The sequence below is a fragment of the Sturnus vulgaris genome, chromosome 15, assembly GCF_052056855.1.
Source record: "Sturnus vulgaris isolate bStuVul1 chromosome 15, bStuVul1.hap1, whole genome shotgun sequence".
Classification (NCBI taxonomy): Eukaryota; Metazoa; Chordata; class Aves; order Passeriformes; family Sturnidae; genus Sturnus; species Sturnus vulgaris.
In genome coordinates, this window is record NC_142257.1 from 16,802,945 (window position 1) to 16,863,892 (window position 60,948).

Here is a 60,948-nt window from a genome sequence, read left to right on the forward strand (position 1 = left end):
CTTGGTGCTCATGTAGCTGACATGGTCAGGCACTGAAGGGAATTTCATATTTCTGAGAACAGAACCTGGTCTTCAGTCACAACCTACTGTAACTATCATTAGCAATTTGCTAATGAACACACATCCCTCTGTATATAATTGCATCACACTTTTCAGTCTTGTGTTCTCTCTGTAGTGATTATGTCCTCTCTGTCTCGTGTGAGTCATCAGACTCTTCAGGTATATCCAGGGTGTGCTGTGCAGATTGATGCACTCAGCAGGTGTGGAAAAGGACAGGGCAGTTCAAGTAAAAGGAAATTGAAATGTATTTTCAAAGAGAATGTACAAATAGCTTAGTGTTTGATTTCCAGGGTGGTGAATAATTGCAGACTGTGAGATAAGAACATACAGGACAAATAACAGTGCTAGCCGTTTGTTGTATCATGGAGTGGATTCACCTCTGGTTTGAGCTGGCTTTTGGTGGTATGAACTAAAAAGCAGGACTCTGGCAGTGTAAAGATAAGAAAAAGCCTGATTTCCCTGTCTGTGCTGAATTCTGGGGGCTGGAAAACTGCACTCAGAGGACACTGACCTCATGGGCTGAGGTTATCTGGCACTCTGTGAGGACTCCTATCAGATATGATGGTGAAAATTAAAATATGACCTGCCAACACCATCACACAGGTCTTGCCCATGCTCAAGTTGATCTTACTCATTTATTTGTACTTGCTTGTGGTAGAAAGCTCATCTTGGCCTCCCCATACATTCTGAGTCCAGAAAATATGGAGTGACTGTATTTAAACCCTGAACTCAAATACCAGCAGTGTGATCTGCAGAGTCTGGAGGTGCAGTGTGTCATCAGAGTGTGTCCAGCTTATACTTGAACTAGGTGAAAGAGCAAAAGAAGTTTGGAACTTTTACCTCTTTCCCTTGTATTTATAAAATCATTGTATGCTTTGGTACAACATGCAGTTCCAGCTAAAAGCTGTAAAAGTTGCTGTGTTCCAGATCATAAATTGGGGTGAGATGGCAGTGCTGTGTGATGAGGCTTGCACAATACCCATGCAGCTTATATCTGACTTAAGGCTTTGCTATTAATTCCTCACTTTCATGAACACAAAATTAACTTCCTTTTCTTTTTGCATCTCTGAAGAACCCATTCTGTTGCACGACACAGCAGGAATCTTTTTCTAGACAGAATGAAATTCCTCGAGGTGTAATTCATTGAAGCAAGATCATCCCTGACATGGTTGTGCATACCCCCATTACCCAGTGCCTCACACCACTGGAAAATGAAATGAGTCCTGGCCTGAACGTTCCTGCTGTTATCTAACTCCCACTGTACTTCATGTCAATTATTAACATCAGCGATGATAGAAATCTTAACACATGTTAAGAAACAGGACTCCTACAGAATTTTTGTTAATCTGTATTATTTTGCCCTATGATCTTTCTTTCAGAGCTACTTTTCACCATCTCCTTTTCCAATGTGCTCTCCTAATTGGAGTGTTTTGGGCTGACATATTCCTTTCAGTATTTGGAGAAGAGAGTGCAAAAACCGTTTATTATCTCTTTCACACTCCAGACAGAGATGTTTTTCATCGTATAGAAGCCTTCTGTTTGAGTTAATTTTATCCAATAATACCAAGAAGACTTTAGCAGAAGTCAGTAGGCACCACTAAATTACTTAGCTGAGCTCTCAGATCAGAATGTATTTTTATATATATATATACATATATAAAGGAAGTAATTGTATATCTGCCTTAAGTGTGGAAAGCTCCTTTTTTTTGCTGTTCTTGCTGGCTTACTTACTTAATGTTTTTCAGTGAAGATCCTTTGATTTTTCTCAAGGTAATAAATCATGCAGTGTAAAACCTGCTAACTGCCAAGAAAGGGAAGAGTTCAGTCGTGTAGAACTTGGGCTTGTGAGTAGGAGGGGGCACATGGATGTAGAGTCCAGGCACCTGGATTGAAGCATGAAAACAAAGGGCTGGTTTGGCTTTGCTCTACTTCCAGTGCCGAGTGGAAACAGCACACACTGAGGAGAAGGAACTTTGTATTCTGCAGCTGGGAAGGCTGAGTGTGTCCCCAGTCAGGAAACAGCAACCTCAGTAAACTCAGCACGTGTGCTGGGGATGGAGGGAAACATGACTAGAGCCTGATCTTTTTGCTATTTCTTTCCAGAACATACAGTTTTAAGCTTTGCCACCTGGCAAGTGGCAAAACAAAAACAAACAAACAAAAAAAAAAAACAACAACAAAAAAAAATGGTTACACGGTGAATCTGACTCAGGAGGAGTCTGGGGAGTGAGAGAAGTGCAGGACTAAGCTCACGGTGTGCACCTTCTCAACAGGATAAATGATGGCAGTGCCTGGTACTGAGTAATGGCACCCTCATGGCTTTTCACTTCAATAACACAACTGCACATATGCAAATGGCACAATCTGTACCTCCTTTGTGCAAATGAATAATGCTCTGTACCTAGGACAATGAAACACAGAGATCAGCTAGAAAAAAAGAACCTTTTCCAGCTGAAGTTTCCCCACCTGCACAGAGCCATATCAGAAGAGCTGCTCTAGTTTTGCAGGTCTGAGTTAGGGATTTATTCTGAAGAGTCACAGTCTGTCACTTTTTCTTTTTTTCTTTCTTGACTAGATAAAAAAGCTGTGAGAACTAATCCATAGATGGGAGTGTGCTCATCCTTCCCTGCAAGGAAACTGATCACTGAATCAGAATTTGAGAGGAGTCAGCTAAATATCAACAAGGCTGTAGATTTCATCTGCACAGTCCATACATTACAAGAAGCAGGAGCATTAAACAGCACCACAATGAATCAGTGATCCAGGCATGTAGAAGGGCTACCTATAAATTCCTAGAAATTATGTAATTGCAGAGTCCACTTGTATAGGTCAGTCATGAAAATATCGTTTCTTTTTTAAGTCAGATGTCTTTTATCTTTTTTCAACTCTACCGTGATTCTTTCTGAAAGCTTTTTAGTGTTTGCTTTATTTCTCATCAAATCACTTATTAAATGTGTAGAAACCTTATAAAATTAAGAGTATCTAATTGGATTATTATTTGAAATGCAGAAGTCTTACAATAACCTTTAGGAGAGCAGGACAAATTCCTACTTAGAGAAGAAGCAGTGATAGATTCTGAGAGATGAAATGAGCCTGCAAGCAGTCTGGTGAACAAGGAAGAGGAGAAAGGAACTTGTTACTGCATTTTTCTTCGTATTGACTGTGTTAACTGCTGCACTGCACCACATGCACGGGATAGAATGTCTTTCACCTTGGGTCTTTTCTCAAAATCTGTATTTTCTGGAGCTCTCTGTGTCATATAACTGGAATTGATATCCAGCCTCACTGAGCTCCTAGGCCAAGGACTGGTTGAAATGTTCCCTGTTTAGGATGCTGTGCAATGCCAGGTACTGTGGATGTTTTGCTGTTTCACAGGGTGTTATTTCATGTTCTCAGGGGGAGGGAAAATTGATTGCTAGATGTGAGCACAAGGCCCACGAGTGTGGTGTGAGCTCCTCTTCCCCTGCAGCACTGCTTATCTCCCCCAAATCACAAACACCTTGTCTGCAGCAGGATTGAGGCTGGCAGGGCTCCAGACCCAGCTCACCCCAGGATGCACACACGAGCAGGGCACGGCTCTCTGGGAGGGTTCAGCACTTACCCAGCTCCTACTGAGCCAGCACTGCAGGGGTTTGATGCCATCTCAATGTCCCCTATCAGGGTTGGCTGGGTCCAGCCATAGATAATTCCCTGCAGGGTCAAAACCCACCGTGCTGAGCACAAATAACCTGGGAAGATTTGATACATTTGGGATGGATATCATGTGTAAGATCCTGACCATAAGAGAAATGTTGCAGATTATTCCATTGTGCAATCACTGGGCACTTGAGTGATGACAGGAGTAGTCCTTTGTGTTTCAGGTCAAATGCTTTCTCAGAAACAAACCCAAAAATAATAACAAAAACAACCCTGCAGAAAATCAGGAAGAAATTAATTTTTATTTTGCAATGTACTACATTTGGGTGGTAGACGGGTATTAAGTAGCAGTAGTTGTAGAAGTGCTGTTAGAAATTTTCTCCTTGGTACACAGGAGTTATGATTAAATTAATCACACCAATTTAAGGAATAATTCAAGTAAGCATTCTTCTAGAATGAGAGAAGTTTTGTTTTGGAAAATTCAATTGGGTAAAGAAATTCTCCTAATACATGTCGTGCTAGGGGTTATGCAGTATATATATATTGCATATATTATACCAGTATTAGAGCATTTAGCTGACCTTGGACATTACAGAGGGAATTACAGCACAGGCACTACTTCAGTGAACTAAAAAGTATCCTGTTAAGATGTATGGTATTATATTTCTATATAGTTTTATAGCTGTGGTTCCAGTTAGATAGTAACATGGTAGATATTATCACCACTCTAAAATGAGGCATGGGAGATACAATCTTGTTTGTCTTGGCCTGCTGCACAGTGATGGCAGAATCTGAGCCTGTACCTGCAGCTAACTCTCAAGTTTGTTCCTTCTCCAAGTCTTCCAAATACATAAATGCTACCATTGCCATCCCTAAGTCATCAGTGCTCAAAAAAGCATGATGAATTTCCAATAGAAATACTTGAAAAATACTTGAAGAAGTATTAAGGACAGTGACAGGGATTGTTCACCTGGGATGCAGTTATTATCCTGCTCAGGCAGGATTTACATGGGAACAGACACAGAGAATTTTAACTAAAACAATCAAGAAATTGGAAGATTTTTCATAGCATGAAAGACAGAAACATGTTTAATTAAACAAAACAAAAGCAATGTAAGGGCTAACTGATAATGTTGACACAAGAATCAGAAGATAGAAATGGTGAAGAATGGATCCACACTGGAATTTTTATATAAGGAGAGAGGGAAAGAAGGTCTTCTCTGATGAAACAATACTTTCATGAAAGGACAAAATGATGCAGTGCCATGAAAGTCAACCATACTCAGTTACTCATGGGGTCACCTTGTAGTCTGTGTTCCTTTAATCCTTATTTTCTCTGTACCAATGGAAAGCATGAATAGTGTTATTACCAGTTGCAGGCACAAATTTCATTATCACAGAGCTTGGCTGTTCCTTGCCCTATGCACAATGCCACCACAATTTTGAATAGATTGCTCACTGTTGGTATAGGTTAAGCAAGAACTGGCATGGAAACTGCAGTCCTGCATCAGCTGCCTCTGTAATCCCTGTGGTGCTACATGAACAGCAGCAATGGGCAGGTGAGCAAATGGCCCTGCCATAGACTTACCTCCTTTTTTGCCTAATTTTTTTATAATTCATGTTTACAGCAACATTAATTCCATGGTCTCATTAGAGCCTGCTCTTATGCTAAGGCATTATTCCCTTTCTAAGTTGAATATTGAAATACCATGCTGCCCTCTTGAGGGTACATAACACACTTGGGGAGTTTTATGGAGTTACTGGAAGGAAAATGACATTTTAATGAAGATTTGTTTCTTATGGAAATAAATAGCTTAGATATCAACATTTCAAAGCCATCTTCGTGTTTTGGATGTTCCAAAAGGAATTGGCCATGCAAGTCCTTGCAAGTGACCTAATTTCTCAACCCTAACTCCACAAAATATTTAGAGGATCATGTGCAGAAGAACCAATGGCTGGGAGTAGAAATAGGGTTGCTTTCTTGCAAACATTGTTCCATTTAGATTTGAACAGAGATTTAATTTGCAGAATGGTGAGAATCCTGTTTCCAGTGCTCTGGTATTGTCCAGCTGTCTTGCATGACACAGTCATGGTCCTGCTGCTCCAGAGTGGTGAGTACACAGTGACTGATCCAACCTGTACTGCAGAGCTCTGGCTGCCTCGTGATTTCTTCCATCTGCAGCGTCTCATTTGAAATGTTTGCTGTAAGACAACCAAATGTGTCTATGCTGGCAAGATAGGAATGCAGGTGGTTAGAACAAGTGCTGTGAAGGACATGCAAAGTATAAGCACAGAGGTGGGAGACTGACAGAAATTGCCTGTGTTAGCTGAGGAGGGTGGTAACATCACAAAGGAAAGTTACTGCAGTGGCTGTGTGCAAGAGTTTCTCTTAAAGGAATTGTTTAGCATGAGACCAGATGGACTGTGGTGGGAATAAGGTTAGGTGAAGTAGGTTGCCTAATTGCTCATTTTTTATTCATTGTTCTGGGAATCAATTTAAAGTACAGTGTGTTCATCAGAGACAAACAGACTGGAAAAGAGGGAGCTGGTTAGGCCCTATGTGCTGTTGTGCCACTGTAAGGCTTGGATTGACAGGATACGAGAAGACATTTTAGCCATCTGTCCTCTCTCCTCCTGCTCCCCCATGTCTGTGCTATTCCAAGGGGATCCTAGAGAAGCAGAGGTGTGCTGGGAGTGATTTCTGGTGCTAGAAAGTTTAACAGAGCTTCTGCTGCCTGCACCAGAGGCAAAGGTTCCCAGTTTTTCATATCAGTGTAGAATATTTGCTGCCTGTCCTCAAGAGTCTCTTTCAAGTCCCAGCTGTTCTGACAGGAGTGGCTCCAGAGCCAGTGGCTGGTGAAGCTCCTGTCCCACTGGTGCCAGGGCTGGCAGAGAGCTCCTGGCTGGCAGCAAGGTGGGAATGACTGGCACCTGGAATAGCAAAGCCACAGTCAGTGCTCCCTCTGCACGAGACCTTTCCATTCCAGCTGCTCAAACAGGAGCTGTGGGCTCCTGAAGTGATCTCCAGTCTGCCTGCCTTGACTAGAAACTGGGAATTGTACTCCACTGAGCAAATATCCATGGGCTGACTAATGCCAATGAATCTCAAAACCATCTCCATTGCAGGGAGTGGTGTTACTAATTATAGAAGAAATATGTATTCTTAGTGTCATATAAAAATGAAACTAATATCCTTTTCTGGTGCCTTCTAAACTTCCTGAAAAATAGGCAATGGTCCATATATTTATTTTTTTCAAGAGCAGATATAAATACTCCTTGGCCTGTCTTTTTGTATGTGAAATTTCCAGGTTCCCATATTGTACTTCCTTCTACAGATTTTCAAGTATTTTTGTGTTCCTTCTATAAAAATAGGAACATGGAATGAGTAAACAGCACTAAATATAAGAAAAAAATTCAAGAAAAAATGAACTAGAAGTGTTTATAACTGACTGTCAAAAAGAACTGTCCTTTTCACTGATTGTCTGATGGAAAGCTGAACATTTACTTTTAAATGATCAAATGCTTGTTTGCTATAGATCTGCCTTGATTAGGCCTTCAGCAAGCGAAAAGCCCCACAAAAAAAACCAAACACAAAAGACCTCAAGAGCTTGACTGAGTTTGATTTGAAGTATGGAATAATGTATTTTAAAATAGTTTTAAAAGCAGGTCTGCTGGAACAAAAAGCATATACTTCTTCTTGAAAATTAATCCTGTTTACTGACACCGTTATTTTTCACAATTTTTTTTTTTTTTTGTGGTAAGAACTTAACTGAGTTCAACCTTTTTCCCTTTCCCTGATGCAGAATAGCTTTGCCTTGTTCCTCAAGGCCATATGACTCTTCAGCAGCTTTCCTGCCTTTCAACTTTTGCTCACTAGGTTGGAAGGATCTTTTCACTTGTGTTGTTCCAAACTTCTTAGAGACCTGCAAATTGAAAATATTAACATATGTTCTTGTGCCTTAGGATATTGCTGCATAATTATAGTAAAATAAATACTGAATAGATAATTGTGTTCAGCTGCCACCCATCTCTCCTGTGATGTTGCTCTTGTACATTCCCTTTTTAAAGGTCTGTGTACTAGAGAGGAGAGTAATAGATAAAAAGAATCACAAGATACTTTATGTTGGAAAAGACCTCCAGGATCACCGAGTCCAGCCACTAACCCAGCACTGCCAAGGCCACCACTAAATCATGTTCCCAAGTGCCACATCCCATGACTGGCACATCCCTCCATTAAAGGGGACTCCACCCCTGCCCTGGGCAGCCTGTGCCAGGGCTCGACCGCCCTTTCCATGAAGAAATAAACAAAATTTCTGTGGGGACTCTCAGAACCAGGGACGTGATGACAACTGGTAACAAACAGGCGTTTTTAAAAATATCTGTTCTGTATTTTATATCTCAGTGGCAGCTCAGTTCTCCAGAGCTTTCTTTGAGGCAATGTATACTCAGACATGTTGATGTGTGATTTTGTAAGCCAAGTGTACTCTTGCTGGCATTTTCCCTGTAACCTCTGGAGCAGTGTAGAGCAGTGCTTTCCAGATTTTCTGTGGACTCCAAGGGAAAACTTGCTCAGACACCCCACGTGCAGAAGCTGTTGTGGAGGTGCTGTTGAGACTCAGGCACATTTCATATGAGCTTTATCGGTTTTCAGAAGTTCATAGGAAGTTCATGGTTTTCCTTTATTGACAAATTAATATTCAATGGGAACATTGCTCAAGCACACTGAATTCCAGTAGCTGCTGATATCCTGGTGAAACATGTCTGGCGTGAGCCTGAGCAGATTGAGGAGGAGCTGTAGAGTATCTGTTTATTTGTGTGCTACATTTCAGCTCTCCTATTCTAACCTCCCCTGTATCTAATTTCCCTGAACCAGTGCATTGCAGCCTTAAGACTGGAAAGCTCAAATTTTTGTGTGCTGCAGGATTATGCATCAGTAAACAAAAGCAGCAGCTGTGAACTCAACATCTGCAAACTGGGCTCTTTTACTTATTACACTTCTTTTTAAACTGAAATTACACAAAACATTCAGCTTAATGACTCGGTCCATTCATTTTCTTGGAGCCCTATGACCCTGAACTGCAGCACTGTCTGATTTCAGGCTAAACAAGGTTGGTCTGAGTTGGTACCAAACTGTGAAGAAGCAGGAAATGACATTCAGTAACACTGCTGGTTCAGAGTGGGCACATGGTCATTGTCAGGACACTCTTTTTCCTGAGCTGAGACTGAACAAGAAGGGAGGCAAAATGTCATTATTAAAAAATTCTCATTAAAGTACAATTTAATCAAAAACTTGTATATTCACCCTTGTACTATAGAGTGTAGATCTAAAATCTCTTTCTATGCTTGCATTCTTATGTCCAAACTAGAGAAACCTATCAGAATAGGAAACAAATAATATGCAGTATTGTTGCATTATTAATTAGCAACTAGTTGTTTCTGTCACAGAATTTGGTAAGAGTAAACAAAAAGAGATTTGATTTTAACAGTGCCAAATATGTTTTTTGCAGAAATGTTATGTAGTGATTCTGTGAAAGCAAAATTCTCATTTTCAGTGCTAGTTCTGCAAAGACATATGCAACTGAAAAGAAAATGTAATGTGACTTTAGCAGTTTATCTGGACTTGTCTCATAATTGGGTGATTTAATTGGTAGAAATGTCTGTAGATATTGTAGGCTTGAAAGCAGCCAGTATTGCATTACTGAAATTTCTTATGCAACTGTTTTTATGGCTTTGTTTAAGATAAGATATTTTATGCTGGTACAGTAATACTTAGATAAGTATAATTAATAATAATAAGTTATGCAATTTGTCATCTCCATTTCTGTTTCTTGGCAATGGAACATTTTGTTTACTTGGTTTTATTCTCTTACTGCATATTCAGTGCTTCTGAAGTGGCACAACTCTGACCCTTTCAGATATCAGACACACAGCTGAGCTCTGTTGGTTTAGACATAGACCTGGAACCTCAACTTTTGAAGCAGCTGAGGCAAAAATGATAAAAGATGGTGTACATGTACATAGCAAATAAAAGGTGTTGGGTGCTCTCCCTCAAGTTCTCATGGGCACTTCCTAGTGAAGTATTGAAGGAAGTTCCTGAGGACCTTAACCACAGGCAAAAGGCAGGAAAAAACCAAAGACACTTGCACAATCCAAAAAAGTCTGTCTTGGAAAGAAGTTTCTGTCTGTGCAAGTAATTAAAGAAGTTGCTGAGATCTTGAAGACAGAGCTTGCCCTATGACTTCTTACTCATCCCTGCTGCACTGAGTCATGAGAGCAGTAGTGAGTTTCCATATCATAAATATTCTATACATGTATAATGCTGAGAAATTTGGAAGTGTTGGTTTATTCTGAAAATTACTAAAAATTGTACTTCCCTATCCATCAGATCTTCCTGATGTGCACGTTCAGTCATAACTTCTTACTCGAGGTGCAGAAGGATTAAAGGAACAATGCTACAAATGATAGTCCTGACACAGCTCAGCTGAGGATTGAGGAGCTGGGTTCATTTCCCACTGCAGCATTTCTGGTGAGGTCCCAGATGGTGACACATGAGCAGAGACCCCCTTGTCACTGCAGCCTGGAGTGTCAGGATTACACGGAGTTCATTTAAATTGACAGGCTACAAGCAGAGAAATTAAAGGGAGAAAAGTGTGTGTGACATGATCATAGTCACAATTTAATCACTCTTAAGGCAGTTTGAAATGGAAAATATGTTGAGTGTAAAAAGTGTATTAACAAACCTGATGCCTTTTCAGAAACTTGACAAAAAAGGTTATCCAGGCTGCAGAGTTTTTACTCTTTCCTTCTAATTTATAATGTTTATATATATTTCCCCTGTGATTATGTCAGCCTTAGCTCAGGTGGCCCAAAGGACATTCATTGATCCTTATGTTAACAAATATAGATGCTCATCTAACCATAATGTTAAGTAAACATTTGCAGCCATATAGATAATCCACCATATGACCTGACCTATTCATTATTTAGAAAAAATGGCTTTTACTTACTTACAGGTCACATGATGAGTTGAAAGCTTTCTGCAGTATCAAGTTTTTCAAGCTTTATTTTAAGTAAGAATTGAAGTTTTAAATTCAGGGAGGTGTTTCGACAGCATGGGGGATTTATCTTTAAAAATGTGTTTCAAATATGAAAATATGATCATTATGAAATATCATCTGTATGTGACCTTCAGAAGGTAATGATGAAGAAAAGACTTTTAGGCTGTTTTGGTAACAAGAGTATCACCAACAATGGCAAAACAGGACAGACTGAAATTATAAACATTACATCAGCCCCGTGCTAGAGATAACATGTTTACTAAACTTCTCAAAATGAACTGAGACCACGAGTCATCTCCTTGTGATCAGCACTAGGACTATTTCCTGCTGAGACTGGCTAGCAAACTGGTATATTACTGCTTGCCCAAAATATTGAAATTACAAAGTGAAGCTGTCTTTATTTTGTGTAAATAAGTACAAGTGTTCTCTCCTGGAAGGACAAAAAGGTTGCCAGCAAATACAAATACTGGAAAATACCAGCATGGTAATGATAAGGACATTTGAAGTTCATCTGGTTTTAAGGAAATCTTATTATCACATTGATAAATGAAAAAAATATACCTTTTAGTCTTCCCAAACAACTATGTTTATGTTTTTAATTCAGCAAAACTGGTCTTTGATATTTGAATATGTTCTCCTATGCCACAGAATGTTTAACTTTTGGATGTTCAAAATGCAGAAGACTTAGTACTCTATGAGATGGGCTAGAAACGTGCTCAGGTTTTGCTGTGCTCGTCATTGTCTTCCCAAAGTTCAGTTCATATTTTGGCATTTTCCAAGTCTACTGAACTGGGAGGGCTGGGGTAAAAAAGTAGTGGAGAAATAAACGCATAAAACTAGGTCAGAGCACTTGCCTGCATTTCCAGAAAGATAAAACTTGAATTGGTTAATGGCATTTTCAGAAAAATTTCTAAGTATTAAAATATTCCATAGATATTTAGGCTCACTTTCAGAGGACACCTCTGTGGTAACACAAGTGACATTTTGAATGAGCCTTTCCCTTGCTAAGCCTTCTTAGCAAAACCAAATGTCATTTGTTGTCTCAAAAGCTAAAGACATATTTCACATGTCAGATGTACAAAGAAGCTCCTGAACAAAATTACAGGCGAGACATTTAAATTCTGCTGCTGCTGGAATTTCTGTCACCTCTCTTTCTGATGCAGTGCACAGCAGCTCTCTGTGGTGACAGCAGAACTGGTTCCATTATGCTGCAAACTAAATTAATACTTTGTATGAAGGCTCAGGTCAAAATAAAAATAGTTGATGTCTTGTTGTGTGCAGAAATGACACTGTTACATGATTAGGAAATACTGCAGCATATAAGTGGAAACCTGAACACATTTATTTTCAAATTTCAATTGTGTCATTTTTGAAACTCTGTCTTTTTAGGATCAGCATTACTAATACTTCTTGTATTACAAGAGAATCCCATAGACTCAAAGAGCAGATGACCTTTTCTACTGATGTATGCTGAACATGTTAAATATTATAATTAATTTCAAATAAAGAAATGGGTCATATTATTTATCTGCAACATTAAAATTTGAATGGCCTACAAAGAAAATCCTGCCTAGTTTTGCATGACCTAATCCTTGACAGTTATCAGTATTTTGTCTATCTTAGGGGCTGCAGATTTATCCAAAGTTTCAGATAAATATCTTTGAAAGACAGATGAGCTAAAAGCAAGATAGTTACTTGTATATCTGACAGCAGCACTCTTCAGCACTTTTGGAAATGTCACTGATATTTAGGAAATTTTCAAATTAATTTTAAGATGTTGTAAGCAGAATCTTGCATTCCTTAGGACCCCATGAGTCAGTTTTGATGTCAGTATCTATTTCTACTTGAGAAGACTCATTAAAGAAAATACATTTGCCACAACTACTTAGAAGAAAGACAAGCTAAATTCAAAGGTTTGACTTTGCACTTAAATCCAAGTATGTGGCTCTCCTTGAGTTTAAATTCGAGGAGAGCAGTATTTAGTCAAGACCTGTTCTTATGGACTCTGAAAATGTTGAGCAATTATATTTTTGTCTCCAATTCTCATGTGGCTGTGGCAAATGGAGTCAGGTTTGTGTGCAATCACAGCAACTCCAATGTGCCTGCACTCACTTCCCTTCATCAGCCATGAAACACAGGGATTCAAAGAGAAAGAAACATTTCCCTCCTGTCCCCTTACTTCCTAGTTGCTACAAATACTTCACTTAAGAAAAGTAAATAGTTTGAATTGTACAGCCTTATAAAATGCTTTTTAGAGCATTCTATTGCCAAAATCGTGTTCAGCAAATGTTGTCAAGAAAGTTCTTTGGCGTAATGAAAATGAGATGCTTGTTTCCTTAGGGGTACATTTTCTCTATCTGGGGGATTTATTTACTTGCAATAAAAAGAAATCACAATGGTCTTCCATATTTCTAAAAATCAGTTAATTATTTGAATTCCCTTGTGTATGTACAAAGTAGTAGTTTTCACAAAAAGCAAACAAAACAAAACAAAACCAAAAAAGCCCTTACCCCATTAAAAGAATAGGAAAATGGCAACTTCTTTTTTTTTCCCCTGCAACTAAGAATCATTACTGAACAGAAATGTAGGAATATTGTCCTGGGTTTATAGCCCAACTCCTTCATGGGTTGCTCTGATCCACATGTTAACACAAAAGACTATACAGCCATAAAGCTTTAAAATTGTTCCATATCGATATTGCAATTAAGATTGTACTTATCTGGCTGCTGATATGATTTGAAATCTGTTCTTCTTCTGTTTTGAAGTTCAAAGAAATAATGCGATAGTTCTGCAATAAATCTGATCAGGAGAAAGACGTCACAATTTCAATCACAATGTTAAATACTTGTGGTATCAAAAGCAACATTGCTGACCCTGAAAAGGGGACAGCTGTCTTCTGCAGAGGTTGACTATTTGTCCAAAATTGAGCAAAAATACAGATTGTATGTTGCTTCCAAAGGCCATTTGTCCAAAATTGAGCAAAAATACAGATTGTATGTTGCTTCCAAAGGCCATTTGTCCAAAATTGAGCAAAAATATAGATTGTATGTTGCTTCCAAAAGCACCAGTGTGTGTGATCTCCACACTGTTGTCACAGTGCACACATTGAATTAGTCACAGATACCATGCTAGCTTGAACGGTAGTCCTTACAATATTCTTTTATTTAATTAAACTTTAATGCAATATCTTTATATTGCAAATCCTATCATACCACTAAATCCATTTTTCTGCTGCTAGGTTTGCATTGAACTCAGGATTTGAATCATGCTCAGCCTTATTGTTCCATGTAAAGGAATTTAATAGAATGGATGCACACAATAGTGCACATAATGAAAATGGGAGACTCAGAAAGCTGAATTGCAAAACCAGAAATGGAGGAAAATAAGACTGGCAGTTTTGGATGACTCTGTTTTGGAAGGCCAATGTGTTTCCAAGGCCTTCTTTTCAAAAACTCTCCCTGACCTTTCCCACAGTGCTGAGCAGGTCTGTTGCAATTTTTTATTAATCAGAATAAGTTGAAAAAACATGCTCTGTACATTTACAGAGCTGGTATCAAACTCCTTCAGTAATTGAAAAGAAAATTAAAATCTTCTGTTCTCAGACTGTTGAGGCTTTCTTTTCGTATTTGCTACGCTAAGGTGAGGCAAACTGTCCTAGAATTTACATTTACACTCAGTGCTTTCAAAAACCCTTCTCACACAATTACAATTCTAATAATCCTTCACCTGCCACCTCACTTTCTTCATGTGAGAGATTTCTGTCATTTGATGTTACAAACGGCTTCATAAAGTAGGAAGAGGAAGAAAAAAAATCATTAAAAATCATCTAGAAATCAATTCTTTCACTTAGTGAAAAAAAGAGACCAAAAAAATTAATTGAATTCTCTTTTAAGGTGTTCTTAAACCAAGAGGATGCAATTTAAGGACAAATTAAATAGCAAGCAGATATTTTCCTGTAACTAAAAATTAGCTTCTTTTTCCAGGTATATGATTTAAGGTTGAAGAGCATTTTCCAGCTACTTGTCTTGTGCATTACTGAAACATAAAAGTAAGTAAAAACAACTTAATTCTATGTATTTTTTCATACATTAGAAAATATTTGTTAGATAAAACACAATATGTGTATAATTTTAAAATAATGTTTACTAGTAATTTCTTATTCTACCCCCAAGTGCCACAGTGGCCTTGTTATATCCCAGAATTACAAGTACTGATAAAATTATCTTCTTGCTCCCCTTTCCCATCTTTCCCACGATTATCCAATAGTTTAATGCAGAATTGGACTAAAATATATTAAGATTTCTTTGCGGTATGAATATTCGCCCTTGAAAATCATTCCCACGAAATCACTCCATTTTAAAAGCCACTTTAAATTAACCTTCCTGACTTGTACTCCAAACTCCTATCCTCGATTCTGGTTGAAATAAGGTCCCCCCAGATGCAGCCAGTGACCCCCACTGAAATCCCACCTGATCACCTGTGTCACTGCATGATGCTATCCCAAGAAATGAAGCTTTCTCCAAGTGAGCTTAGTGGGTCTTTGCTCTGGGATTTATAAAATGCAATAAAAAATGACAAAAAACACAAATGCAAATATCTTTTAAAATATAATATTAGCATTGTCAACATGAAAGACTTTATTTACTGCACAGAGAAGAAAATACTCAGAATAGTGGAGTTTGTTTCTGGGAATGCATGAAAAAGTTTCAACAACTAACACACAGTGTTTCTTTGCAAAATAGCCCCGTGCATGATGCTGAAGTGAAATGAGTTTTGCTCATTCTTGTAAAAGAAGGTCATTACCTGCTATTGTGACTGCTCCTTTTGGATTACCTGTCTTTGTCTCTGCACAAGTCAAACAATAAATAAAGGTAGTCTGTTAATATAGATTAGAGGTTAAACTGTTATTTATTGTCACCTTTTATGGAGAGATTCTATAAAGGTTGTTATTGACCTTCCCTGCCTACAAACTAAGAGTCAGGTATTTACCCCAGGCAATCCATTTGCAATGAAAAGAAATTACAGTCTTCCTGAAGAGGCACAGGCAGAAACTGAGCTGCAATGATAAATCCTGATGAGTAAGAGCTCCCAAATTGAAATGCGTCACAAATTCACATCAGGTTATGTCTCTGAGCTTATCAGATGAGGAAATAGTTGAGAAACAAAAGATCCTCTCCTGCAATTTTTGAAGTCTTCTTTTAAACGTCCTCTGGGATTTGGATGGGCATGAGAAAAGTATACAGCACATTTTCATTCCTTTGAGTTTATGTAGTACAGAGAGCTATAAAAGTAAACAACAGCAAGAACAAAATTAGCATTCTCTTTCATGTGTTCCTTGAAATTGAAATGGTTGAAGAAAAATCAATGTAACAACCACCCACTTACTGTGCCTTAATCACATTAGCAGCATCCCCTTAAACTGGTTTGTGATGGTACTTCTGCAGAGTGCCCTGGATCAGCACACACCTCAGAAATTGGCTGCAAAGGTTGCTGTAACCTTGGAGCTGTGGAAGAACTTCCTGAGTGCAGAGTATGGAAGGTTCCTGCTACAGTGAATAGAAATTCCTTATCTGAACATCCCAAATTGTGAGAGTGTCAGAAATCCACACTAAGCCTCCCATAATGCTAAGAATGGAGAAGAGAGAAAGAAGATCTCATAAATATTTTATTTTCTCTTTTATAAAGCAGCCACAGTCTTCTACTTCCTCACCCAGTCTGTCTCTGACAGGCTGAGCCCTATGAAATTGTGATTATTGGAAAAGATTTAAAAGCCACGTCCTCCTGCAATCCTCCAGTTCTGCCCTGTTGTCACTTCACCTGTGACCACACCACAAGGTTACAGCAGAAGGAAACAAACCATAATGACATTTGAAGAAGAAATATCCATCCAAGACATGGCCTTTTTTCCTATCCCAGCTTGTCAAAATGTTGGCAGAGTAGGCAGCAAAGAAATCTTATGGGATCCAGCTGGAAAAGTCCTGGTGTTATTTCATCATCATCACAGCAAAGTCAGAGAGGGGAAGGGAGAGCTCTGCAGCCAGGCACGAGGTGTGTTAGGAGCTGTGTGACACTGCTTCTGCATTGTCACTGCAAAGGGTCCCACAGGGCCTGGCCCCTCATCACTGAGCCCTAAACAACCTGCACACACTGACAGAGCTAAGAGGACAGTTGTTGAATTGTTGCATCTTCCTTGTTTCAAAAGCAAAATTGTTAGAAAAATTCAAATATTTTAGATGTTTGAAGAAGTAAGGCCATGATTTTTCTTTCAGCTGGTGTCTGGGCAAGTATCCCTGAATTCTGCTGTGTGTAACTATTGCAGTTCTGCTCTGGTTAGTTTAAAATACTCACTTATTCTTCAGAGCAAACCCCAAATTCTCAAATTCCTTAAATAAGACAAACAGAGAAGTAAGTCCTTATCAAGTGTTTCCTTACAAATATCATTACAAAAATCGTAGGAAAACCAGCCAAAAAATACCATTAGGAAAGGAAGAAATTTAGCAGAATAAAATAACCACATTTTCCAGAAACTTCTGAAGTCTGAGGTATAAATTTTCCCCTGGGTGGGTGGGCAGGTCCTGGCACAGGGTGCCCAGAGCAGCTGTGGCTGCCCCTGGATCCCTGGAAGTGCCCAAGGCCAGGTTGGACAGAACTTGGAGCAAGCTGGGATAGAGGAAGTGTCCCTGCCCATGGCAGGGGAGTGGAATGATATGAGCTTTAAGGTCCCTTCCAACCCAAACCATTCTATGATTCACTCTAAATTCTCAGGGGGATGTTAATCTGGAAAAAAATACAGTAGCCTAGGTCTGACTGTAGTAGCCACAACCCAGGAGATTATATAAGGTGGGGAAAATGTGAGATAAGACTTCAGCTCCTCAACAGCATTTTACTGGCATGTTCCTGCTAACAGCCTTGCTCCACCTCAAAGTTTCTTAAGGTCGATGGTGTTGCTCTCCTTGCAGCACATACTCTAGTTTGGAAAGAATGTCCACACATTGGTCTCAGCAGTCATCAATTTTTGAGGCAAAGCTTTTTGTTTGCATATGTATGCATATGTTTGCCTTGCTTTTCATTGTTCTAACTGCCTGCTTGGGAGATCGGTCATTTTAATGGCTAAAGGTTTTCTTTTTCCCTTCCTAGTCTTGGAAAAGACCAAAATGTCACTGCTTGCACAGCTCTCCTCATGTAAGTTTTGGAATGAATGCAGTCCAGTGAGCACCTAAACAATCTGAGCCAAAGTGCCTCCATTTACTGGTGACACCATCAAGGCTCAGACAAACCAGTAGGAGCACTGGAACTGCTAATTGTTAATAATCATGTTACTCAAATTTAATTCCTTCCTGAAAAGAATTGAATGGCTTGTTCCTAGGCCTATTAACCAGGTTGCCCTTCACATCATGAACTGTTTGCACTGTCCAAAAATTTTAACTATCTGACAGATGTGCAGAGCTTTATTTGAAGTGACTTTCTGTCACTTCCCAGCTGCTGTATCTGTAGCCCCTGGGTTACCTGTGACAGACTCATTAATCGGGCAGCTCTAAAGAGACAAGGTGGGAATGCTCCAGTGACTCACAATTGAGCTTCACCTTAGACTGAAGTGCATTGGTAGCTGGAAATTTAATTTTTTTCTGCATCAGCTGTAATATTTTACTTGCTCATTTTCAGGTTGCCTATTTGCAGCCAAGTAAAATCAAATTTAGGGAGCTTTTAAACCAAAATTTGAACTTGTGTATTCAAAGACCTCTAGAGGTGTGCTACACAGAATATTAAAGATGCTTCAGTGCTGCCAATTCTGCTTCCCAGCAGCAAGGAGAGAGGGATTTAATCAAACGAGAGTGCCTGGGCTAAGTGGTAAATCATGAAACACTTTTCAAAAGTGGGCAATGCCTGCCTGGTTAGGCACAGCAGACTCTACACCCAAAGCATTTAAAATGTATTTTATTGCACCAGCAGTTGCCAACAAATCCTTGCTAATGTGATCAAAGTGTTAATGAACAATGGCATGAAAGTTGCTTCTGGCAGCTTTTTCAAAAAGTGACTGAGGCCAGGCTGCCCAGTAATGTTCAGCAGGTGATAGGCCTTTGTGTCAGAGAAACTGGTGAGAAGAAGGTAATAAAACAACTTTACATGAATAATTTTTGTGAAGTATATTGACCTTCTTATTTTGGAATGACTGCATACATGTATTTGTGAATCTTTCTGTGGTACTTTCATTTTTCAGTGGTACAGTTATCAAAACCAAACCTGTAAGAGATAAAAAATGGCCTTCCTAGGGTAGACCAAACAAGTAGCTTTTAAAACACTGAGTATCAGAGAGCTGATAAATTTTTGCTTCACAAAAGGTTGATTTGCAAGAGAAGCTAGGATTTGTTGTATGTACACAATGCACGTTGCCCTGATGAGATATGATGATTAAAGTAAGTCAGAGCAGGATTTTACACTTCCAGATTCCTCTCTTTGTGATTCTTTACAAACATTTCTTACACATTTCCACGGCAAGTTCTTGCTAGAGGAGAAAGCCATAAAAAGCAGGCACTGAAGCAATATAGCCTAGGTGTCATAAAAAACTTGGGCAGTAAAATGTCATCATTTCTCCAGAAGATAAATGCTCTCATGACTTTCAGTGGAGCCCCATTGCTTCCTTTAAATGCTAAGGTGGGCTCAGGATGAGAACAGAGCAGCAACACCAAAATGATCCTACAGTTCAGTGATCAGCTGCTGGTATCAACCAAAATACCAAAGACCCCAAGCTGTGATCAGATGATAAGGTGTAAAAGTCACTGATGTAAATTACTAAGGGATATGTACCAGACCAAAGTCATTATCAAAGCAGAGCCCTTTTATTCTGTGATCTTTTTCTCTCTGCTTTCTTTCTTCCCTGATTTTAGAGCCACACACAGACTTCTACTGTTCAGTTGCTGAAATAACTCTGTGCTTGAACCCTTCAAGGACAAACTTTTGGCTGTATTCAAATCTTCACTAAGAAAAATTTTATTCCTGTGATTGAATAATATTTTTGTGCTCTCATAGATCTAATTCAGAGACAGCTCCTTAGGATCCCTCTAGGTCTCTTTCTGAGGCACAGTAGCCTCTGCAGTTCTGTAACAAAAACCTGAAGTTTCATTATAACCATGAACAAGGAGCCTGAGCAGCAGTGAACAGTTTATTTTGTAGCTGCTCATTTTTCTTATCATCTCCATTGCAAGAGTGTAAATTCAAAGTAAATATCTTTGAGGAATATTAATTCAAATGAAAATTACAGGAGAGGGGTTGTGAATAAAAAACAGACAAGTGCACTCAGAAAAGGTGAATATTTACAAAGGCAAAGAAATTTTCAATTTCACAGATTCCCTATTTAGAGCTATCTCTTACAATTGTCAGCAACGAAAAATCTGTACTATTATGCATAAATTGACAATTGATGTCAGAACATTTTTACCATTTCCACTTTACTTAATTTCTGTATATCTCATTTAACTTTGGAAGGAAATTTATAGTGATTTGCATGTCCCAGACATGTCAAAAGAGATATTAAGCAGTATTAAGCCTAAAGAAATAATCCTACTTTATTTCATTCCTTCTGAGGACTGTGCAGAGGAATAATGTGAATGGATTAGGAAATTGGTGTAATACCTGTCAAGTACTGTTATCTGTAAATGTGCATGAATTCTCCAAAGTTAAACCAACTGTTCTATATCAAATTCCTCAGGTTCTTGAGGGAGGTAGGGACAAAAATAACCTTTTAAATTAAATTGTAAAGCTCCACTTTCAATGGGCCATTTTTATTTTCTTGGTGTGTACAGAACTTAATTCAGTGCTTTGTAAACGTGTTGTCTGTGGCTAAACCCACAGCTCTTTGCTGCAAGGATATTTCTGCACCTTCAGTGGGAGCCAAGCACAAAAGGGGAAACTTTGGCCAGGTAATTTCAGTCCTTGCAGCCACATCACCAGCCTGGATCTGCAAATGTTTGGGGTGCACAGCTCCACATTCACTGCTTTGGGATGTGCTCTCAGCAAAACTGACTGACCCTGTCAGGGAGTTCATTCCTGCTGCCCCTCAGGCTTTCGACTGAATAAACTAATTTTGGTAAGCAAGTCTTGCCTGGCTGCAAAATACAGCAAACAGAGCACCCTTTTATTTAAATATTTTGCCACACTTCCAGCAAATATACCTGGGATGTGAGGTACTCACAATGCAAGTTTATAAAAGTCCCAGAAATTACCTTGTCTGCTGCTGAGGGGTAACTAAAGCATCTCTGGTCTGGAATAGGATATTTTGATTGCAAGCACTTAGATAAATAATATGAAATTCTGCACAGGATCCAGAGAGTCTGGATTTTAGGCTATCTGTGATGAGGGTAGAAGGTATAGTGTGTAAGTATTCATTAGCTCTGGATTTGAAACTGAAGAAAAAGCTTTTATTGAACCTTTTATTGATGTCAGCTGTGTAATGCCTCCAGCAGAAAACACTTTTTGTGACTTCACTGGTGTCAGCACACAGCTGATATGGGCACAGAAAGCAGGGAGGCAGCTGGCATTGCCTTGCCAATGGCAAACTTGCCTTACTCTGTACCTGGTGGTGTCTGGAATCTGTTTCTCACCCTGCTGGAGGGATCACAGCTCCATCAGCAGGGAAGCAAGGAGGTAAGGGCACTGAAAAGGTGCCTGGATTTGTGGGGTAAATACATTGTCAGCTGTTATTAACTCTTGATAGCCACATTCCACTTGATGAAGTTCACACATGCTGCTATTTCTTGTGCAGGCAGTTTGAAAATGTTAAGACTGACTTCTTTCATTTACTACTGAATCCAGCTCCTGTGGTAGGTGTGGGAACAGGAAGCACCTCCCATTTCTTGGTGCTGTGGTGCTGTTCCAGTGTGTCTGCAGCATCAGTCTGGTAATCAAATCACACAGACCCTTTCCAGGATTTATCTGGCTTCCAAGCTTGTTGAAAAATGAGCGCAATAAAAAAGGGTTGGGAAATATTTCTCTGGTTAAATGTCACTCTAATATATCAGAATGCACAGAAATGGGGATTATGTATAACTTTAGATATTTTGCTGCATTTAAATGTGCCTGATTTGTCATAAAATTATTCCTCTGTGGTTCCAAAGAAATCCAGTAATGTCATAAGAGATTTCGCCCATTTAGAGTTTATGACAGGAATTATCAACTGTCAGACCTGTTCCTGAAACTGCCTTCCAAAATCTCATTTTTGTCTTTTTGAGGAGTTTTGGGCTAGTTTTTCTCATACAGTTTCATTGCACATTTTAAAATACTTTTATTAGATAAAAAACGAAAGCAATGGTATGTATGTAAAATTCATCTGAACAGGACAGACCCTGAGAAGAAGCATAATTTTGGCATAACCAAGTTTGGTGAAGTAACAGGGAGAAGGGCCTGATTCCCAATTTTGAAAACATAGAATTGTTAAGGAAGGAAAAAGTTCTAAGACCATCAAGTCAAACCATTTCCCCAGCACTGCCAAGGCCACCACTAAACCATGTCCCCAAGTGCCACATCTATATTCTGTTAAATCCCTACAGTGACAGATGTTAGTCTTCGAGGCTAAGTAGCTGCCACAAAACGATCACAGCTAATAACTGAGTAACTTCTGTAGCTATTTCAGAGCAGTCTTGCTCCTAGTTGGAAAACTGTTAAATTCCAGCTGAAATAACTGATTTCACATATTCTCCCTTCTGCTAAAAGAATCTGAACATACTCCAGTATCTTGGTTTGCTTATTTAATTCAGAACATAATGCAACTTTTCCATTTCTGCACGTGCAGCATGGCAGCTCAGCCAGGTACACACCTGGTGAGTTTTATGCAGACACAGCAAGGACATGCAAACATGAGGTTTTCCACAAGATAAATGCACATAAATATTCCTTGCTGTGGGTGACACTGGGAGGGATAATCACAGGATCCCTGAGTGGGAAGCTAACACAATGTACTTTTTAATTAATGTAGTAGCATTAATTATCTGACTACTCTTAGATACTTTCCTTCTCACATTTGGGCTGAATCCCCAGCCTTTTCAGGCAAGCATGTTCTGCTTTCTGCTTCCTTTGCCTGACACACTTTGATTGTGGGAACGAGGGCATCTAGTGGCTTCTCTCTTGTTGCTCTCCTGTTCCACCTTTCCATCTTTCAGTGACTGTGATACTGAGAGTGTTTAGGTGGAATTTGTGACACAGTTGTATGTATAGAGTATGAATAGTGTTGCAAGAGTGAAGTCTTTATTTATGAAATTAAGAATTTGCAAAAAAACCTTAGTTACAGGGAAATGCCCATTCAAACAGCTGAGACATGAATTGTGTCATGAGTTAATCAAAAAGAAGTCTTCTGATAAAGCAACAAAAGTAATCAAGGCTGTGATTTCAAAATTATAATACCATTTTCTTGAGCAGAATTACATTCTTTAGTTCAGTTCTCATTTCTGTCCTTCTAATGTTTATAGGGCATTTCATGTAGTAATGTATGCAAGCTGGCAAATGAAAAATAATGTGGATAATTACAATAGAAGCAGCTAATAGAAGCTGTAATATCTACATTGTGTCTCTAACCATTACACTTGATGGTATTAAATTCATTTAAATGAAAAAGGGCTAATTTGCAGTGTGGCAAATGATAAACTTGATTTACTGGTATTAGCACACTCCCTTATTTCTCTCCGTAGTATTTCAGGCACTATGTTGTTACTGCAATAAAAATCTAGGAAGATAAAAAATCAGTGGTGAAACATCTATAAAAACAGACCTCTCAAGCAATGACATCTCAGTCAAAAGGGTGCTCAGAACTTTCCAAAAGACAAACTGGATTCACTGGTTTCTTAGGATCTGGAGACAATTTCTCAATTCCTTCCCTTATAAACTTACTTTCCCTGGGTGGATGAACAAAACCTTTTGAAATGGCATCTGGTTTGGAAGGTTCTAGAGAAGCAGATGTGAGTGTCCCTAAGAACTAGAAGCAGACAGTTCTATGGCTCTAGACAGCTGCTTGTGAACAAGGAAAGGTTCACAATTGCTGACAAGCCCTGTGTCATTTCAGTGGATTTATGATGAGCTGGGAAATATTTGCTAGCATCAGAAATCACTTCTCTTGTGAAATGCAGAAAGCACAAGGAATTTCTAAATGCTTCTTGAAAATCTTCCACTCAACTCGTGAATGTATCTGAATTTCATGTTAAAAACCACTGCAATATCAGTCGTGCTTCCAAATTCCAGGGGTTCAGTCCTTGCATGCCAAGCTTTCACCAGCAGCTCTCCCTTTCCATGATACTTGGACAATAGAAAAAAGAATAGATAGCACTAAAAATAACATTTATGATTAATTGTCCAAATTATGCCACCAGAACCCAATTGATATTTACTCTTTATCTTTTAAGAAACTCCACACCTATTTACCTGACTTTTCTAAAAAATTGATCAGCACATGTGTTATATATGAATGAGCTGCAGGAAATATACCTTTATTTTTTGCATAAAAGATATTTATACAATCTAAGTAGCTTCAGCAGACAATTCCATCTGAATTAGCATTAGATGTGCACTCATCTTCAGTTATTGAATATTCCAATCTTTAACAATTATCTTAAATATTACATTTAAGAACCACTTTAAAGCTATAGTTCAGAACCTATTACATATATTTTATATACATATTACTACACATAAAAAAACTTTCCAGATCACCAAGTGGACACCTTCCAGACTATCTACAAAGCATATGCTTTTTTAATACAAAGTTTATGCTATTTATTGTTTTAAAATAATTACATTTCTACTGTGAAGAGCTGCAGTGGTTTTCATTCTGTAGGTGCAACACTAGTGAGTTTAATATTTGCTTAATCAAGTGTTATTAAAACAGTCTCAGAAAATTGTATGAAGTGTTACATAATGTAAAATTATGTGCTACATAATTTTTTGAAGTTTTCTGGCTGAAAACTCAAGCCAACAGGTTTCACCTTGTATACTGTAATATTACACTTCATATATATACTATAACAGGTTTTACCTATTATATTATACCACAAACATATATTTTAACTCGGGGTTTACTCTTCCTATTTCATGAGCATGTTTTAAGGCAAGGCCATTTTCTTAGCACTCTTTTCCACCTACCACTCTGCCTCAACTACTTGGACTGTAACTTTTAAAGACAAAGTCTGGCTTTTGCTTTATGGTCTTTGATCTGGTCAGGCTTTTCTTGGCCTTCACCATTTACCAGTTTTCATAACTTAAAATTTGGCATGTGCTCCAGAGCTTAAGAAATACATTATTTTATCAGAAATTTTTGTCATTTGTCAAGGTTGCATGGTATTTTGTGTGTGTTGGTTTGGTTTCTATTTGACTTTCCTTGAATTCTGGATTAAAACGTTTATACTCAGGCGATGGTAAAAAATAAGTTTCTCTTTTGTCAAAGCTTTTCATGTGAAAGTTTAATAACATCCATTGAAACTTTAAGCTCTCCTATTAGACCCACTAGGGAATTTTTTATGGGAGCTAAAGCCTTCACAGTAACAGCAAATGGTAATATTTTCAATAAAACTTTATAAGGCACTTGGGGATATGGTTTAAGGATGATTATGGTGGTAGATGGCAGGATTAGATGAACCTGAAGGTCTCTTTCAACCTTGGTGATTCTGGGATTCATTCTGTCTCATCTATTACTGCAGTGGCATAAATATAACTTCCTTAAAAGACAGACTCTCTAAATGTTTATTAAGCTGCTCACTAAAGTATTGTTTTGAAGTCAATACATTTTTTCTACTTCCCACTAGAACAATTTCTCTAAAACATCTTTGTAACCATAAGATACAAGATGGTGGTTTCTCTCTGTTTCATCTCTTGCTACGCAGAAAAAAAATTTTGTACATCCTTTGTTTTCAAACTCTCTTGTCCAGTGATTATGTATTTGACTGCTTTATTTTGTCTGAAGTTATAATTAGGGTAATTTCACTGCAGAGGTGAGGCAGGCAGTGCTGTAGGGTGATCTGCCTCTTTTAGCTGCCTGCAGAGCTTGCTCAGCCTCATCATAACCCTAATTCTGCATCCTGAAATATATTTCTACTCTTCTGATCTTTTCCCCTTCTTACAGAACTGGTTTGGTAGTAATTCTGTCTTTATCAGGGATTCATAAAAGTGTCTGAACAGCTTCACCTGCTACAACCAAATGTGTTCTCTGAAAGCCTCTGGGGACAGAGGGGTTTTGTGTGTGAAGTACCACACACAGCCAGACCAGCCCGTGATTGAAGAGCTTCAGCTCTGGGTATCTTTGCACATAAAGCTGTGGGTTTACTTCAGGCAAAGAGCAAACTGCAGCTCATAAACTGAAACGCTGATGTGAAATTGCCAGCAACACCTACGAGAATGCTCCTCGTAGCAGTATTACTTAATAATTTAAACCTGTAATTTCAGTGTTTCAGTTTGAAATATTGCCTTACAAAGAAAATCCAGAAAGTGTTTCTGTTCCAACTAAGTTTGAGAGTAGAAATTAAATCTCTCTCACTCTTTTTTTTTTTTTACAAAAATGCCATGTACAGTCAATCTCCTGTACTGTTGGTCACCTTGTTGGTAAATATCTTACATTATTGAAGGTTATTTTTAGAAAGGCCCTGATTTAAGAACCACTCTATTTGGTTTGTCCAATTGGTTCTGGCAACTCAATTTATTCTACATATTTTGAATCTAAATTTTTTGGTCATTACAATATCCTGTTTTTCCTTCTACTGTTAGTTTACAGAATAATTTAAGTACAATGTGAATGATTATTTATAGGATGTGGAAAAAACATTCAAATGTAGAAAGTAAACTGACAGAAACAGGGGTTTATCAGTTGAAGCATTCTGCTTTACAGGTTAGTGAAGCCAATACCTGCTCCTTCTACTGACACAAGGACTTTCAGAACCTTGCTAGGATACCATTTTACTTTTTTGTATCTATATTATAAACTTTTGTAGGTTCTTTTGTACTTAGAAGATATATAAGACCAATTATATGTTCTTTTGTATATAGCTCTGGTTTGTATTCTACCAGCAAAATCAGCACCTTCAGCTGGACTTTTTCCTTAGAGACCACAGAAAGGGCTCAGCTAACTTGTTTGCACTGAGGTGCTGGCAAGGTTGTAAACCAAAATGCTGTAGTACAGGAATTAGTGCATGTGTGAAGGGTTTCCTGCTCTGCATTTCTCATCTCCAGAAAGCCCCACAATGTAAGCAGCATTTCGTGTTTTCTCTTTGAATCACAGTTTAATTGTGCCATACCAGAAAATGCTGTTCTGAGTTGCAATTCAGTCATAAACCAATACATTTGGAATGCTTTGTTTTAGAGAAGAAATATCATGAAAGCATATCCCAAGCACACCCTGCCCATCTGTTCTCTCCTGCACATCCAAGTAATTCCACAGAGGTACTGGTTATTCCTCCTCCACTGGTGCCAAACAGTGAGTTCAAGATGCAGATGAATGCTGAGCAGCAGGAGAAGTGGTTCCAGTAAATTAAAGGAAAGTGCTGACAGCCACTCCCCTGCTTGATATCCCTGGCTTTAAATACTGCAGCACAGGCTGGGGAAGAAATGAGCAGTTCCCAAGCCCAGGTCATTAGTTAGCAGGTTCTGTTGATTCCAACTCAAGTCAGGTATGTGATTCTGAGGACGGTCAGTGGTCATTGCTAAATTAACACTGAGCATGGTCTAAATGGATAAATCTGTCTAGCAAAGTGCCTCTCTTGGCTTCCTCAAATTCAGGTTCATTATTAAGCCTTGCTCAAATAGTATGACTTACTTTACTCCGTATGAATTTGAATTGATGACAAAAAAGAACTGACTGTTTATAAATTAGATGCTGTCCGTGCTGCAATAAGCTCTCCACAGGCAGGGCTTCAAAGGCCAGCAGGAAATTCATTTGCCATTCAGCACCCCCTGCTGACACCTCAGTCCTCTCTTCTCCATTTCTTCTTCAGCTCTTGCAGCATTTGCAGCTGCTTTTTACCACCCACTCCTAAACTTGTGACTCCCCCGGGACTCTCACAACCCACCAGGGGCTTTTCTTGCTGAGAGAAGCAGGAGGCAGCCAAGCCCTGGGTCTGCACATCCCCTGCTGCAGTGGGGGGCCAGCCCATGGTGGCTGTGGTGACAGCAGTGTCCTCACTGCTGGGGAAAGGGCTGAGCTCCTGCTGCCTGCACTCCCCCCAGCACCTGCTCCAGGCCAGCTTGGACAGCCTTGGAGCAACCTGGTCCCGGGGAAGGGGGTCAGCACCAGGTTCCCTCTATGCTGCCTCCCAACAGAAACCACATTTCAGCTCATTTTGGATACATTTTGGAGGTCTGGCTTGTGTGCAGGGGCTTCACCCTGTGCAGGGCAGTGACCCCCAGGAGCCCAAAGGAGCTGTGCCCCCCTGAAACCTTTTTGGAGGGCACTCAAAGGGGGACACACTGACTGTCTGAGCACCTGCTGCCTCATGTCATTGCACCCCTTCTGAAAACACACCCCGGGTGAAATAACCCTCTCCCCCCTTTTTTTCTCCCTCTTTTTCAGGCTTGAAACAGCTTTCCAGTGACTGTCACACACTTCAGCTTGCCCAAGGTGTCCTGGCGTGTAAGGACAGACAAGCAGGAAGAATGGGGGAAGAACAAGCCCGGGGATCTGGTATTTAATCCCAGCTCTGTTTCTGACCAGCAGGCAGTGCCAAAGGAGAGTTTTAAAGTCTCTTCAAGAACCTCAGATCATGGTGGCCAGGAGAAGATGCACCACCATAGACATTCAACACTTTTTTTGTGTTTGCTTTAGATTTTCTTTCCATAAATTCATGTTAGAAACCAATTGCAATGCCTTTTTAGATCTCTCTGAAAGTTTTCAATTAAAAAAGTACAGGAATATATTTGAGGAATTCTTCATCACCATTACAAATACACTTATCCACTGTTAGTAATTCCACCTTGATCTTCTGAAAAAATTCTGTAATGCTGTCCCTAAAAGAAAGTAAAATAAATAAAATCCAAGCTTTTGATTCTTCCTGAAGAAGAATTAAAACTATTTGACCTCTTAGACTCTACTTTCAAATAACACTAATGAAAATGTCTAGTCATTATATTTTTTAATGTTATTATATATTTTATGTGAGATGTATACATTTATATAATTTATACTTACTAATCCCTAATAATTTGGGGGTTGTCTTTTTAGAAGCCTCAGCCATGACTGAAGAACTCAACATAAAGCCACTGACTGAAGGGAAAAGAGACTCAGACAAAGAATTTATGTTAAATGTATGTTATTTTTTGGTCACGCTTCTTAATGTGCTGAGATTTTTTACATAAGGAACAGTATTTATGAATCATCCAGAGATTTTCCAGATTTTAGTTTTAGCATTTCTGAATGATAAGTAGAGAGCTTATAAATAAGCCAGAAATTATGCTGTGTGCACTTCTCTTTGAAATTTTTCTTAAGGAAAAAATTCCTAAAGAGGAGTGTAGCACACATTTGAAATATCAAATTATACTTCATTCCAAATGGTTAATAGTCTTAATTGTGTCTAGATTTTGATTGTTTTTTAATTAAATGTTAAAGGCAGGGAATATGATTTTTAAAGCAGACAAGAATATATTGATTATAAACAAATTACAAATGTTTCTGGGCACGTTTTGGAGGTTCATTAACACTCTGTTAATAGTGGCCAGGTGTGTTCGTCACGTTACTGTCACTGCAGCTCCATCTTGTGGCTGAATGATGTTCTCGGGTAATTTTCCATTCTGTGGGAAAAGGTTGGTCGAAAACAAACATGAAAAATGATGAGGAGAGGAATTCATAAATATGATTGATTTCACTGTGGCTGTTTCTATAAGAAAAAAGTGACAGGGAAAAAACGTAACCCTGAGTGTTTAGTACTTGCCTTCCATAGCTGTAATTTGCTATGTCTATGTGGTTAATTATAAAATTATAGGGGAAGTTTTAGTAAAATATTATTTAAGTGAATGAAAGAAAAAATGTCATGAGTATGATTATTATCTGTATCAATGAGTTTATGAATCACATATGCCCTGTCAGTCATGTTTTGCTCCTATTTCATACAGGTGATCAAAAATTCTAACGGACAGTTTAACCTTGAGGCTGCAATTAAAAATGTTGACACAATGTCCAATGAGTTGAAGAAAATAAATGGTAATTCTGACTTCACCATCCAGTTAAACAAAAAACTGTGTAAAACATTTTTCTAAGAGTGTGCAGTTGAGAATGGCCTGGTTTTCTGTGTCAGACCACTGGGTTTTCATGTAATGAAGCAATAGTTTTGCTCTTGTGTTTTAAAAAATTAATGGAACAGTTGTTAGCAATAGAATCGTGTTAGTTAACCATGGGAAACAGCTGCTAGGTGATCAGTCACTCCTTTCCAGGAACACTGAGAGTCTTCTAATGCAAATATTACTAACATGCTAACACCAAACTGCATTTAACCATCTTGAAGCAAGTGAAACAAGACACCCCTTCAACTTATTGAGTGATTTGATAGATGAACGCTAAAACAATGCTGCCTGTAATTACCATTGACTGTCATTCCACAAATACCATGCTGAGATGCTGCCCTTTGTCTTTCAGTGGAAAGCCAGCTATTGCTTTGTGACCTGATTTTGAATTTCAACCATCCTGTGAAGGCCAAAGATTTAAGAGAAGCTGAAGAAAAGACTTGGGGCTTGGCAGATTAAGTAACATCCATTTTCATGTATTGTCTTCTATTAACACTGCTGAAGCTTCTGCTTCTTCTTTCTTCTTCATCTTCTTTCTTTTAATTAGGTTTGAATTGTACAATGATAGCATGGTTTCCTGCAGTTAGACTATTTTTATTTTTAGCTAAACTCGTGAAATGGAAAAAAAAACAGATTATTGGTTCTGAGAGGGGTTTTTCAACCCACGTTTCCCAAATTAAGCCCACTAGGGCTGGAAAGACTGATGTGATTAATTTAAAAGGTCAGGAAACTGGGCAAGAAGTTTTTCACGTGGTTTTCTCCTTTTAAACAAAGACATGTTGGAGCAGTAACACAAGATTTGAAATTTACTACAAGTCACTGCTTTCTTATCTCAGCTGTTCTCGGGGAAACAGGATAAGAAACTGTCAGTGAAGGAGGAACTGCAATTTGTGTTTTGAGCTGCCTTCCTCATCTTAAAAATATTGCTGAGGAAGGGGTCAAAGAGCAGACTACTTCTGGAAAACCAAAAGTATTTTTCATTCCAGTTTCTGTAAAGACTCTCTATTGCAAGCAGCTACAGAAACAGGGAGGAGTTTGTGGTTTCCGTGCTCTGTCCTGAAATCTCGGCCCAACATTTGCACAGCCACTATTTTCATGTAGTTCATTACAGTTAATATTCAGTCATACTTTACTTGTGAACGTGTTTGAATGTTGAGATGTGTTTTTATTCTCACACCAAATATATTTCTCTGAATAATCAAATAGTGATTTATTCTACTTTTAAAAATATGCAGTGTTAGAAATTGTTATGCTGGTTTAGATTTTATTTCTCTTTCACTGGCGAGATGATTTAAAATCAATAAAACACAATTCCAAAGGAAGTGTTTCTGAGTTGTCAGATTTTTCAAGGCAGGGCAATGGAATAGAATTACAGTTCACAAGAGTCAGGGGTGATATGGAGGAGGTTGTTCTTAATTTTGACAGTTTTTGAAAAAGACAGATTAGAACTCTTTTCTTTCATCAGATTAGTAGTCAATTTTTTAAAATATTGGGCTAGAAGCAGCTTTTGTCAGCTGAATAATTTTTTAAATTTTATTTTCATCTTTATTTTTGGACTCATAGTTGCATGGAAATGAATTGCTTTGCTAACTTTGAATTCCAGCTCTTACCTAAACATTTTAGAAAGGAACATTTACAAAACATATCTCTATAAGTAAGACTCTATAAAATCTGATTATGTTATCTGGGAAGCTTTACAGATTGCATGGAAGGTATTTTCTACCTTGAATTTTGGTTCCAGTGCTTTAAATGGTAGAGACACAATGGCTTTAAATGGCTTTATGACAGTCATAATTATTAAACCAAGGTCTTGTCAGAACACAAAGGAAATTGAAACCCAAGGTAAAGGGTTGGATAAATCCCACTTAACCAAGGTGAGGGAAAACTCTTGATATAGGATGCCTCAGTGTTCCTCAGCTGCAACTTGTATTTGTGAACTGTGAGTGTCCCTTGTTTTCTTTAAAAAAGACAGTAAACCAGAAAGCAGTTGTGCAAGAGGAAGCAAGTAAGGCCTGACTGTGTGTGCCTTCTAAGAGATTTGTGGGGGTTCTGCCACTTGCAGATCACATGATGGTAATTCTGTTCATGTGCTCCCTGTAAAAATGCAGTGGCTTGATTCAGTCAGAGAGACACAGCTGAAGAGAGATCTGTGTGGAGAAAATTTTCTCTGAGTGAGGTGAGAGAATTCTAGGAAATACAAAATTCCAGTGGTGGGCTGAGGCATGAGATCCCCAGTGCTGTGGCAGAGAGGCTGTGCTGTGTCTGCTCGTGGCATTTTCCTGGAGAAGTGGGAGCAGTTTCACAGCTGAATAACCCAGGCACAGATCCCGACAGGCACCTGCATTTCCAGGGCTGGAGGGGTTTTGGTGCCACTGAAATTTATGTGTCTTTCAGGTCTGAGTGGGTATTTTCATAGAAGTGAGCAGAGTTAGACTTATTGAGGAAAAAATTGGCTTTTATTTTGTCTACTCCTCAGCTTTGACAATGTTTGGGTCTACTCAAATATCACTTCAAATAACAAAATTGCTGCTGCAATTATGATTCAAAAAAAAGCTCCTATGAAAGCAGAGACTTGTACTGATATTTATTTATGGTTTATCAAATTTGGTGGGGAAATAATTTCAAGAGAATATACATATCTTGAAAGATAAAAAAATCTCATGAGCTGTATGATTAATGGACAGTAATAAACACTTTGTAGGAAAATTATATTCATAAAGTACTGTATTTAAAGCATAATTTAAAAATAACATAGTCCTTTTTCATTGAAACTGTGAATTTTAATGACTTCATCATTTTAGTTTGCTGAAAATGGAAATATCTTGAAGTTTATAAACTTGAGTAGACTTCAGTACCATATGTCATCTTCTCTAAAGTTTCATTTAAAAATGTCCTGCAGCATATTTTAACATGCACTGGTTTCTTGAGCCTCTGTCTTTTCCATCAATCAGAAGAAGAGGTGTTCTTTGGAAGTGGTCAATGATATCTGCTACAGAAGAAAATTCCTGTGGGATGGAAAAAATGAGAAGGCTAAGGCCAAGATGTAAAAATTATTAGTAACCAGTAGAAACAAAAGTGGGTTTTTTAAATCCTAAATATTTATCAATATTATAAAAATATATATAAGGTCCAGATCAATTTCTCTCATTCCTGCTATGATGTGTAGCTCAGAAACTCTGTGTACAAGCTGCTGCAGTGTTGTACAATTAATTTATATATTCTTGGTCTGTTTAATACGTGCTGTTGTCACTGTGCTTGATGTGATGAGTGTATTTGAGAGCTCAGAGATCAGTTCAGGGGTTCTGCCTCGATCAGAACTGTGCTGATCAATCTGTCTGGGGCCAGCAAATCCACACAGTCCTGCAGGCTGGGGCTGGGCCACCAGTGTGGGAGCAAAGCTGTAACTTGGCAGGTATGGATTAGCTCTCAGCTCTGCATTTCCCTTATCTGCTATCTCAGTGGTAAACAAACATTCCCTAACCAGGCACGTGAATTTCTAATGGCTGTGGTCAAAGGCTCCCCCTTCATTCCCTGAGTGCAAACAGCATAACCTCATTCTACTTCCAGCAATAACAATATTCTCCCATGAATAACTCTAAGACAATAAGCAGAATTCCACCCCAGGAGAACAGTCACCTGACATGGAGTAATGGGGCAGGAGATGCCTTAAAATGAAGGGAGTAGTGTGAAAAGCACAGAGTACCTCTTTTCCTTTTAAGCTGGTTCCTAACAAATATAAGTGTTCCTGCTCCTGGTAGCGGATCTGGATGTTGTACACTTTATCTCTGTACAGCACCATCAGCACATATGGGTGAGTAACAGTTTTTCGTGAGCTGTCTCTCACCAGGAATGTTCCATCCTGAAACATGAAAAAATGAAAGATGACAAAGAGCACACACTTCTGGGTTTGATCAGTGTAACAACTTTCACTAGGGCACTTGTGCTTTCAAATGTTTTTTCTTTCTGAAATCTTTTTTCCTTTCTGGTAAGAGAAACTGCACTATTAAAGCATTTAGGTCTTTTGACAAATGTGTTGTCTTTCAGTTTGCTACTTCAAGCTTTCCTCTCTCTTACAAAATCAGATTCTAAAAGAAGGTAGGAATGGTGTTGTATGAAGGAGAGATTCCATTAAAGGAGGAAGTAAAATATCAGACCAAACCTCACATCACTTTAACCAGAAAAGAAGTTAATTTCCTCTAAGTGCCAATCACGTTTCCTACATTATGTATTTATAGACAGCTTAAAATAATGACCTTGGCTGTGTAATTTAGGTAAAGGCAGTGATGCTGTACCACTCCCTCTGCTTTTCTTAATTTCAGATCTATTTTGACAAGTCTTCCATTGAAATCCCCTTCTTAAAGGCACAGAATGGGACCTGATAAGCTGGACTTTAGTACAACTGCCTGGAGTGATGCACATGCCATCATCAGCTCATGGCAAGTGCTGTGACACAGCACAGGGTAACCACAACTCCCACAGCAACAATTCTATTTATCTCTATGATTTTATTTCTTACCACACGTACAGATAAGCCTTGTTGGAACCTGTACTTATTTTGCTGGTGTGTGTGTGTGGCCCAGGAAAGGGTGGCATGCCCAGCCCTTTGCAGGTACCTTGTTTATCCTGCGCAGCGCTGCCTCTGCCTCGGGCCGGCTGAGGAAAGCCACGTACCACTCATTCTTCAGAGAGCCCTGGGACTGGGGACAGGACAGGGACAAAGTCAGCTGCCAGGCAATGGCAACGTGCAAATTAGAGAGAGAAGTCTCAGTGGGAGGGATATGTGGGTCTGTGTGCAGAATCTCTGGGTGTTACAGATCACACTGCTATTTATTATGGTATGGGAAGTGCTGCTAGGTTGTTTTAAATTGCCTGCTCACTCTGATAAATTTGAAAATATTACAGATCTAGCTGTAATGCCCCTGCAGGTAAGCTAAGAAATCAGATATTTCCAAATATTTTCAGTAAAGGATTTTAAGTGGAATGTTTTCTTTTGCCTACCTGGTCACTAGGCACAAAGTCGTCCTTTGCTTTACTTTGTCTGTTTTTTAACTATCATCTGAGACAATAATGCACACTTCCTGTGAATGTACTATTTATGGTTGCCCAGCAGCATTATCACCATGAGTGGTGTGCTCTAAACTTGTTTTATTTAAGGAAATGTGAAGCAAAAATGCACTTAAAAGAATGAGTCCTTTGCTCATCAAAGCTTTCTGGAAGGAGAGCTGAAAATCTGATGCTGCCTGAAGGTGGTTGTGCAAAACAAGTAACCCAGCAAACAAGTATTTTTCTTATTTTGTTCTGCTGGGGTTCAGCTATTGTTGTTTTTTGTGGTGATGACAAAATAAGACAGTACAGTTTGACACAGAAAAGGAAACTGAAAGTACTCAGTAGTGTCCTGACAGTGACTACTGACTAGAAAAACAACTTTGAAAGATGTTCTCTCTCAAAACCAAACACTTGCTGTCTTTACAGTTATGGTTCATGTTTTGTACCTCATCCTCCTGGGTGTTTGTGTGGTGAACAGTCTGTCTGCTGGGAATTGGCAAAGGAGGTCTCACGTCAGCTGGGCCTCTTGAAGGAGATCTGCTGTTGCTGCCTTCAGAGATACAAAAGTAGAAAAAGTAGAAAACCAACGTTAAAGCCAGGAAAATAATTTCATCTGTGCACCCAGGGTGCAGGATCTTGATTTTATGAAGCATGAAGTATTCATATCACCCTGGTATTGAGACATCCAGAAATTACTTGAAATCAGATTTAGGCTTCTCTATGAGAACCGGGTTCTTTACATAATTCCATCCTTGGTGCACAGGGACTTTAACTGAGCTCTTGTGGTTCAGATTTCCATACAAAGAGATGAACTTGAAATAGGGGTGGCATTTTATCAGTTTCTGTACCACAATTACTCACTTGAGACCATCTTGGTTTCTTTAGAGACAGAAGTAATATTGTGTCTTTGCAATCATTGCCTTCTCAGCAATTAGAAAGTAAAAAATGCCACTGTAGGACACTGACAGCTGTTACCATGTGCAAAAAAATTACTTGTAAAGCAATTGATATCTAAGTTTTCTTTATTTTTTTTCTCACAAGATAAATATGGAGCATATTTCACATGAAAAGCATTTGCTAATCTTTTTGGGAGTATTAGCATACCACAGTGATTTGCATAGTTCAGCTCTCAGTACTGTACAGAAAGGGATGGTTACATGAAGCTTTGACACTGGTTTAACTGGGCAAGCCCAAACTTCATGGGAGACAAAAAGCCCAACATTTTTCATTCAGACTAAGTAAGGTACACAAGATGCCCTTCAGGAACTTGACAGTTTTCTGTTTGCAGTCCAAGCAGAAAAATCCATAGAAAAATAAGCTATTATATTTACTGCACTGAAACTACCTTTCAACTTTCATTTACTTAAAAAAGAAAAAAAAATGTAAGAATGCAAGATACAAACCTGGATGGAAACGTGGTGGCTTCAGAGAGCCAGTTGAAGACAGGTTTCTAGCACTGTTTAAAAAAAAAAAAAAGAGCAGTCAGTATAAATACAACATTTCTTTACAATATTTCTGTGCTCTCATCACCTGATCTGTGTGCCTGCTTTACAGATTGTGAGAGCCCCTTGAGACCACTGCAGGGTGAGGAGAGCCTGCTCTTTTCTCCTTTTTGTTTTTCTTTCCTTCTTTTTGTGTAAGTGGATCCACCTTTAAGTTTACCTGGAGCTCAGGATCTGGGAAGAAGGTAATCAGTAAAGGCCACTGAGACTTCTGTACCAGGATCAGTGCAGGAAAGTCCTTCAGCCTGTGGAGTTTCCACAGGGAATTTCTCTGTCCTGCTCCCAGAGCAGAGGGAGCAGCTCACCCTGCGGGGTTCCACTTACAGAGTTATTCTCCTTGTGGCTTTTGTAACATTAGATAGAAAAATGCAGCTTCACATTTATGATGCAAGCTGAGAAGAGCCAGCAGCATCAGGGACTCAGCATCTCCCACGTGAGCAAAGGCTGAGGGAGCTGGAAGCTGAGGAATCTCAGGAGGGATCTTTTAAAGCACATTAATATCTGCAGGGAGAGCCAGGCTCTTTTCACTGGTGCCCAGGGACAAGACCAGAGGTTCCCTCTGAGCATCAGGAAATATTTTTTCATGTGAGGGCAAGGAAGCACTGGAGCAGGTTGCCAAGAATGTTGTGGAATTTCTCTTTCCTTGGAGACATTCAAATGCCATCTGGACGTGGTACCAGGCAGCCTCTTCAAGGTGACCCTGCTTGGGTAAGGGGTGGGACCAGAAGACATCCAGAGATCTCTGCCAACCTCAACCCACATCCAAAACTGCTCAAATGGACTCTCACTTTTCAATTTTTGTTATTATTTTTTGTTTCTTCACCTAATTGAGAACAAATGGGCTGCACTCCTTTCTTTTACTGTTCATATTTCTCTTCTGCTTAAATGAGCTGTTGAAAAGGCTCTGAGATAAATATGCTAATTTTGTTTGCACAACAAAACTACCCTATCATGACTTGATTTATGGGAGAGAATCAATCAAACCAGGGGCCTCTGCTACAGCAAAATTCAGCAATGCTCTTTGAATATAAGCACAAGTGTTCATCATAGGAATAGTTTAATTTGCATATGACCTTGCTATTGCTACTGCAATATTTGTTTTGCTTGGCTGTCAGCAGTTTCAGAGAATGATAGTAAATGTGAGGAATTCATCAAAGAGCCATTAAAAATACAGAGATTAGAAAATGTGCATCAGACATGGACTCAAAGAGCCCACTCTATAAGTCATCAAAGTCTAAGTCTGTTACATGGTACATCAGAAATCAAAATTTAGTTAGAGGCTCTTCTGTCTAGCAACTGAAGGCATACAGCAATCAAATATTTGTAAGTTGAAGCTGGGAAAAATATTGCAGCAAGTTTCACAATTTTAAATAGGAATTATCAACCATTAGAGTAAAATTTAGTAAAAGGGAGGTAAAATTCTTTCAGATTCAACTCCAGACAATCGGGGTTGTGGGGTTTTTTAGTTTTGAAGTGTGAGGACTTGCAGCTCTAACACTTAAGCCCCTAGAGTGTGCAGGACCCCTTTGTCCTGAATCCTGCCTGGTTTGGTAGGAGATGATCCCTTCCCAAAAGAATTGGTCATTGTTATGGATCCTGCAAGCAATGGGAGAGGTCTCAAGGATGGAAGCCTTGTACCATTAGGGTCTTGATGCCTTAGGATTTAGCTTTTATATTTTTCAGATTCTGAACTGCTTTAGTGTATAACTCTAAAACTCCATGGCCTGTCAGCTCCTCTTCTCCCATTTTATTGAGATAAAACAATTCCTCTCTAGGCCTGAAAATCAAGAAAACCTCACTGTCTTCAGGCCCTGAGAAATGTAAACAACAGTGAATTGGGGGGGCAAACTTGGAGTAAATTACTTCATTACCTGAAGCTGTAATTGGAGGATTAACTCCTGATATGTAAATGAACCAAACTTTTAATTATGTGAAAAACCCGTTACCATTTTAGGTGTACCCCTGGAGGCTTTTGACTGCCCAAGGTATCTATTGAAGGCCTTCAATAAACACCTGCTTTTATTCTCTGAAGTTTGTCGAGCCTGTGTTTTAGGTAACCAAGGCATCAGTTTTAAAAACTCCCTTGCCATAAAACAGAGATTCGTGTCTTTTTCTTGATTGTCTTATGTGCCCTCTCTGCTCCACTGATACAGAGCTTCAATTCCACAAAGGATTCTCCTGGATAGTAGCAACAACACTAACAGCATTTTGTAGTGGCAAGGGCACAGCCTCAGTAGTGAACTACCAAGAGGTTGAGATTCAAAAGGAATGAGCAATAATGGTGAAACAAACCTTTCTGCAGCAGGAATGCTGTTGAATCCTGGCTTAGGTGGAGGCTTCACAGATTTGGGTGGGAATGCATTGGAGCTGTATGGGGGCAAAGACAGCTGTGGCACTGGTCTTTGGAGGGCAGCTGTGGAGAGGAAGAGAAGGAAACTTAAATCCTACATGAGATATTCTTAAATTAAATAGAAGGAAGAAATTCTGTCACCTTACTGCTGTTTAATTAGCAATAAACAGTCCTTAATGTGTTACTTACAGATTGGAAACTCATCAGCTGAGAACTTAAAAGTAGGTATTAAAATTAAAAATAAACTGGAACTGGCTTTAGCAATATTTATGTTTTCTAACTACTGTTTTGGATAAGCCACAATTCAGGTACCTTAACTGCAGCAGAGCTGAAGGGGGCACATGTTTTCTGTCACATTGTTTCTAAATAGCAGATTTGGTATTACCTTTTTGAACATGATTCTGAGATTTCTCCCAGCATGAAATAAAACATTTTCTTTCTGCAGTGTCCTCAGACCTGAACTAGCAGTGAGAGTGGAACAGGTTAACTGTGCTCTGCACTGCTTAAATAACCTTATTCTTTCTGGAGGCTTAGGGGCAGTGATAATTCATAGAGTCTTGGCCAAATGTCCTGCTTCTGTTATGGAGTCACTTTAGCAACTTAATTTCAGAAATCAGCATTCTGCAGAAATTTATAAACACTGCTGGGACATGGAGGAAGTTCTGCTTCTGTTCATTAAAGTGAGTGACACTGCACAGAGCCTGGTGCCAGCAGGGTTTGCTGAGGACTGGGAGACACCAAGTTTCTGTTTCCAGCTGTTGGATGCTGTGTGCAGAGCACAAATCTCTCTAATGTATTGTATTTCAAAATAAGAATTCCTGCTGGCTGGTAACTGGCTGACTGAAGGAAGCTATTAGCTATTGATTTCCTGGGGTTTGTGGCTGTGATATATAAATCTGCATGAGGCACTTTATAAGAATTCTACAGCCTATCAAGGTACCACCTGACTTTAGAAATGGCCCTAAGGAAACAACTCTGAAATAATTTCCTTTTTACTTTTTTTTTTTTAGAAATAAGACAAAGAAAGATTTCAAGTTTGAAAAACCACTGTAGAAATACTTACTGTCTTCTTCTTCCTGGGGATCCAAAAAAAAAATAAAATAAAATAAATTAGCAACAAATTATAGCACAGTTCTTAGGAATGGGTTACAAAACAAAATCTGGACATTGGTGAGTTTTGAGTATACAAGGACTCCTAATATCTACACTGTCCCTTCCCTCTAAAATGTTGGGTGTTTTGTCTTCATGCAACACTAAATAATTTTTAAAGTTTTTGCATTAAAGTGCAGCTATTATTTACAAACAAGATATGTGGTGCATGTCCCATAACACATCTTGACCTAAAATAGTCAGAAACTCTCAGGAGATGTAAACTTTCCTTATTTCTTCAAGTAAGTGTAAACTCTCAGAATTATCTGGAAGTGAAACTTTTAGGTCAGCTTAAAAATCCCCAGAAGCCCAGCTCTTCTTTGAGCAAAACCACTTCTCCCATGTCATAGAAGAAATTCTGGCCTTATTCTTCCTGTTATCCAAGATAAAGTTCTCAGGGAACAAACTGAGCTTGACACAGAAGAACTGTTTAAAAACACCCCATGTGTTATGAAAAATTCGTGAGTAATCCTTATAATTTATAAAAGAAATTGGTTTACCTTTCCCAGCATTATTAGTTTATACAGGTACTTAATTTTATTGTAACCCCTATACTTTTAAATATATGCTTTGAGACTGTACTTACTTCGTTTTTCTTGTGTGGTGGCCAAGTATGCCTGAAATGAGAACAAAACACTCATCAGAGGTGGAATAATACTCATTTACTTCATGTGCATTAGGCCATTATTTTCAACCAGAACATGAATTTCTAGAAATTTTTAAAGACCGATGGATGCAGAAAAGTTTTTTTCCTCATAAAAACTTCAAAGATTCTAATTTTCAGCCATAATCTAAGACATAATTGTAGTCCTTAGCCCATCTTGATTTCATCAATAAGGAAAATGTCTGATTAATTGATTGCAAGATTAGAGCTTAAAACAAGTTTGTACAATGATGAAACATTAGTCTTCAAGTCCTGAACTCATTTATAATATTTGACAACACTGCTGGAGCACATCATAAGGATATCAGGCTTTGTTTCTCTGATAATTTATCCTGGCTGATCAGCAGATCTCAATTATTTTTTCTCTTGTTTTAAGTTCAGTCAATGTTCAGCCCCCAGGTTGTCTAAGAACTGCAGGGGAATGATCCAGTTGTGCTGGAAAACGCTGCTGCCTGTTAAGGAGTTTTGCAAGCTAATAAAATCAATGGGATGCAAGTAAAGCTTTCCTTTTCCTACACCCTAAAACAACTGCAATAGAACTCCTGTAAGAATGTTCCCTGGAGCAAGAACTTGCTCTGGTGGAAAAAACATGGATCATATAAAACTTTGGACAACTTGGAAGTGACTCATGCCCCATGTAATGGCTCTTCCAGATTTGACTGGAGAGTTTTTCTGAATTCACACCTTTCTGCAGCTTCAAGCACATCCTGTGCATATTAATAAACCAAAACTGATATGCACCAGTAAATCAGACCATCCCTGTCTGATTTATAGCAAGCATACCTATATGCTTGTCCATATTTTTGTTAAATTTCATTTCTCCTTTATTGAATTTCAATTAAATGAGCACTTACTTTCCAGGGCTTTGCTTCCTTAGAGGAGGTGGATTGCCTCTATCATATCTGTCACTTGGTGGGACAGGAGGTTTTGGCATCATTGCTAACTGTTCTCCCAGGGATCTAAAGCAGGAATGAGATGATGAAATAAAGGCAAAAAGCTGCTTATTAAGAAAAAACTGGGGAATACTGGCAATGAGAGGATCATTTGCAGAGGACAAACTCTTACCTTAGCTGTGAAACCAGAGGCTGTAAAACAACAAGGAATAGTTAAGAGAATGTGTATCAAAATAGGCAAAAACTATCAATAATCACCAAAAAAACCCAAAAAACCCCCACCAAAACAAAACAAAAAAACCCTTACCTTTTCAGGAATGCCTGGCTTCTTTCCTGAAAACAGTAAAAGCTTACATTTAGAAAAAAATGGAAGTTAATTTATTAAACTTCCTATGAAATAAATGAGTTTTGAATAAAATTGAAAATTAATCCTGCAGGTTGAAGAACAAATCCTGAGATGTAAGCCAGAAAAATATTTTGGCTTTGCAAGTGATGGTAAAACTGCAATCTCTCTTATTAAAGGGAAATGGAAACATTTTCAACATGGTATATGTCACAATCACATTATCTAAGGTTCAGCTTTGAACTACTGGATACTTTTTTTGCCATTATATAACAGATAAGAGTTTAGATAATAAATAAAATTGTAGAGTCATATCTGGAGATGCTTTGTATAATGTGGTTTTCAGCTCTGAAGGAAATACCAATTTTTTTTGGGTCTTATTAGTTCTCAGCCTTCTTTTAAGTCTGTTGCCACATTACCTACAGCAGTGTATGCAGAGTTTCGTTACCTTTGTATGCAAAGGTGATTTCCTCCTTTAACCTACTGAATATTTCCCTGTTCAATCACTTAGGTGTACATCAAACCTTTATTGCACAGGCTTCTCATAATGTCTCTCTGTTCACCTGTCTAACCCAGGGCTGCTGTTTTCTAGATGAAACTTTCTAAGTTCTGCTCACACCATTTATTCATAAATAGATTATTCTGATTACATTTCGTTGAGCCTTGTTCTCTTACATTAATTATATACAAGCTGATGATTTTCAGTAATTAAAACAACTCCAGTGATATTAATGTAAGCAAATACTGACCTGATCCTGGGTTTTCTCTTTCATATGGGGGAGCAAGGCGATCCAGAGAGGGTTTGGTGCTTCTGTCTATAGAAGGAGCTGGGGCTGAACACAACAACTGTGTAAGACCATTTGCTTGATCTATACCATGGGTAAAGATATCTTTATTTTGTGTAGATTAGAACCGGTGTTACTTCTGAAAATAACAATTCAGACTCCTGTATGAGTGGTAGAAGAAAGGAACTGAGGGAGAAGAGGAAGAAGTGCAGTGCTGCAGTCTGTGGGAAATGCATTACAAAGAGAACTGCAGCTGTACTCACGTTTCAAAGGCTTCATGTTTCTGTCTCTGCTCAAGTCGCTGCTTGGTGGAGGGGGGAAGGCTGGCAGCTAAAACAAGAATTTAACAAGTGGTTAAAATGTGTCCTCACCTTTCTGTTTTGAGTGCATTAACCCCACCACACACATGTGCCAGTCCTGTGTGCCACAGCACAAGGAGCAGCTCTCTGCTCACTGCAGGAGGGACAGGAGCCAGGGACCCTCCTGGAGCATCACCTGCACTCATTGGGTTTTGTTGGATGCAGAATTGCCTCCATGTGCTGTGTCTCCCAACTCTCCAGTGGGATGTCTCCTCAGCAAGGGGGGTGTAATGTCAAAGGAAAGGAAAGGAGCTGTTGTATCTCTGACACTGCATCAGAGCAAAAGCCCCCCCATCACATCCCAAACCTTTACTTGTGTGTACATTGGTGAGTTTAGTGTCCATCTGTTCTGGCACACACTGAACCTATAGTGCCAGCTGTCAGCAGCAAGGGCTTTCAGTTCTGAAGTATTCACAGCACGAAAAAGAAAGGAATCAAATCTTGGTCATCAGTGTTCTGGTTATACAGTCTCTTACACTTTTATTTGGTCCTAATTCAATTGGGCAACTGCTAGAAGTATAGCTTGGAAAAACATAACCTTTTTTTCATAACAGAGGCATCTCTTACAAATATATAATTGATGTGGGAGAGGCATTCACAAGTAGGTGTGTATTTCCAGTGTAAGAATCAATTAAGTAATATGAAAGAAATAAATATATTTCTGCCATGAAATTTAATTGTTCCTTGAACAATGGCCACCTTGTAACAGAGCTCAAATCTATTTTGATGGCTTCCTCTTCATACACTAGGTGAACAGAAATGGCCCTACTTGGACTCCCAAGAAGATCCTGGGATAGGAAATGGGTGAGATTTTAAGAAAGGAACATACAGTAGCACTTCTTCCCCCAAATGAGGCTGGGCCAGGTCGCTGGGGTGGTACTGGAGGCTGATGTGGAGGCTGATGTGGTGATCTGGTTGTTGAAGGTCTGTCTAAAGAAAACAAAAATCCCAAACTAAACAACTACACAGAGTTTGGTTATTTAATATTCATTCGATCTTTATGGCAAAGAGCCCTTACAGGGGCCTGGCTACTGAAGTTAATAAATCACAAAGACATTGCTGTAGGATTTTCCTGGCAGTTGCTTTAGGATCCGTGTGTTGTGTTGGGAGTTCCAGGCTGGTCTGTCCCTGTGGGGGACAGAGCCCTGCCAGGCTCTTGGCCACAGGATTTATTTCATTCCTGTTTCCTTCATTTATTTCATTCCTGGTGTGTGAAACACCAGCCAACCTGAATGGCAGCTTTGTGCTCCTGAATGGACTCCAGGCTGCTGAGGAATCAGAGGTAAAACAAACATGACAGGCAGGGACAGCTGATTGTCCTTTTCCCAAGTTTCACTAGAATTTTTTTCCATTGTTGTGACAACCTGCTCTGTCCAAGGGTGCACTGCTAAAGCTACTGCAGAATGTACATGTGTGTAAGTTCACACAGGTCCAAATCAAAAGCCAAAAAATGCACACATCACACAAAACTCATCTTTTCTCCAACAAAGCTTGTCCAAAGTAAAAAATGTAACTTTAAAAGTCACAAACTCACAGAGTTTGTGTCACTAAATCTTGCTCATGAACTACACTGTTATCTTCAAGGAAAAACCTTCTATATTCCATTATCAACCACCTAAAATGTTGCTGATAACACGGGAAAATCTAATTTGTAAATTATTAATAGCACTTAATTTTTAGTAATTACCTATATAATCTGTGCTGCTTGGAAGTGACTTGGCAGGAAATATGACATTGTGATGTGCTTCTTCATTATTGGATGGAGGTGGCTCATAGCCATCACTGTCGTGTTCTGCTTCCTCAGGCTCCTCTGTGGGTGATTCATAGTCAGCCTCATCTTCCTTTTCCTGGTCTTCATCAGGGCTTTCGTAGTCATCATCATCATCCTGGCAAATAAAAAAGTGGATGCTGGAAGAGAACACTGAACCCTTTTAGAGCAGTTTCCTTCTGGCCTTTCACTCTGGTATTTTTCACTCTAGAAAATACCAAATTTTTACAACCAGTTTTGAGGGGGAAAAAAATCTGTTGAAATAATATGGGGAAAGGAGGCAACGTTCCATGGAGCACTCAAGAGCCTAAGAAAGGACACAAATACCATGTGATGACAGTGAGTGCAATGGGAGGTCAAGATAAGGTTTTAGGGAGCAGACAAGGCACCAGCAAACAAGCCAGTGTTCCTAGGAACACAATGGAGCAGCAGTTGATGCTGCTGATATTCATTCTTGCTTTCTAACATGTCCCCTACAGCATGCAACCCAACTTTTGAAAATTATGCATAAAAACTGAGGTCTCTGATTTGGGTCTTGGTGTCCTCCTGACCCAAACCAGCCTGGTTTGCAGCACCTCACAAGGTGACAGTGTCAATGTGGCCGCTGCACATCTGTGCAATCTGCCAAGGCTTGAGAGAAAAAGAACACTCCATTTGTCATTGGTACCACAGCTGGAATTTCCAGAGTCCTCTGCCCTGGCACAGAGCCCACGTGCTCTGTAGGTGGTTGCTTTTATCTCTTGTGCTCTCAGAATAGCAGCAGATCTCCTGTGAACTTAGCAACAAGTGTCTTCTAAAAACCGAGTGTCTTCTAAAAACGCCTCTCCATTTATTTTTGAAGAAAAGCCATTAGCACTGGCCAGCCTCAGACATCTTCACAACCAAGGCTGGCATCAGCAGTTGAGGTGGGTGTGTTTCACCCAATGACCTTGTCAAGGCAGTTCCTACTTCTGCAGTCTAAATGGTTCTAAAATTAAAATTACTGTTCAATAAATTGGCTCTAGAGAATAAAACGTCAAGAATTTGCCACTGAGTAACAAAGCAACCTTGAATCTACTAGACACCTCTTTTAAGAGCTTGAAACAGGCAATGTAAAATTCAGCTGTGGGGACCTGCTCCCAGGCTGGAGCTTCTACTCGAGCAGGGGAATAGGAAGGCAATCCTGAATTCCTGGGGGAGAACCTTTTCTCAGGAAAGGAAATTATTATGCAGCCACTCCCATCATTGCTGCTCCTGCTTTTTCCTGCCCCCAGCCTTGCTGCCCGAGCAGTCAGTGCAGGAGGAGACCCCTGAGGGTTTTTTTTTCACCCATATACTCACAAATGAGGACCAGCCACCGTCATCCTGAGCGTACCCTGTGCAAATGTTAGAAGTACACATTATATTGTTGGCTTTTACAAATATTAAAATGAATGCTATATGCATAATGTTGGAAAACTTTGCTATATAAGTATCTTTTCTTGTAGTGATAAATATATTTTTCTTGGACTACAACACGGTGATGTTAAAAAGCTTTTGTTCATGTAATTAAATCAGAGGATGGTAAAAAGATAATCAGGAAATTTGTTCACATTCTTGGATGATCCTATCTGGATGAAAATAACCACAACTCCAGAGAAGGAATTTATTGATCAGGGAGTAGGCAACAGGATGGCACCACAAAAAAAAAAGTTGCTTTACAGGTTGGGGGCAATGATTTTGAATAATGCATAAAGGTCTATGATTATGCAACATGTTGATGCATTTAACAAAGTGTTTTCTGAGTGTGTGCTCTTGGCTGAATGTCAAACACCCAGCCATAAGAACCTTTTGCTTTATTTTCTTTATCTCCTATTTGTCTTTTTTTATTAAACCTTTTAAAATTCACCAGGAAAGTGAACCTGTTTTTCACACAAACATTTCTGAGCTTTGTCAAACATGGAATAACTTGTCAGAAAGAACCCAAAAAATCCCAGGGTTTTGGAGTTCTGAGCCTGAGTCCTGTGCCACAGGAAGGAGCTGTTCCTTCAGAGCCAGGCTGGCAGTCACAGAGGGCACCTGAGTAAAATCCTGATTCAAAACTGAATGAAAAAACTGAAATCCTGGTCCAACACTTCTGAGATAAAGCTGCTCTGCTGTGCCATGATCTGGGTGCCTGCTCTTCAAGTCTGTCCCCCTTCCAATTTCAATTCTAGAATTTCAAACAAAAGGCTTTCAGAATGAGCCCAGACTTCTTATCTCTTTGTTTAAGAATATTCTGGCTTTCATAATAGAAGGTTTGTTTTTTTTAATACAGTTTTTTAATGCTAGGAGGAAGGGCAGGAGTGGAGATGTTGGAACAGAAATATATAAGCACTGATACCATTTATTGTGTTAAAGAAAGACATTTTGAGCTTCTCAGGAAAAGGTCTCTGCTTTTGCCTTCCTTCACCATCTTTTCACTTTAAAAACACTTTTCTTACTTATTGTCCTGCATATAAAGCTTTTCTTTTTTGAAACTTCTTTATACTCCCATATTTTCATTTATTGTTTTGGATTTTTGGTTCCTAATCCTGCTCCCCTCTGTTGACTCTGCTCTGCAAGTATTAATTTAACATTTTTAAATATTTTTGTTGTTAGGGTCTGCCAGTATACACTTACCTGTGTTGTCTGAAAATTTTTGTGTTTGGGCCCTGCAACAAAGATACAAAAAATAAATTTTTTCTGTTAAACGTTTGATGCTTCTATTGCAAATAAAGGCAATAATTAACTATTACAGGAGAATGAAGTTTGCATAGATGAATTTAACTCTGCCCAAAATGCTAAAAGCACATTAGTTGATATTTATACAGAGGATCCTAATAAAATTTAAACTATTTCAAGAAGAATTGAAGTCAGAGAAGTCAAGTGGTTTGAAGCAAGGGGACTCAGTAAATACATTTACCAGTCCTGAAAACAAAAACTTCAAACTCAAGTTCATAAATGTAAGGTTAAAGAAGGTTTTTATGGTTTTCAATTCTAGTTTTGGATTCTAGTGCATGGAAAGGTGTAAAATCATGTTATCAGATGATGCAAAACCATATTCTGTAGACTGGACTTGGTTTTCATTGGGTAGGGATGTAAATTGTTCTTTTCTATAGAATGTTCTTGCAATTTTTGCTCTTCTTCTATTGCAGATATTATATTCAGTGACAAATATTAAGAATTAAAGAGTATAATGATGAATAGATCTGTGGAATGCATTAATGATGATTTATTAATAATATATGCCTAGGCTTCTTGGCCTTCTTAAAGGCTGTGTGCTCAGGTGGAAAATTGCATGAAACATGCAAATGTTACTGGGTTCTGGATATGGCAGAAATATCTGGGGTGTTCATGGGCTCAGGATTTGATATTTGATATCAGATGACATTAATGAAACAGAGCTTTATTTTATAGAATTTTCAGGCTGCATTTCTGATCCAGGCATTATTGATCAAAGGAAAACCAGTCCAGAAAAGATCTCTCTGAAAGCTTGGAACAAGAAAGCTGAGTTGTGTTACTCACCATTTTGGAAGGAAAGAGAGCCTCCCTTCATTTTTGTTGATTTCTTGGCTTAATTTACTTACAATTCTATTGGAAAGAAGAACAAAAATAGTTATAAAAAAACCCAACCTTGAAACCTGTCACTTGTCAAAACAGCTAAATAGCTTTCTTCACCATTATCCCTCAGTATTTGCTAAATTTAATCTGGTAACTCATGATTATTATTTACTATGTGATAAAAACCCTAATTTTGCCATCTTATTGGCAAGTTGTGCTACAGCATATCCAACTACAAACTAGATTGTTTTTACCTTGGATCCATGTCGTTGGATCATGTTTAAAAATAAACATTAAACCCAGCAAGCCTTAGGATCTTTGTTGTAGACATCACACTGCTTCAAATAATGGCCTTGGCATTTGTATGATTTTGCATGGAAAAAGCAAATAATACTTCAGGAAAACAGAGCTGGCTGCAAAAGTAGGGATTAAATATTCCCTGAGACTCTTCTCTATTCTTTTTGTGTTCCTTTCTCTGAAGCCATCCCTCATCCAGAATCCCTCCAGCAGAGAAGGGGGAAAGGCTGATCTAATTCCATGTTTTAATACATTTTCAGGGCATGGCAGAAATATTCATGGACTGTCAAAGGCTATCATTTTATACCTGGAGAGATCTTTCCAAGTGCAGGACAGTCAGTACTGAGATTCACAGGGTTAATTCTACTGAGAGACCAGAATTCTGCTCTGCTACTAATGAATTTTGCCTCTATAATTATTTTGTTCCAAAGAAAGCCTAGGATGGGCCATGATCTGATTCTGAATTGTCATTATTTCTTATTGAGGAATATCCACCTGAGAAAGTCCTGTGGCAAACAAAGCAAATTGTTTACATACATCCAGTCAAAAATATCCCATTTTACTTCCAGCTTAGGTCTGTCAGAGACAGTAATTGTGGAAATATAAGTATTATTAATAAAAAACAGGGATTTAGTGTATCTGTTTGTCTCAGATTCTAAATTCTGTAAAATCTTAATTGTATGTTAATGCAGAGTTCTTCCCCACACATCTTAGACTGGGTCAATCAAAGTTGATATCAATATTGTAAAATATTTGTTTATGGCCAGGCAATTACTACCCTATTTTGTTTTTCTTCTTTCATGTCTTTTTCTGCTGTTTAGCAATAGCAATCCCCTGCTTTTTTTCCAAATTATCTAATTAGTGCATCCTTCATGTCTGACTGCTCTTGTGAACCAGGACTGGAGGAAGACAGGTTTTCAAGCCATCTAATATGAAAAACAAGCCAAGAAAATGAAGTTATTTTGGATCAGGGTGATAGTGCTGCCTGAAAAGGATGAAGGTGAGTGGTGTGAAGTTAAGGATATGCACTCAAGGATCCAAGTATGAAAAAAGAAATACAGAGAAAGAATATTGTCTAGGTTTTCTTGTTTAAGGCAGTATTTTGCAATTTTCTGGTTTGAAGCCAATGCTATCATGCTTGCTCCTTTTTGAAATAAGCACGTGCACAAGTGTTAACAATTTCTGAAGGATTACAGCTGCCTAAATCTGACACTGTTACCCAATCAAGCTGCATAAAGCAAGAGAAACACCAAATTATAGGCACAGAAGTTCTCTTGCTCTTCTTTCCCGTGGAACCAACGCTGTTCTGCACAAGACATTTCCTTTTGCTGCAGGGGATAAGGAAGTTGCTGTGTGAATAATAAATTCCATGTGAGACATCAGGAAATGTCCTGGGGTGAGCAGTGCCCTGCACACATCACTGCTTTGGTTGAGAAGTGGGTTATGGAATTTGTCTGTGGCTCATTCCCTGCCACAGAAGAGGCAGAGGACCTTTCAGAATGTCCTGGGTTTTTTCAGCTAAAAAAATAAAATTAAGTTCTCTAGGTTTTGGAGCTAATAATTCTTAGAGTTCAGACTTCCCTGAGTGTTTGGAAGTTTTCTGGACTAAACCTGGGCTGACTGCTACGAGGATTTACACCAACTGGTTTTTGAGGAAAAACTGACAGGAAGAAGTTGATCATCTTATCTTGCTGCCAAAAAATTAATCATATAATGCTTAATATAATCTAAAATAATTATAAATCTAATATTTTTAAAAGTGTCTAATCTTTACTTCTAGTTCATTTGAAGTGCTTCAAACCACTTGCTCAGAGAGTTTATTAGAAGAAAGCAAACTTCAGGTGGGTCACATTTTACAAGGAACGTTCTCAGGGAAGATTGGTGCACTGAGCTCTGAGCCTGTCATGGTGTGAGGAAGGAAGTACCAAAACCACACAGCTCTCTGAGCTGTGGGAGTGGATGATGGGAGAGGATAAGGCAACAGCACTTGCAGAAAATGTTACTCAGACTTCTCATTCTCTTTCTACCTCCTCCACCAGTTGCTAAACTTAAAACTGGCAGGAAGTTGAAATTTAAAAAGCCCACACAACCAGCCCCCAAAGCAGGACTCCAGAACTGGCTTTTGTTCACTTAACTGCAGACAGTGTTGACATGAGTAGGATCCACTCTACATGTGCTGGGACCAAGGGCTCAAGATGGGTAAGGGAGGTGGAATAAAGTTCCTCTAGGGCCAGGAGGCTGCACAGTTGCATATGAGCACTGTCAAAGCATAATTGGTGATCCAAGTGTTTGGTTTGGCCTTTGAGAAGACTCTGCTGGGCAGATGCAAAGTTCTATTGACTTCAAAATAGACTGAATACCAGTTATGTTCCAAACCTTGAACAACCTTTAGACCCCCAGCTGGGACACACTGACATCAGCCCAAGGCTCACCTTTTTAACACAGAAAACTCAGATTTCTCAATTTTTATGTTTGCATTTTTACTCTTCTGAAAGTAGAAGGACTTTCAGGCTGTGCCATGTTTGCAGGCCCTGGCTGTGTCACACTGAGCTGGCAGATGCCATGAGTGCAATGATGAGCTTCCTGCTGCTGGAAATTTCTGCCAGTGCTATGGGATACACTTTGGAGTGCTGGGGGATATGCCTACAGATTTCTTCCACAAGACTGGAAATTCCAAATCTCAGGTTTGCCATGAACCTGCCAGTGGAATAGCCAGGAGGATCAACAGCATCCTGAAAACTTGGAACCCTTTTCTCTCAAGATAGTAAACAACAGGAGTGACAGACAAATAGCAGTGTTTATATCATGGCTCAGGTGTCAAACAACCAGCAGTGTTATTTTTAATGAAATCTTTGCTTTTTCTGCTCATGAATTCTGACCACAGTAAGTAAGGCACATTCTGTTGAACGTGCTTTAAAATATTTTGCAACACTTGAATTTGTTCTCCACAAGTATAAAACTTCATGACCTTTTCTGACTGGCAGTAGTGCTAATGAACAGCAAGAAAACCCTGTTTTTCTCTTAAGCTGTAAATTGGCCTCTTGCTTCATTAAATTTATTATCAAAATGTTAATAATACCCTCATGATTTGGTCTGAGTTTCATTTAGCACTTAGAACCAATGGTCAGTGTCTGCTCTGTGTAAAACACACCAAATCTCTTCCCATTCTAACCAGTGATCTCGTTCAGAAAACAGTGTATTTACGAGGATTCAGGTGTGTATCTAAACATTGTGGTATTAATATTAACTTAATATTAACTTTTTTAGCAAAGATTTCCAGAAAGAGTTCAGCCCTTTCAGTGGAGAATGCTAAAGATTTTAAGAACTATTTAAGTTTTCAGTGCTTAAACCTGTGGTTTTTTGGTTTTTATAAAGAAGCCAAAAGTTTTATGAAGATATGCACCTGTAACAGGGCTTCTGAAGATTAATTTTCAAAATAATAGTTCATTAGTAATAACAGAAGGTTGTAGAGTTTTATAATTAGATTCAGGAAATGACCTGTAATGTCATACCTTGCAATGACAACTGTGACCTACTTCTGACTCTTGAAAAGTCACAGAATCATGCCCAGATAATGACACAGTTACATTGCAAACCTGAGCAGTGGGTTTGCTCCCAGATAAATGTTTAGCAAGCCCACAAGCCCAGCTCAGGAGGCCTGCACAGATGCAGGCTCTGCTTTGCAAACCTTGAGTGATTCCAGGTGCTGGCTCCATGTAGGTCAGAATATTCCTGATAAACTTGCTGAGGAACAATCTCTCTTGTTAATAGATCTTTTATTCATTTCATCACTGGCCAATGCTGTAACATCTGCTATTTATATTAAGCTTTTTGCAGAATATGCTCAAGTTTTAGCACTGCTTTTAAGTATCAGGTAATGTAATTATAATATGTTAATGCCTCTTTCAGCTTGTAGAAGAACTCTTGCTACAACCAATTGAGGTTTGCATTATGATACAAAAGAAAAGTGTGAATGTGTTCTAGCAGAAGTCACCAGCCAGCACTTTGTGTTTCAATGAGGATGTCGAGATTCTGAAATAAAGAAATTAGTATTTTAAAAAATGGCAAATTCTTCTGCCCTTTAATTCTATCCAGGAAGGTTGGTTTGGGGTTAAGTGGATTTTTGGTTTATTGTTCTTGTTGGGGTTTTTTTGGGTTTTTTTTTTGGTTGGTTGGTTGGTTGGTTGGTTGGTTGGTTGGTTGGTTGGGTGTTTTTAGTGAGAACCAGTTCTCTTCCCTATTAAAGCTCTAAATTCTTGTTTTAAACAGTGGCATTGCATGGAGGGCCTTTCTGCATGTATAATCACCATATTCCAGTGAATATTTTGCTTGTTTGTAAGTATGAAAATGTCTGGGAATAGAGGCCTTATTTCCAGAGCTTTCCTCAGATTTAAATATCTACTTATTTATTCAGTTCCTCAAGCTGTGCACCAAGCTTCACTCTTCTTTTAAAGATCTTGATTTCAAATTCTCTTCTTGTCGAGAAATCCAAAAGATCTGAGTGAAAAGGCTGTTCCATTTCTGCTGGGGTGTAACAAGTGAGAAACCCAAAAGACCTGTCAAAAAAAAGGCTGCTCTCTTTTTCTAGGGTGTGAAAATCAAAATTTGAGATATCAATAGATTCAGTGAGGGGGTAGGAACAGCTCCACATGGTGACATTTCATTTTAATTATTCACCTATGGCATTAATGTCTCTGGTATGTCTGAGTTTCTTAGACCATCCACTGACTACTTTTCTCTCACAAATTTGAAAGGAAATCACCAGAAGTTCTCAAAATTAAGAGCTCAGACAATGAGAACAAGAGGTAGTTCTGCCACAGGACTGCTAAGGTGGGATAAATTATCAGAGAAATACAAGTTCCACAGTATAGTAAGATGAGTCTGTCACAGACAATCTGGTCTATCATCAACATTGTTAAATCTTTCTTTTAATTGAAAGCGAGTTCAGAAATTCTGAGACATCAGAGCATCTTTTTAAAATAATACCTGGACCTCTTTACTAACATATTGTACACCACCAACTCTTATTATCAGGATATTTATGAAATAAATATGTGAAAATGTAGATGTGATTTTAAGAAATATGTCACATCCAAGGCTTTCAAATTCAGTCCTTTATATCCAATATGAACAAGGGTGACCTGCTGGGTTCAGCTCTTCCCACCAGCTCACCCAAGAGCACAAAATTTTTCAATATTCTTGTCTTCCCCAAAACACCTTCCATAAGCTCTGAGGCATGAGAAAAGGCAAAGCAAATTGTATCTTGTGCAGCAAAATCAAGATATGAGTGAAGGGAGAGAGTCTGGAACTGGGAAATGAGCAACAAAGACACAGCCATGCTGGAACAGCTTGGAACAGCTTGAATTCCCTTTTTTTTTTTCTCTCTCCTTTGTTTGGAAGACCATGAAGAGTTCCATGTGTCTCATGGTTAGAAACCTTCTAACCTCCAGCTTAAATATGTAGCAGAAAACTCATTTTTCACCATGAAATATTAGAAGAAGCCAATTTCTCTTACTCAGTATTGCCTTAATGGGATTATTGTTCTTCATTAAGTAACTTCTATGAAATTATGATGAATTGGGAACTTTCTCAAGGTCTAATCCACAGGATTTCCACCTGAGGAAAGCTATTGAGCATTGAATCACATGGTCCAGACTGATTTCTCTTGAACACCCACCTAAAGCAAAAGCACATGAAAATAATTTCCAATCCTCAGCTGTTGTGGACATAACTGACTTTTTTTTTTTCCTTTAAGTTAAAGTCAACAGTTAAGCAGTGAACAGTTAAGTCATACTTCAAAGGCAATACTTGCACGAAAGTTTAACCTTTGTGTAGCTGCTGTCAGTCAAAGAATTTATGCACAATTTCTTTTGAACATCCCCCAGACAATCTCCTTGTTTTGTATCATTTTGCTTGAGCAGTCATGACAACACTCATTTTATTTTGGAATATTCTTCTTTTTCTCTCAGTACACTCCAATAAACAAGTCTCTGACCCATCACTCACAAATCATTTGCCTGATATTTCCTATGAGACTTCACTGCCAAACAGCTAAAATAATTCTTAACATTAAAATAGTTTGACTTTACTTACGGCACTCTGAGCTTTGGAAATTTCTGAATATCATTTTCAGACATGTTCTGGAAAGGAAAGACAGGGGATATGTGACAAAATTGTCCGTGGAACACCCTCCAAGTAAATCACACACATGTATTCAAAAATGGCCTGAATTCATGTGGTATTTACATGACTTCAGAAGCCACATACATTGAATTTCTTCGTGTCTGCACAGTGAAATTAGGCAAGATTATGCATGATTGCGAAATTTCAGGGTAGAACTGTAGGTTTTAAAATACAGAACCTCTGGCTGGAGTTTTGCTCTAAGAACCTCATCTGTAACAGAATACATAAAAAATCCCACGTTCTAGGGGACACATAGCTAGAAAACCCCTTTGGACTTAAAAGCAGCATTGGCAGCCTAAAACAATCTTTCTGGAAACAGGGATGGGGGGAGGATTTCTGTTCCCCCTCAAGCATAACTCAGCCACTGGGCTGACATTCCTCCTGACTGAGATATCTGTCTGGAAACCTTTCCTGATGCTCCTGCAGAGTCATCCCTTTTCTTCCTCCCCCCAGCATCTGCAAATCCACAGTTAGGACACATTCAGGCACTATGAAGACTTTGGATTTCGTTGATTTAATGTTTTGTTTAGTTAATCACAAGCTTCATGAATTCTCTTTGGAGAATTCAGACTATCATCTGATTCTTTTTGTCTTTTTTTATTGGTAACAATAACAGGTTTCTAATGACACATTGGTTCACAAAGCTGTCAGTGTCAATGCTCAGGACAGAACAAATCCTATCTGTGTTTTTCCACACTATTTTGCCTCTGGGAGGAGTGAAACAGAGGAAAAATATACTGCTTTTATGGAAATGTCCTGCAGTACTTCCTGAAGAATCGTTTGGGTTTTTTTCTAAAGGCTCTTTAAGCTTCCCTCTGGAGTTCTATTCTGGTGATAAACCTGACAAATATTAGAGGTATTAACTCTTTTACAAGGGCCACATTTCTGTTTTAAATAATAGAGAATTTTATTAGAATAAGTTATATGGAACCTCTTTAGTTTTACTCCTACTGCATCTCAATCGGGCTTTCCCTGTGGTAGCCAGTAGACACAGAAAGGTGGCTCTGAAATTAGGATGTTATTCTGATTAATTTTAGAGCAACATTTTTATGCCAGGTTTATCATGCAGATCTGACAACAGCTACAAACCCAGCAAACACTCAGCCTGAGCAGCTGCTTCTGTGCAAATGTAATTTGGCAGTTTCCAGTCCCTCACAAAATGTAAAAAGATGTTTCTTAGGAAAACCATTCACAGAGAGAAGCAATTTTTTTCCAGATTGTACTCTGGAATATTTTACTGGACATCTTCTGTGGTTCTGTTTAACAAGTGAAACTTTTCCTGTTTTTCCATTATACAATTGCCAAGTAATTCAAAAGCTTAAAGAGAGTATTAGAGAGGTGAGCAGCTGCTTGGCTTGCTCAGTAAAAAACATCCTTTGAATTTGCTGGGATGCCTCTGAAGAGCTGCTGCACTCTGAGCTAATTACAGAAACACTCTGGAAATAATAGAAAATCACAAAAATCACTTAGAAATCACACAGTTATTGAACTTTCTATTTGCACCTCACAAACTACCAGCATGTCATTATGCCAGAACTCCACTCCAGCCACAGATCCTCAGTGCTTGAGCTGAGAAGATCTCCTGGGGGCTGGCAGGATAAATCCCATGACACATCTGACTAATGCTGACTGCACCCTCCAGCAGGAGGGAGGGGTCAAATCCTGTTCCTACAACAGAGGCTTGAAAATTTTTATGTTTTGTCTCAATGAAATGTCAAAAAACTGAGTATTAGGACAAGTGAATGAAAAATACAAAACTTTAGAAGAGGTATGTGATCTCCCCACTATGACTAATTAAACAGAAGACCAAAATTACTACATCTGGGGAAATAGAATGGCTAATATTTGAAAATAAAAGTAGAAGGCAGTAATGCTAAAAGCTCTCACACATCTTATGGACATATATTTAAGACCTGGAATCAGCTGCTATGGCAGTGGAAGTTATCAGCTTTTTCTAAAATTAAGCCAAGCCTGGAACAAAGTTGATTCATAGCCAGTGGGACTTTGCTTACTAGTTTTGATGCTCTTAAATTTTATTGATTTTTTTGTATTGCTACAGAAGAAATCTAATTTTATCTATAGAGGAATGAAGGAGTTATTCCAATGAAAGGCCAGTCATTGTGAGCAGGGCTGTGTCTTCTTTAGAATGAGAGGATAATTGATAAATGTGGGTTTTCTGTAGTTACTATCTGAAAACAAGAACTTCCTATAAAGGAAGAGATGAATTCAAGATAAGACTATTGGTTTAGAAGTTCCCTGTCTGTTTAAAAAAATACTAAAAAATATTCATATTGAACAACATGCTTGGGCTTCCAGCATTCCATATTTAAAGCAAGTTGTCTGGCTGATTTTAGCAAAAGCATTTACCTCCCATATTTATACCTCAGTAACCACCTGGAACGTGGCTCTTCATCTGCCAGAGCAAAATAAGGAGGAGTCAAAAACATCACAGGAAGGAAATTTCCAACTCCACTTACCAAAAACCTTTGGCCATTTATGCTGTGCTTCCTCACGACTTTCTCACAGTCCTTATACTTCAGCTGTCAAGGAGAAGATTATTGCACCCTTAATTATAAGAATCAATAAAGATATTAAACATATGGCTGGCTTTGAGTAGATGTTTTCAAGATACCTTTTTGTATTCTATGGCCTGAATGGCTCATTTTGTCCCATAAACATGGATTTTTATGACAGACATTCTTCAGCGGACTTAAAGGTTTTCATCCATTTAGGAACACATTATTCCTCACATTTACAAAGCACCTCACAGTGGAAATATTTGAAAACATTGATTATTGTGATACTGGCTGGGATGAGCACCTGCAGAAGTGGAACAAAACCCTATTATCCAGGAAAACTGATCTGACTGATCCCAGGGAAAATCTCACTTGTTAATCCTGTAAATTATCTGTAATATTTGTAAAGCTTTTCCACAATATTATGTTTTCCAGTAGCATTTAGGACAAGGATATTCTCTTTAGAAGTTGCTCATGTACAGGCTGACCACAAAGCAAGACATGACTTTTAAACATTTCCAACAGTTGTCCTAAGTTGGGCTGGGTTTTTTTTGGGTTTACTGGGTTTTTAAAATTTTGAACAGTAATAGCATAATGTAAGAACACAACTTATATTTTTGATCTGGCGTTTTTCTGTTTCAAGTTGGTCAGGTCCATATTAGAAGGAACCCAAAGAGCAGGCAGACAAAGCAACTTTTGGAGGCTTCGAGACAAAAGAGTTATTCTTATTCTGTCTGAAACTTTAGTCAGTGACAGTTCTGCAGACAAAGGACCCTGGGATAGCTCCCCTAAAGCAGAGAAACTCCCACAGGGAGCTTTATGTCCCTTGTAGTTCTACCCCATACATCATTTTAAGGTGTAACATTGTAACTTGGCATACATGAGAAAGGACCCTGGAAACAACCCAACAGCAGAGAGGATATTTTTAGGAGCCACCTTCAGTTATTCATATGAAGAAACAGACCTAACTCTGGTAAATATTTTAGGATACAGAATAAAACTTTTGTGCAGACTGAGGACTTAAACCTGTAAATAATTTCTTTTATACAGTGAGTGCTATCATGATGTTACCAGCACAAGTCTGTATGCAGAAGGAAGCACCACATCACTGTGAATGAGACCTAATCTCAATCTTGAAGTAATTAATTAAAAAAGCTGTTTAGCTATTAAAGATAAACCTTGGAATATCCCAAATATGAACACCTTTTTTTTAAAAAAAAAAGTATTTGAAAATTTGGTTTTCCATTGGTTCTGGTTCATTCATTCTCTGAGTTTATCTGGGGACAAGATCTGGTCACTTGTGACAGGTGCCCAGAGCTGGATGACTTGGGCTGACATTCTTGTCTTACCCAGATTTTTTAGATTGCTTAAGCAGCTTGTGCCCTGATTTAGCTCTCTGAGAGTGCAATGCCATTATCTCTGTTCTGGGGAGCATCTTGATCACCAGAAGGGAGACACTACAGATAAATGTGCGTTCACTTATAGTAGAATTTAGAATTGATCCTTTTATCACAGTTCAGAATATTATTATCAGATCTTTCAGCAAGCCCTTTTCCCCTTCCTGATTTCTTGGAAATGGTGGTCCAACTTCCCCCTGCAGCATTGTTGTAATGTTTTTCGTACTTGTCTGAAGTTACCTGTTGATAATGATCTCATCTGTTCCATCTCCAGTTTTTGGTTTCACTTTCCTGTGCCAGTAACTCCTGCACCCTAAAATTAGGGGCTTCTATGTAGTTGGCAGTTTCACTTCTCTGGAGATTTCATAGACACAGACTCTCTGTTTGATCTGTTCATCTTTATTAAGTAGTTCTGTATTCTACTATCAAACTTGCCTCAACTCCCCAGATAAGACTCTCACAGTATTGTAGGAGAGACATTGAAAAAGTAAACTTCACATTATTCCAAAATTAAGCCCGAGGTGTTCCAAGTTTTACAAGTCTAGCCATGGATGTGATTAACAAAGACATTCAGAGGCTCATTTGTTACACCGAGAAATTTGGAAAAAAACGTAACTTCTGAAAATCATTGAAGACGAAACAAAACTTGTAATTTTCACACCTTAGTGCCTTGTGCAGCTGTTAATGTGTGTTACACCAACAAGCATTGTAGTAAGCTGTTTAGTTTTCTCTAACTAAGCCATGAGTTTCTCTTATAGCCAATTTAAAAATCCCTTTCAAGATCCATTTTCACTGACCAGCCGAGCTCAGCTTCTCATTCGACAGCGGTTTTGCTTTTAGCTCTGCAGAGAGCTTTGCCCACCATGAAATATCTGAATTTAGCCCAACCAATGCTAGAGCAGTTTGCTCCTCCATCAGACAAAGACAGAACACGGCCAAACTCACCGTCCTGAAATACTCTGCTAAGTCATCGGGGTCCCAGGCGAGCACGTCGGAGCGGTAGGGGACGTTCCGCACGTCCATGGTTGGTTTTGTCCCCAGGGCAGTCAGGGAGTGTTCACAGCCAATGGCACAGCCATGGATTCCCTCAGCGTGGCCACCTCCAAGGAATTCCTTGCCCAACCTCCAGCTGCCTCTGTCAAGGAACTGTCCTGGTCAATTTAAATGACGCTGTGAATTCGTTCCAGAGAGACGCTGCTTCCTCTGGTACAAAATGGTCTCTTCTCAGAAAAGTTTCAGCTAGTCAGCCTCACCACTTCCTTTCTCTGAATATAAATAAGTAAACAAGGAAGCACAGCTCTGAATGCTCTGTCTGCTGCACAGAAGTAAGTGCCTATGGACTCGAACTGCTTGTAATTGCACACATAGATAGTTATGTTTTTACTCACATTATAAATGCATAAAAATATGGTCATATTATCTGCACAGGTGTGGGGTACTCTTCTGTGCAAGTCTAGCCAAGGTAAGTCACCCCCAAAGAAGAAAATGTTCACTAATTTACCTTAGTACCTGAAATATCCTTCTTTGTACAATTAAAGGTTATCGTCAGAGCTGTATATAACGAGAAACTAATGAATTAACAATAGAATTACAGTCAGCATCTCTTCAAATAAAGAATCACTCAGTGAAACTAAAAAATGCGTAAGTTTAGAAGAAAAATTATTATGTTGCCTTTGTATCAATAGTTAATTTTTGGCTACTTCTTAGGAGGATTTTTGTACCTGAAAAAGAATCCACAAAATCATTACCACAGGGACATGATACACTTTCATCTGCTCTGCACAACCAATTCAGGCACCCTCCTATCAGTTGGTCCCTTTGCTGAGATTACATTGAGTTAATTCCAAGTGTGTCTGGTTTTTAAAAACAGCCAGCATGTCCATTCTCCCTTTTCTTGTTGTGGAACCTCCTCCCAAAGCTGTGCTGCTCTGAATCCTGGGGCTCACTCCTCCATTAGACTGAACAAAAGGTGGTGGTAATTTCTGAGCTTCCTGGACGAGGAAGAATAGGTGCATAATTCTGAAGCACTGGGAAGGCAATTTCCTCTTCTTTTTCTGGAGAAATGAAATGCATCCCTCTTATCTCCAGTCACTGACCACCTCCTAACCTCGTGTCTGCAATCTGCAGGTGTGTTGCACACAATTGCTCATATTTGAGATCAAACCT

The 60,948-nt window shown here is 38.8% G+C and overlaps 1 protein-coding gene and 1 long non-coding RNA gene across 2 annotated transcripts; one reads left to right on the plus strand and one right to left on the minus strand.

The window, feature by feature from the left end:
• The first annotated feature begins 29,811 nt into the window (after nt 1–29,811).
• Nucleotides 29,812–31,312, plus strand: LOC148222005 (uncharacterized). The gene is made up of 2 exons (XR_015807033.1): nt 29,812–29,910; nt 30,343–31,312. It is a non-coding gene; the product is annotated as an uncharacterized LOC148222005 (long non-coding RNA).
• Nucleotides 31,313–32,696: 1,384 nt separating this feature from the next.
• LCP2 (lymphocyte cytosolic protein 2) lies at nt 32,697–60,014 on the minus strand. Its single transcript, XM_014887705.2, has 21 exons — nt 59,728–60,014; nt 57,347–57,409; nt 54,780–54,826; nt 48,354–48,419; nt 47,469–47,500; nt 46,170–46,204; nt 44,769–44,967; nt 43,911–44,011; nt 42,986–43,052; nt 42,687–42,770; nt 41,902–41,927; nt 41,767–41,786; nt 41,556–41,660; nt 40,624–40,654; nt 39,952–39,964; nt 38,831–38,951; nt 36,440–36,492; nt 35,483–35,586; nt 34,604–34,687; nt 33,694–33,849; nt 32,697–32,995 (listed from the first exon to the last, which is right to left on the minus strand). Exons 1-21 carry the CDS (start codon nt 59,803–59,805, stop codon nt 32,873–32,875), a joined length of 1,608 nt encoding a protein of 535 aa, XP_014743191.2. The 5' UTR covers nt 59,806–60,014; the 3' UTR covers nt 32,697–32,872.
• Between the last annotated feature and the right edge of the window lie 934 nt (nt 60,015–60,948).

Bases quoted from the DNA above. Each gene is read 5' to 3' on its own strand.
- LCP2 (XM_014887705.2), bottom strand. From the start codon at position 59,805: ATGGACGTGCGGAACGTCCCCTACCGCTCCGACGTGCTCGCCTGGGAC. The intron at 44,968-46,169 runs GTGAGTATATGG...TTTATTTGCCAG, and splicing joins ACGGTGGCTGGTCCTCATTT to GATGATGATGATGACTACGA. The intron at 40,655-41,555 runs GTAAGTGCTCAT...TTCTCATTTCAG, and splicing joins AGGAAGCAAAGCCCTGGAAA to GCATACTTGGCCACCACACA.